The 72,089-nt window shown below is 38.1% G+C and overlaps 3 protein-coding genes across 3 annotated transcripts in view; 1 reads left to right on the top strand and 2 right to left on the bottom strand.

Annotated features, from left to right (window-relative positions):
* Positions 1-8,703, bottom strand: part of Nop10 (Nop10 ribonucleoprotein) — an 8,818-nt gene extending 115 nt beyond the window's left edge. Inside the window, exons 1-3 of the mRNA XM_083125083.1 lie at positions 8,557-8,703; positions 3,887-3,929; positions 1-95 (exon numbers count right to left, since the gene is read on the bottom strand). The exon at positions 1-95 is cut by the window's left edge and continues 115 nt beyond it. Coding sequence (XP_082981209.1) covers positions 1-95; positions 3,887-3,929; positions 8,557-8,610 — 192 coding nt within the window. The 5' untranslated portion in view covers positions 8,611-8,703. The remainder of the gene's footprint in view (positions 96-3,886; positions 3,930-8,556) is intronic.
* A 12,240-nt stretch (positions 8,704-20,943) lies between these two features.
* Positions 20,944-50,729, bottom strand: LOC145989686 (uncharacterized). Its single transcript, XM_083124950.1, has 4 exons — positions 50,638-50,729; positions 31,621-31,976; positions 29,086-30,385; positions 20,944-21,304 (listed from the first exon to the last, which is right to left on the bottom strand). The coding sequence occupies exons 1-4, from the start codon at positions 50,690-50,692 to the stop codon at positions 21,021-21,023; spliced, it is 1,995 nt and encodes a 664-aa protein (XP_082981076.1). The 5' UTR covers positions 50,693-50,729; the 3' UTR covers positions 20,944-21,020.
* A 19,742-nt stretch (positions 50,730-70,471) lies between these two features.
* Positions 70,472-72,089, top strand: part of LOC145989559 (uronyl 2-sulfotransferase-like) — a 13,487-nt gene continuing 11,869 nt past the window's right edge. The window contains exon 1 of the mRNA XM_083124864.1: positions 70,472-70,905. Within this exon, the coding sequence (XP_082980990.1) occupies positions 70,516-70,905 (390 nt within the window). The 5' untranslated portion in view covers positions 70,472-70,515. The remainder of the gene's footprint in view (positions 70,906-72,089) is intronic.

Genomic DNA, 72,089 nt, shown 5'->3' with positions numbered 1-72,089 from the left:
AAACGTTGGGGCTGGCTGTTGTATTGGCAGGAGACCAAACCTCTTCTTAATGGTAATTCTTTCCCTGGAATGTTTGTCCTCTGGAGAAAACCTTGCTGAAATTTTAGAGTAAAAGTAGATTAAATGCCACACACAAGACTTTACAAAAAATTTATCTCAAAGTGACAATTATGTCAAAAATTGTGAGGCAAACTTTTTTTTAAATTTTTGTTTACAGATTTTTCACAATTTTTGTTGAACATAATGGCTAATCAGCTATGGACTTCCATTTTAAAAGTGGGATGAAAAACACTGTGTATTTTCTCTCCATATGTACCTTGGAACCCCTTCATTAGGTTACGATTACATCATGGAGGCATGCAAAAATTGTGAGAAAGATGTGGTGTATATATTAATGATCATGAAGATAATTCATATGATGTAGAAGAGGCATATGTACACTGGCCTCAACAAGTACTCTGGCAGTTTTGTTTCTTTATACAGCATATTTGCAGAAGATACAATTCAATCTACATGTGTATCAATATACGCTGTATAAAACACACCTTATTACTAACTTCGTTGATCCTGTACAACAAAAACGATATGTATCTAGCAATAAGAACTTGGTCAAACTATCTTCAGCAGTTTTTCTTGTATGTACGCATTACTTGCATTATAGAATTATTTTCCTGTAGTTTACGGTTATTACAACAATGTAACATTGACAACATCCATTATACAGGGTGGCTCAATAAGTCACTTAACACCCTCAGTACAAGGCCACTGCGGCATGGAATTTGAAATTGGCGATGACCAATCATTGCCTGGCCAAGGGGGAACCATATTGACGCCACCCACACGGTCGGCGGCCATCTTGATGTCCGCCATCTTGAATTCAACTTCAGAATTTTAAATGGGAAGGGGGTCGTGCGACATATCAAAATGGGCTAGAATTTCACGAGAAATGCAATGGTGAAGGTTTTTTCGACGTATCTTTAACCAGTAAAAAGTTATGACTGAATTCTTGTACCAATTTGCTCCTTTTCGAGGTGTTAGAAAAATGCCTTAAAATTTGTTTAGTGCATCGGTAATGCATCGAGATCAAAGTGACGTCTAGGGAGAGACGTTCGCATGCCATTGCACACAATTTTGATCGGATACATCCATGAAGAGCTGCTCATTATGAATGGTTGTCGCGAACAATTTACAGTGTGACGCTTCCATTGAATTAAAAGTCCTTCACAGTGACAAGGCTAATGTTTATGTTCAGAAGGAAGTTTATAAACAGAATATTTGATGTTTTTTTATCCAACTCATTTTCAACAGATCAAAGCTGAATGGTTAGTGCTGGTAATTTAATGGCGTGACATGCTGTGTGGAACACGATTGGTTAGTCAATTTTCCATCAACGGAACCTTACATGCTTAGGGCTACTTGGATTTGTTAAATAAACAGTTTTTTTCATCCTTGCTTATGGAAGAAGGTACTTTTTACAGAGTTTTTTCAATAGGGAAGAACACCAGAACACTTATGGGAACGTTATGAACCAGTTTTTGTCCAAAGTTAGTTATCAGATGACAAGGGTCACATATTCTGTTTATTGATTGATTGATTTGTTGTTTTAAGTCCACTTTATGCACAGTAAGGCTAATCGGGACTGGACCTACAGTTTAAAGTGGGATCCGAACCACTTGTGCCTCCACCGGGTATCGAACCCGGGACCCCCTGATTATATTCTGTTTATGAACTTCCTTCTGAACATAAACATTAGCCTTGTCACTGTGAAGGACTTTTAATTCAATGGAAGCGTCACACTGTAAATTGTTCGCGACAACCATTCACAATGAGCAGCTCTTCATGGATGTATCCGATTAAAATAATGTGCAATGGCATGCGAACGTCTCTCCCTAGACGTCACTTTGATCTCGATGCATTACCGATGCGCTGAACAAATTTTAAGGCATTTTTCTAACACCTCGAAAAGGAGCAAATTGGTACAAGAATTCAGTCATAACTTTTTACTGGTTAAAGATACGTCGAAAAACCTTCACCATTGCATTTCTCGTGAAATTCTAGCCCATTTTGATATGTCGCACGACCCCCTTTCCATTTAAAATTCTGAAGTTGAATTCAAGATGGCGTACATCAAGATGGCCACTGACCCTGCGGGTGTCGTCAATGTGGTTCCTCCTTGGCCTGATTACGATTGGTCATCACCATTTCCATGTTGCACGCTGCAGTGGCCTTGTACCGGGGGTGTTAAGTGAGTTATTGAGCCACCCTGTATAACTGATTCTTTTTGTTTAAACAATTACTAACCATTGTTATAACTGTATCTTTACTCAAAATGAAAATAAATATCTGATGAAAGGAGCGTGTGTTCTCCTGAAACGTCACAAAGAAAAACTGTTTTCTTACGCTTGTAATAACCGTAAACTACAGGAAAATAATATCGTCAGCAGGGGGTAGAAAAAGAAGGGTGTCTGAAAATTTTCACCTGGGACCTGAATTTTTTTACGTGCACAAACATTTAATATTTTGAGTTCACTTCTGAAAAATTCCCATTACTTTAAAAAAAAATGATTACTGAATGTGCATTTTAATGTTTGTGTGTTTTCTGTATCATGTGCTAAATCAGAATAATAAAAGTGGAATCATCAATTTTTGCAGTGTTGCTAGCCAAATTTTGAAATCTGCGGTAATATTGTAGATTTCGTTAGGTTATTCACGCTGTTGCTGGTAGAGCCTTCTTTAGGATGGCCAATCCACCTCTTAGAATTAATTAATTTTATTCCAATCTTGTATTAATTGAAGGGCTCGGATGTAAAACATGGTGACAAAATGCAGGTTTTGAGATATTGAAAGTTGATGTTTGAAAAAAATCTGATTTACAAATTAAAGTAAATTTCTAAATTATTTACAGCAAATATGATTCACTTGTATCTTTACTACCATACAAACATTATATTTCATCCAAATTATTCTTTTTGGTGGTGCTACATGCGATTTGTTTGAGGGTTGTTCAAGGAATTGTTGTAGTTACCATGCTTTACATGCAAAGACATTATCAAAATTAGTGATCAGATACCGCTTTATACAATCTAACTTGTGATGTCAGTTCAATAATAATATTTTGACATTAGACTTTTTATAGCAACCATAACAATTTGTAACACAAACATGAAAGCCTTTAATAATAATAATTTTATTGAATAAACAATACAAAAGTACAATTTTTTTTTCAAAAAACTAAAAACAATTTGTTTTAAGAAAATATATTTTTTTTAAAGACTATTTTTTTTTATTTCGAAAAACTAAATTCAATCAAACTGTTTATACTTAAAATATTTAATTTAAGATGTGGAGTTTAAATTTTCCATTGCACACATTCAGGCCCGAAATAGATCTACAAACACAAGTCACAAACGTTACGGGATATACAAATCTACTAAAAATTGTTCATTGTATAAGAATTTCAAACTGAAATTACCTAATCAATTTAAAGATATCTCATCTTGCAGTTATCTTCCGTCTAATAGATTGTTCCCCAAAGAACACTAACAAAGTAAAGAATGAATTCTGTTTAATTTTCCACGTGGCTTTCTTTTCCTTCCCAGATTCAAATAAAATATAAAATGTGAAAACTTGCCTCAGGGCATTTATAAATATGTATACATTCAATAAAATTTGGATTACTAAAAGTTGCCCTTTTTCACATCCATGGAGAAAAATTCACACAGAATGCATGCATAATTCCCGGTCAGTGGCCACCCTGTTGATTCATGGCTTTGAGAGATCATATTTGCACAAAAAAGGCTGCTCTTGTGAAAAAGGGGCTGGCACCTGAAATGTATTATTATTAACCTCCGATATTTAGTATGCTGTTTTTAAACAACTGTCTTACCTGGATGGGCTGAAAATGTGGGTTTTCCATTTGGATCCACCTTCTGAAAAAAAGTAAATAAATAAATAAAAATAAACCAAATGTACACATTTATTTGGAGGAAATTAGTCCATAAACACATGAATGAGCAGTTTACCAAGCACAGCCAACTGTACTTCTACAAAATTGTCAAATTATTTTTTTTTAATTGATACCTATCGATGGCCAACTGTACTACTACAAAATTGTCAAATTCTTTTCTCAATAAAGTTTTGAATGCAATGTTCCTCAGTTTCTAGTAGTATGTGCAATTGATAGTAGGTGGCACCACTCGAAGGTCAGGACTGTAATTCTATTAATATATAACGGGTTGACTGACCCAACCAAGAATGATATTCTGTGTTGTTATTATTAAAGTGGCAGCATGCAAATACGAAGTTCAGTGGAAATGTGAAGTTCTTTGTGTTTTGTTTTCATGCTTTAGGAAAAAAAAAACATTTGTAAGTCTTAGTTGTGTGAATTTATTACAAATCGTGCAGCATTAGCGTCAAGGCTGTTTCTTTCTTTCTTTCGAAAAAGAAAGACTAAAGTAATTCATCAGAACCATATGGGGCAGTGGCTGCAAAAATGTAGTCGAATAACACTTCTGTTATGACAGAAGCAGTTTTCAGAGGCCAGAAATTTAAGAAAGAATGGTGCAATGAACTAAAGTACCTTCGTCAGAATCAAGCCTCTTTGGGTACCGATTCATGTCGTTTACCGTGCGTTGTTCAGATATGTACTTTCTTCCTGATGCCAAAATGTTTCAAGATTTCGGAGATGTATGGAACTAATACAGGCTGCATGACTTTTTCTAACGAGACAGCTTTTCAATGCTGTGTTGACAATGGTTAACCTGCACACTTTCTTCAATATTTTTCTTTCCCCCACATTTCTTACATACTATGAAATATGCTTTTGTAGTTAGGATAGGCTGGCCAGGTTTGGTTCCCTTAGCACTTACATTATATCCCTAATTCTGCTTTTGTAGTTAAATTAGGCTGGTCAGGTTTTATTCCAGGGCTGGGTCACTGTACCCCTTCAAGAACTACATAGATTTTTTTTTTTTTTTAAATAGACAGATCTCAATGTTTTACGGGTGATGGTGACCCTCCCTCCCCCCGCGAGAAACTTTAAAATCTTTAGTGGGTTGGAAAGATTTTTATTCAAATGAACGTTTCTTGTTGTTTTTAGCGCATGGAAAAGCATTATAAGCTTGTAATTGACGATTTTGTGGGGTATGATTTATGACTTCATGCACAAGAGGAATGCTATGTTGTAAGGTTAGACCTGTTAGGTTTGGTTCTCTTAGCATAAATATTGTTGAAGTGTACCAAACATATTGTCACGTTGTTCTACGATATTGCAAATGTACAATTTCTTCAATAGCGAGCCTACGTGTACATTCGTGAGTTGCCAAGAACAAGAAATGGGTAACAGTTTCATACATAGGAGACACAGTTCTTCAATTTTACATAAGAAACTACTTACGGAAATGAGTTTCTCCAAGGTTTAAAACTTTCGTCGAGGTATTTTCTTTCATCATGGAATATATTTGACCAGGAAATCATGTATTTTTCAAGAGAAATATCTCACCGATGCACAATTGCCATTCCATTCATTTGCTTGCCCTACAACAACCGGATGCTGTGTACGTTTGATGACGTAAGCCCATGTCAGTGTTTCGACACCCCCCCTTTTTTTTACTATGCTTACCTAACGCAACCAAACCTAACCTTATCGGATATGGTTCGTGGGACTATCAGTCAGCTACCGTGCACAACGGTTTGTGTGGCTATCCGTCAGCTACCTGTGCATAATGTATAATTTCCACCGGTGACGAACATGATAGTAGGTATTTTTCGGTTAAGAAGGTTGAAACACTGCATACCCACAACATGAGTCAAGATGTGCCCGCCATATTGTGTGTTCCGGAAGCGAAGAAAGTAATAAAAACAAATTGAGTTTGTTTTCGTGCAAAAAGCATAATGGCACCTTGAACTATGTTCCGCAATACAAAATTGGTAAGTAGGAACCATGCAAAACACAAAATATGCGATTTTAATGTGTCTCCGATCTATGAAACTGTTACCCAAGAAATGTGTGAGTTTAGAAGATGTTATATTTTAAAAAATACACTTTTCTTTCCTGGTGATGGTAATTACGTGTTATCCTTCGATATCTGCCGTTGATTTCTTGCATGTATGATGGCGCAAGTGGTCCAGGATGCGAAGAATTGGACGTGCCGTTGTCACATTTGGAGGATAAATATCTTGCTTATTTGTGGTTTCCGCATGTTAAAATCTCTTTCAGGCACCTTAAAACATCGAAATATGCAGATTGAAAAGGACAAAGGTTGGAATTTTCGAGGGAGTCCGATCGGTCACCAGCCCCTGACAACGTACATAAACAATAAAATCTTCATAAACCACGCAAATATTTCACTTTCTCTAGGGGGTACAGATTGTCAAGGGTACTGAAATTACTGTATTGTAAAGTGTATTAAAAGGTCTGCTGAACAAAACAACTTATGATCAGGATGAACACACTCTGTGTCCACGAGTCATTCCAAGGAACGTTTACAAAATATTTGGTAACAGTTTCATGCATCGGAGACACATTTCTTCAATTTTACACAAGAAACTACTTACGGAAATGAGTTTCTCCAAGGTTTACAACCTTGGTCGATATATATTCTTCCTAAAACTTCATCGTACAATGCAACAGAACAATAAATAATCATACAACCTTGGTCGATATATATTCTTCCTAAAACTTCATCGTACAATGCAGCAGAACAATAAATAATCACTTTTCATGTAATAATATTGCGCATTTTGTGAAAATTGACATCATGCCGTTGTTTCTAAGATATACCTGCAGATGGCTCTAGCGTTGGAGTCACACGATCTCGCTAGTGGAATCAGGGTTTCCAAACGTGCGATTTTTTTTTCGAGAAAGGAAAATGGTTTTTCGACTAATTTATGGCTGAAATGAGTGCTAATGGAACCTAACCTAACAGGCCTAACCTAACCTCGTGTGAATGGTTCGTGGGTTTTTTCGAGAAACGTGCGTTTTTTTTTGTTTTTTTTTTCGAGAAACGCGCTGTTTTTTGTCGAGAAACACGCGCTTTTTATCGAGAAAATGGCATGTCATGGATGTGACGTTAGGTTGTTATCGGGCGTAGAAGATCCCTTGGATTTTACAATCCAACACGGTATAGTGAAGGAAGAAGTTGATTGCGAAAAATGTGGCAGTGCATATAAGGTGCATGTTGGACGTGATGGGAATTGGTTATATATTTGTTCGAAGAGAGTCGATGGACAAGGTAAATCACATCGGAAGAAAGTTCCGTGCGGATTCAAACGTTCTGCAAGAAATGGCACGTTCATAGGTTCCAGTAACCTGTCGGTGAATAAAATAATTCATTTCTGCAATTTGTGGCTTCATCTGCCATACCCAAGACAAGCTGTAATAGAAGAGGAATTAGACATGAGTAAAAGAACTGTTGTTGACTGGTCGAACTTTTGCAGGCAAGTTTGCGAGGAATGGGTAACTGAAAATTCCCGTCCCATAGGAGGTCAAGGAGTTGTTGTCGAAGTAGATGAAGCGAAGTTCGGCAAGACGAAGAGGTGCGTAAATAGAAGAGGACATCCAGTTAACGGGCAGTGGGTGTTCGGCGGAATAGAAAGAGGAAACCCGAGAGCATTCTTCATGGTCCCAGTAGACAATAGGGATGAACAAACTCTGCTGCGAATCATACGCAAATTCATTCTTCCTGGCACAACTATCATCTTAGACTGCTGGAAAGCCTACATAAACTTACAGGGAGCAGGCTACAGACACCTGCGAGTGAACCACAGTATAGAGTTTGTTGACACGCCTGCAAGTGGACATATACATAACGAAAACATACGACAGATGTTGCGAGATGACATTCCAATCCACTCCCAAAACATCAAACGAGCATGGCGTAATGTACGTCATTCTATACCAACCTTTGGACGAAAGAAGAGTCACTTCACAGGGTACCTAGCAGAGCACCTGTTTAAGGTCAATTTCACACCGAAGGCAAGAATGCACGCATTTTTCAAACAAGCTGGTACCATGCAATACATGTAACTTGAAAAGATGTAACGATGTGCCATCCAATAAATATGTGAAAGATTCTGTGATGGTAAGTTAATCTCTTAATTTTTACTAACGTAACCTAAGCAAACCTAAACTAACCTAGCAACTTTGCATGTTTCGTGACTTGAAAGTATAATTTCAAAAAAACCAATAATTCGTGGAACATAGGAATTTTCATGCACAATAGAGTTGGAAACATTGATATTCGAAAACAAAAGAAGCGTAATCATTCGCAAAGCAAGCGATATCTTATATATACGTGCTTTCCGCAGTATTAAGGAAAATGGTTTATTTTAGCAGAAAAAGTGTTTCTTTTCGTGCAAAAAGCATAATGCAACCTTCCACTATGTTCCGCAATACATAATTGGTAAGTACTAACCACGAGAAAGACAAAATATTCGATTTGAATGTGTCTCCGATGTATGAAACAGTTACCAAATATTTAAATTACATTAAACTTTCACAATATGCCACTCTAACATGTTTGTTTAAGACGTTAAATTATTAACAAATTCTGTTACCTTTAGGGTATAAATTCTCTCTCCTGATTCGTCCAAGTAAAACATCAAAAACATGTTGATTGAAATTATTTATTTAAGATTTAATCTTGTTGAAACACAGTTTTACGAGACACGTGCGGAACACAGATTAGAAAATGAAAATGCCTGCCGTGGAGGCAGTGTTGCCACAATATGAGGGCACAATTTCCTTTTCCAAGGGGCAAAATTTCCCTTTTTTAAGCAATTTTTCCCTTCACCTAAGCAAATCATAAAATAATAATAATAAGTATTAGTAGTGGTAGTAGCAGTAGCTGTGATTATTATTATTATTATTGGTGGTGGTGGAGGTGGTGGTGGAAACAGTAGTATTTCCGTTGGTCCATGTCCGTGTGAATAAAAAATGTTATTTTTTTACATACATATCACCTCGCTTCCTGACCACATGTACCAGATTTATATCCTGGTCAGCAATCCATTTAATCGTTAATCCTCATCGTGGTCCGACCGAAGGTGTAGGAAAGTGATGTACTTAACAGAGATAGATACAGGCTATATTCAAGGTAGCAGAAAAAATAATAGAAAGAATGAAATTGTGAATATGAAACAGGAACTTAACATAAACTGTAATAATGTAGTCAGATGTCTTAAAGGTAATGCGGTAAGCGCTCCGTCCCGTTCTCTCCCGTTGCTCTCGCGTGCCGTCGAAGTCACGTCCAAGTCGTCCGAATCTACATGTCCCCTTGTAGTACGGTTGTCGCTTTTCCTAATCGGGACTGGACCTACAGTTTCAAGTGGGATCCGAACCACTATGATTCTCCACCGGGTATTGAACCCAGGACCCTTTGGCGTCTGGACTCATCCAGTGTAATCTTATGTGGGGTTTGTGTCTGTTGTCCCTATATATTTGTGACTGTCCCTTCATCCATCTTTGCTTACCACCATTCATCCTCGCCTTCGCGATTAACCAAAGGGGCAGAAAAAGTGAAGACATGAACTAAATCAACCAATCAGTCATTGTGATAACAAAAATTCTTGACCACAAGAATAATTTATTGCGTTTTTATTGATTTCTTTACTTTTTCTTGACTTCCATTACTCTCTTGACTGGCAGGCACCCTGAATAACTTTGTTCTCTATAACCCTGCTTTACAATCAAAATATTGAATCAGAATGGGAAGCACCTTATTTCAACAGTATAAACCCAAAGGCAAGAAATTCCGCTTAGGAATTGAATAGTAACATCATAGAATGGTAACATCATCAGAAAGTGGTCCGAAAACTTTGTTCATTAATTGCTTCCGTTTTATCGTTTGTTTTCTAGCAGGACAAACTTTTATTTTCTTTTTGGGCAATGACTGAATCAAAATAGATTTCACTAATAAGTTTGGAAGCGCAGTCCATAGACTTGTAACTTGCATGATTTTTTTTATATGTATTTCCCTAATTTAATTAACATTATGTGATGCTCAAAATGTAAGACATTTATGATATTTTTCAAATTCCTCCCGGACACCGGACATACGGCTACAATGTAGGACATGTCCGCGGAAAACCGGACGTCTGGTAACCCTAGGTTAGGCAGGCTAGCTATGTATGCACAAGGTAGCAAAACTGTTGCGCGACAAGAAAGACCCGTGCTTTACTGTAGAATTCGAAACTTCTCAGTTCTTTGTTTCGTACCGTCCTATAAATTTGAGACTGGTGGAAGCTGGAAACTAATGTCTGAATACACAATGCGTGATTTTGATCAGACGTGATTTTTTTTTTCTCTTGCGATACGATTCATTGGTTTGTATAAGTGAATGAAGCGCAGATGCTTACTTTTGGTAACATAATTTTGTATTTGGAAAGATAAATTGATCTGGAGAATCTATTATGACACTGCAGGTTGTTTTCTGCTATATAAACTGTTCAGGCAGAGGGAAATATTTCTCTCTGATTTTTCCAGGACGAGGATAGTAATTCTATAATATTTAGTTTCTTGAAATTTAGATGAATATGAATCCTAACCTACTTCAGCAGTGGCGGAAAAAGAGGGCTATTACCCCCAACTTTTGTCCCTCCAGTAGAGGTGTGCGGGATCTCGATAAGTCGCGATCGGGAAAAAAATGACTTCCCGATTTTTCGGGATCCCAAGCAGTCGGGGAAATGCCAAATGGTAATTTTAAAAAGTCATCAATTCTCGATGTTTTCTGCAAGCACTTAAGTTGGAAATTACGTGTAGAATTCGAGATTTCAAGAGCTTTGACAAATTTCGAACATATCCCGACTTTGTCGTGAAATAGAGAATTTTCCCCGTCCCGAAATGTCGGGATTTAAAGAATTTACCGCCCCGACCCAAAAACTTCTGCCCCGCAGTATGTTAAACCTTATCTCAAAAAGGAAATAAACTGTCCTTGCCGCCACTGTACTCATGAAAATGAGTATTTTATCTTTAACGACTTTAACTATAATTTACTGGGAAAAGCTTGACTTTCGTTTGTTTAAAACATGTTTAAAACATGTCTAAAACATGTTTTTTTTTCAAACTCATGTTTAAAACTATGTTTAAAACAAAAAAAAACAGTTTGTTTTGTTCTTTTAAAAAAACACAAATCTTGCCAACCCTGGTGGGAATGAATGTACAGGTAATTTAGAACCTTTCTCTTTAGAAAGCATTTAGCGATATTATTTTAATGCTAACAGAACCTAACCTAACTACGAGAGCACTACCCATAAAAAATCTTGATAGTGTGTGTATAATTTAATTTCACACACAGCAGCTTTCGTGGATTCTGTGCGCATGTCTCTGGCAACGCTGATGAGTATACCTTCTCTGTGATGAACTGACTTTCTAGGTAGAAATTATGGCCGCCTGGCTGACTGCTTGACTGGTTTTGAGGAATAGGACATGTTCTAATTGCTACTAACTTCTTCGACTAGATTCTGTGGAACAGCCAATCAGAGCAAAGTTAGGCCATGTGAAGATAATCTGTGAGTTTGCAAAGTAGCCTTTTTTGTCTGTGGTTTCCGAGTGCATACAGCACGAAAGGCATGTTTACAATTGAAAAAGCTAAAATATTCTTCCATACGTGTATAGTAAACGTTGTAAAGTATGTATTTTATCAGCGCCGTTCTTCTTTAACTAAAACCATTTAATAAGAAGCGATATTCCTCTCGGTTGAATAGTTATCGTATTTTAAAAATGTGAAGTGATACGTTGTTTACTTCTCGCGCGGCCGCCATTATGGGAACGAAAGACTATCGACAAGTACGGTATAACAAGTACCGTGTGAGGCGAAAACTAGCAAATGGGTAGCCAGTCCAGCGTCAACTAGAGCGTTCCTACTAGAAATCCAGTTCCGTGTGATAGGGGCTTAAGTTTTGTTTGTTATTGCAAAAGTGTTACACAAATAATTGACTTTAAATCTGTCTTACTTAGAATAAGATAATGAAGAAAGTGCATTTGTTGGGAAGTTTTAAAACACGAGTATTTAAGTTAGAATATATCTTATGGGTTCCGACACGCCTGGATTTTGATACTGCCGAGTTTTAGGGATTACCTAAGATTTTGTACAATATATGCTTTCGTGGTTATATTAGGTAGGTCAGGTTTGGTTCTCTTAGAACCTGGAAATTTCCGGGAATTTGGAAAATAATTAAAATTCTCAAGGAAAATCATCTAATTGTTCAATGAGAGTGAAGAAAGCCTGTTGACAATAACAATTACAATAGGCCACAACAATTACAACTTCAGTAATTTACTTTTCACAAGCTGTTTTGAAGATGGCCGCGACTGTTAATCTAATCGTCCACTCCTTGCCCCAATCCACCAACACCTCACTACGTAGAAGATGGGAGAGGGGCTACATATCGACCATGAATGCAACCACACCCCCAGGCCTGAACAAGGCCACCCAGTAACGCCCCTCAACCCCTATCCTCACCCGCACCACCACCTTTCCCCAACCAACCCCCCCCCCCCCTCACAGTTTTCGACAAGCCTGGCGAAAGAACCATCTGTATATATATATATTTTTGTGGCACAGTCAACACTTTTTTTCGGCACCTGGCAACACTGCAGGTCATGCTTAGAGTGCCACACACGTAAATTTGCCGTTGCGTAGAAACGAATTTTCGTTTCGTCTCCCTCTCTCTTAGCATCACGTGTTCTACCCTGCTCGAAAACCTTCGCTATTGTTGCCATATTGTCATTCCATTCCTGGACACACTCGCGCAAACTTCATTGAAAACAATTGAACAGCGCTCCAGCTCGCGGTTCCCACCGGTCAGCAGGGACGGCAATGTGGCAATATAGCACGGCGTAGTCGTTGCTTCTTTTATGCAGTGCATGTTCATTGGCTAGCTAGTAACTAGTGTTGCCAACTGTAATAATGAAGCACTATTTCTGTCACGGAAGGGGAAAGCAGGTAAAGTGGCGGTGAGTTTTGTTGGATTGGAAGCACCATATTTTTATTTTATACTAAGTATTTGACCGGTTTGACGTTGTGTGCGTGTATTGCGTGTGTGTATGTAAAAGTGTGTGTTTGCTAATGAACGTTAAATTCCATAATGCCTCCAGTTCTGTCGAAGTTGAAATCAAAAACCTTGCATAGCCAAGCTCGGGAAATTCTAAGCAATTCAACTCTGGCTCCGGCAGGTGTTCTTGTAGAAATTGCATAGAGGAGGCTGTCATTTTTGCTGCTTAATGCGATACATATTGTTTTCTGTGTTAAAATTGCCATGCTTTGATGGGTGACCAAGTTCATAGCAGGGCCGGCGGAAGGGGAGGGCGAACCGAGCGGCAAAATTTGAAGAGAAGAAAAAAATAAGCCTATTGAAAACTGTGATCGAGCGAGATATTCTTTTGCGCTGAATAGTATTGAAATAGCATAAGAAGTCTCATTATTTATTTTATATTTGATGTTTTAGTTAGGAATATATTGATTTTCAATTTTCCGTTGCTGCGTAATGACCGGGGGGGGGGGGGGGTCGAAATAGAGCGGCATCTACTGCCACCTCCCAGGGAGGCAAAATGACTAGCGCCGGCCCTGGTTCATAACAAAAGAAAAAGCCGCGCAGCTTATCATCTAGTGGCAGTATATGTACTTGTTATTGTTGTCGAAGCCGGCATCCTTTGTAAATGTACAACAAAGGCAACCGACTGTCACAGATCTCAGAGAGGAAATAATAATACTGTTTGAGGAGGAGTGTTATGGTGCAATTGTAGCGGTTTAACACGTTGGCATGTTATTATCTGCCGTTGCAGTTCCATACCAGTGTATACGGGTTTTGGGAGTGAAAAGTTAGAACGCCACCAGTGCATTAATGCAATGAAAATTAATATATACGTATATATTTTTTTTATTTTGTTTGAAATCACTCAAATAAGGAATCGTATGAAGAAGTCTTCTTTGCAGAATTTTTGGTAATTGTACTTATGTGTTAGTTCATATTTTGCGAATTTTTAGTCCATATGTATGTAGCTACATACAAAGCCACTTGTTAGTACATATTAATCCTAGTCCTGGTATAATGCATGACGTTTAAAACTCAACGTTAGATAGACCTGAATTCTCTAATTTTATTGTTGTACGTAACAGCTGTGCATCGGCGCACCGCAGCGATTTTTCTATCTGCTCCATTAGCAACACTGCTTCTTTAGTTCTGTCGCGCATTGCACGGCAGAATTATCTGCGCTGGACTCTACTCTTCCTTCTTGTCACCAAGTACTACAACGTCTCTCTACTCCTGAAGATGTGACATACCATCACGAAAATTTGATTTTTTTCTGTGTCCAGTGAGTGTTTCCTCTCTCCTCTTTCACTTTATATATATATATATATATATATATATATATATATATATATATAAAATGTATTTCGTACGTATATTCAGTAGTATGTTGGTTAAATAAACAGTTTTAGCATGTAAAGAATTTGATTCGTTGAACATGACTTTCCTTGATTCCTTTACACACTTTCTTTTCTTTAATATCAGTCCTGAAGGCAAACCTTTTTGATTTTAAGCTTACAAACTTTCTGATCAGTATATCAGAAAACTCATCTTGAATCCTACCAGGTATCTTCTTGTTGGCTTTAGGCATGTCTATTGGAAAATAATCTGGTTACTCACTTGTGTCAAAGTGTTTAAGGTCTTGTTTCATATTGAATTGAATTGAATTGAATTGAATTGACTTTATTTCTGGGCGAGGTTCAGCTGTTGCTGGTCTACCACCTAACCCCAAAAAGTACAGATTAAAATTAAAATAAAATAAAATTCAAGAGAACAAAGAAAATGAACAAGAAAATACAATAAAATACAAATGGAATAAAATCTCATACAATAGAACAGATAAAAACTAAAAATTAAAATGAAATTCAGATTACAAAGAAATTGATCAAGAAAGTACAATAAAATACAATAGGAATAAAATCATATACATTGGAACAATATTGGCAGTGAATTAGATAATAAAGTAACTGAAGTCGAGAAAGTTGATAGTAAGAAAAAAAAATTCTGGCAATTCACTGTATTTATCATTATTTATATGTTGATTTACCCTGCTTCTGATCGTTGATCAGTGATTCAAGGAGCATATCGCGAAAACTTCTGAAGTTTTGATTTTTGGTTAGATTTGGTAGTGCATTCCAGGTTTTGGGTGCTGCGTAACTGAAAGAGGCCTGATAAGCTGAAGTTCTGAAACGAGGTAAGCTGAAACTGGTAGCGTTTCTGGTTGAATGCGTATTAATTTTTTGCTTCTGAAGTTTAATTTCGAAAAGAGGTAGTTTGGGCTCTTGCTATTAATTATCATAAACAGGCCTCCCCGATGGCGCAGTGGTTGCATCATTGCCTTGTAATCAAGGTGTCCCAGGTTCGAACCTGGTGGAGGCACATATTGTAGGTCCAGTTCCGATTAGCCTTACTGTGCATAAAGTGGACTTAAAACACCAAATCAATAAATCATGTCATAAAAGTCCTCAGTTTCTACATATGTAAAGAACGAATCGGTATCTGTTTGTAGAAGTTTAACTTTGTCATCATATTTATGCTTTAGATAGTCATACTATAAAACTTGTATGTGAGTAATTTTGATAATTCTAAAATACAAAAGCCGCCAAATATTGGTTTGTTTAGATACATTTCTTTGTTTTTGCCATGGATAAGAACAGAGTTTTCATTGATAATGGTTCTAGACTAGAATTAATAGGGTTAAAGCATTTGCTATATGTTTTTGGGACTTTGACATTTATACAGTTTGTAATATTTTCCAATTGCATACATACCATACAAACTATTTTTCATCAACTTGAAAAATTATTTTTCCAAATCAGTTTTTGCTTCCTATCTAAGTTCAGTATTCTTTTGAATTATGGTTTAAGCCAATCTTTTTGTACATATTTTACTCACAGATACGATTTTGCTCACAACTTGATGAAGGAAAAATGCACAGAACGTAAACAGCAGCTATTACATTTGTTCATCTTGTTTATGAGCCAAAGTCTAAGTAGCAGCAGGTATTTAGAATATTCTCTAGACTTTGAAAGTTCTTTCATAGGGAAACTTCTTTCTTTATCTGTACCCTCGCAGCCCCTGTTGTGACCTTACACATTTCTTCCACATCTTCATCAAAGGTCAACAGCTTCCAAGTTTTGAGAACGAAAGGGAGTTTTAATGCTTCGGCCAGGAGGTGTGATATTGTACATTTGTTCTTGTACTATGTAAATAAAATGATAAGTAGTATGGAGTGTATAGTAAAAGATGATTGTCAGTAGCAGTCAATTAACCAGGGTGGCGAGAGACCTGGACAACCTGGAAAAGTCAGGTAATTTGAGAGGTGAAAAGAAGTCAAGGAATTTTGTCTTGATGCGATGGAATGAATGCGCCAGGCGTTTGCTTTGAAAGATGCCGTTATGAAATGCTGCATGGAAACAGGAAATCTAAGTCTGAGCATCAACTTTTAGACCCCTTTTATGCACAACACAATTACAGTGCCAGAAACTAGGATGGGAGGTGGGGAGAGATTTCTGGAGGGGCAGAAAAAATTATAAGCCTCTAAATATTACGTGGAAAATGCATTGAATTATCATTATTTCTTTTCTGTATGCGAGTAGTAAGGGGGCAGGACTGTCAACAAATAGGAGTGGGGGCATACCACTGTGGCCCCGTCTGATAGTTGTCGCACGTCGTAGTGTGTCACGCATTTACCTCGCATGTGCGAACAGCAGACCCAAGCAACACGATGCACAAAATTAAGAAAACAGCACAGCTCGTCATGTCACTTCTGTTCAAAAAGCTGCTTTATTGCCAAGAGACAACGTGTAAACCATTATGAAAACTTTTGAATCGAAGAGCTGCACGTGTCGCTCGAACTGTCTTTTTCTCAGTGGTGTGCATCATGTCGCCTCAGTCTGTTTGTGCATGCACGGTGAATGCTTGCTTGTAGACTGAAGGAATCCTTGTCACTTCGGTGTGAACCCCTGCCGTCTGCATAAAATCACTTACTGGGCATGCGCAACCAAACAACCAGGGCGCCACAATGCTCAACATGGCTAAAATGCACGCTATTGAGAAAACCAAGGTAGATAGAGATTAGGTAAAGCCATCCGAAGATTGCCGATCTTGCACGAACGCGTGACGTCACCAGAGAGGGAGTGAGCTCGGCTGAAGCAGACGGCTCCTAGCATTTATATGGGAGATTCAGAGAGCGAAAGTATATTATTACTTTTAGGAGGGGGAAAATATTAATTGTCATCCTCCAAGATGGTATTGAGGCATCCTTTTAATGATTAGTAACATAATTGAAAACGCGCTACTTTTAAAAGGGCGCAAAGTACATGTGAAAAAATGTATTTCGAAAATCCATATTCCTGAAACTTTCTGACCGATGCGCTACAAAGAAAGTTGCGTGTTCTCCTTTAGAATTTCGTCATTTTACAAATCGTAATATAATTTTAACAAAAACGTGGCATGCTAAAGAAGAATTAAAGAGTTTTAAAAAATAATTGATTAATAGACTTAGTTTATTTTACTTCGCTTATCTGTTACATATGGCTAATCGCAAAGATGAGGATCCGTGATGATATGATGAAATTGGTGAAAGGAAAGTAGACCCGGGCCCGGGCGGGGATTCGAACCTGGGGGCCCTTGGCATCGTAAAGCGTTGTGCTAACCACTTCGCCACGGAGGTCAGCATTACCAGGAAATAAACAGAAAATGGCAATCATATGGCATCTATGTTTTAATATACGAGAAACATTTGCGAGGAGGTTATTGAAGTAACAAATAATTATTACATTATTACTAGACGTTGTGATGAAAATTATTAATATACCTATCTGAAATATCGGGAGTTGACCTTGCAGTCTCTAAATGTACTTTTAGGGTTACGCAAAACCTTTACTAAAAATTGCTAGTGTAAATTTATAAGCTATTAAAATTTAAAACTTATTCCTGTTCGAAAAAAGAAACTTCCAAGTCAAATTAATATTTCGTATAAATACATATATATTTCTCTTTCATGAGGCCAAGAGAGTATTTGGAGGTGACGGTGGCTTGGGAAGGCTATAGACCCGGATCTCGATCTGCAAAGGGGCTTCCAGTGGGAAAACATTGCTATGAAATAGTCCAGAAGAAGGGGCGAAATGATTTTAAATGGCTTAAGAATACAAAGATATAAGTGGACATTTGACAAGCTTAGTCTAAAACTTATAACTGAAATCGTACGTGTGTGTGTGGCGCGGGGGGGGGGGGGGGCTGGCTGCGTGAGGTAACACAGTGGAATATGATTCACAATACTAAAATTAAAATAAATATGTGGGAACAATAGAAATCAAAATATGTTGCAGCTAGTGACGGCGCAATACGCGTAGTAAAGATGGAGGGGTAAATCATATTTTCCCGGGGCAATCATGTTTATTATTCCGTTACATACGACACAAAAATGCATATTTTGGCTAAAAGAGCTTTCATTCATTTATTTATTTTTGTCGTTTTACTGGGGGAAGATAAGAGAGAGAGAGAGAGAAATTGTCGAACGAGAATAGGGGGCGTTCTTGCCCCCCCCCCCCCCCCGTAGTGTGGTCACTGCCTATAGCTATTCTGGAGAAGAATGCACCAATTAATACGCTATTAAATAAAACAGATACTTTTAAAACTTTTAATCAAATTATTTGTGAACTATGATTTAAATTTAGAGAGAACACATACCTGTTTAATTTAATTTGGATGAGTTAACTTCTGAAGCCTGCCATTTCCGAGCCTTCTTCCGGTGTAACTGCACTGCCCTTTGAGCCCTAGCTGCTGCGTTCAGGTGGCGGAACGAGCAGAATACTAATTAAAACAAATATGTGAGAAATATATAATATATATATATATATATATATATATATATATATATATATATATATATATATATAACACACAACGTGTTGAAACTATTGACGGCGCCAAAGAAAAGACAGAAGAGAAAAATGGAGAGTGCAGTGATATTTTACGGGAAGCAGCAGGCACGTATCCAGGAATTCCTTTCCTATCTAGTGTACACAAAACAATTTCCTAAAGGAGGGGGATGGCTCGAACCCCTGATCCCCACCTTGGATAAGTGCCATTAACAATAATAGGGTTATAGAACATTCTCCGTCTTGTCTCGATAATTATTCCTTTCCTTAAATTATCGTCACTTTATTCAAGAAGCCAAAAACCTAATTTTATCAGTGTAAACTGAAAAATTTCCTTGGGGAGCGGCTAGGGCCTCGAGCCACCTGATCCCTACCTTGGATACGCGCTATTAACAATAACAGGCTCATAGAACATTCTCCGTCTTGCCTAGATAATTATCTCTCTCAAATTATCACCATATTATCCAAGAAGCCAAAAACCTAATTTTATCTAGCGTAAACTGAACATTTTCTGAAGGGGGGGGGGGCTTGAGCCCCCTGATTCCCACCTTGGATACGAGCTCTTACCAATAACAGGGTTATAGAATATTCTCCGTCTTGCCTTGATAATTATTTCTCTCCTTAAATTAACGTCTCATTATTTTATTTGACACCACAAGAAACAAAAAATCTCATTTTATCTAGTGTAAACTGAAAACTTTCGGGGGGCTCGAGCCAACTAAGCCCCCCCTTGGATACGTGCCTGGGAAGCAGTCACGTTTATTACACCCTTACATTTACATACAATATTAAAAAGTTCTGCTTTTAGATCTCGCACAATGCCTTTTCACAAGAAAGGGCAATCCCGCATTTTTATATCAATCAAGCTGTGATATTTTAGATTTCTTCCGTTAGTTTTCTGATAATAGTTTTTACAGCTTTCCATAGCATTTAGGCATGATTTCAGTTGACAAGAACAAAATAATCTTATTTCAAAACATACAGCAAAAAGAAATCCAAGGCGCTTAAGTTAAAACTCACTTACATTGGAAGCCTGGAGAGAACAAAACAGGGGTTCCTTCGTAACACGATTTCTTGAAAACCATTTTACACATTTAAATCAACTTTGTGATAAATTGATTAGAAAGGATGAATCTTAACAGTAAAAATTGTAACTTTTCCCCTGCTACTATATTTTAGAAGATATTCTTTGTCAAATATCTCAATATTTGCATAAGGAACCAGCCTTTTCCGTGCCGAGCTTCTCGACGATGACGTCATGCATCCACGGACAACTGCGCATTCGATCTGCGCCGCCGAACGAGCACCCCCTGGAGTAAACGACACAGTCAGAGTGAGGCAGGCACGACATGTGCAACTTGTGCTAATCCGGTATGAAATGTTGCATGGGTTTTTGGGGGTTCGTTTCCAACTGGCACGTGTCACTGTGGCTTGTCACTTTAAACTAAAAACTCCATAAGAGCTTATTGTCACCAACATAAGCATTCCCCCACCCTCAAGGGGGTAGGTGGTGCCAGAGTACCTCCTAATGTGTCCTCAAAAAATAACAAAATATAGAAACTACCATTAAAATAATATCCGTCTTGAAGAAATTAAGAAATTTCATTTCATTTGCTTTTCTCTCTCTCTCTCCAAAACAATGTATTTTGCTACAGTAATCAGAGTTCGCACTTATATCTCTCCAGAGCACAGAGTTGGTTGTTCTGTACCAATATTAATTTTCAATTATTTACTTTCATGACATAAATAATATAAACATCGACACAGTAAAACCTGTACTATAGAGATAACGAATACTCAGACTAGGATGTTAAAATTTAATCTTCATATACCTAATAGTTTCTGGGAAGAAGAGAAATAAAATTACAATTAGGCTAACATGGTCCAGATAAGCAATTGAAACTCTTAAGGCAACGCCAACTAAATTAGTCTTCGCAAGCCTGTGGTCGCCAATTTATAAGCAATGAACTTGGACAATATGCTATGCCTCTGTATGTACACTATCAAAGAAAGGAAACATTATCTTACCTAATAACTTTATTCTAAAAAATTACAATAAATAACAAAGCATACAATCTGGAGTAATGAGACAATGAAAACAGTTATTTAGAACCGCATGTTGTAAATACCCTCTGAGGAATCGTCGTCAAAAGTTCTAGCTGCTTTGAAAGGCTCTGGATTGGCTGTAACTTCTGAATGGTATAATTTAAATTCTGCACCATGCCATTTCGATGGTATACACTGGGCTTCGGTTAATTCCACAATTACATTGGCCAAAGTTTGTGCAGTTTTCGCGAGGAAGTCTGCATTTGCGAAGTGCACTTCTTCATTGTTGGCAGCTGAATCACATGTATAATGGTAACACTTCTGCATGATCCCGCGATATGGTCCTGAAAAATTGCATTTTGAAAAAAAAAATACAATTATTAATCAACTCATGTACGCTAGATGTTTTTATTGACTAATTTTTCATTTCACAGTCGGCCTCTAATTCTGGTACCCGGCTTCGAATCCTGGCCTGAACATGGGTGTTATTTGTGAGTGTGTCTTCATCCATTTCATCATATCGCCCTCATCTTCGCGATTAGCCACAGATGATAGAAATGCAAAGTGAATATACCAAATCAATCAGTCTAACTTTGCTAATATTACAAAATAATGTAGTTATTTAGTAAGCATTTACTTTGTACAGTGCCTGTTTCAGTCAAATTGCCTGCGGAACTGCTGCAAGTGCAGGCGGAAAGTAGATGTAATATCCGTATAACTGGCAGTAGCGTAGAATGGACATTCAGGGTGGGAACGCCAAGTCCAAAGGAAGGGTCGGCTCTTTTTTGCTTAATAGTTTACTTATGGAATTAGTCGCCGTAGGTATTGTCTATTTTCCTGAAGTCAGTCGGGTTCCGATAAAACCTGGCCCAATTGGTATACAATTTTGTCCCCCAAAAAAATTCCCGTGATGCAGGCCTCACTATGCAACAAATGTTTGGAACGCTGGTGTTTTATACGTTTTTATACAAGGAAACCTTTCGGCATGACTCAAGTCATTAAAAAACCTACCTGAATCACAAACATCTCTAGAAACAACAATACACGTCATTGTTGTGCAGTGGCGTCTCGTGGCCTCAAATTTGGCCGGGGCTTATTTTTTTAAGAATTTAAAATATAATGACAATTCAAATGAATTACAAAAAATAGATATTTTTCTTCTTCTAAACTACAAAACTGAACTTATTTTTTAAAAAAAGTATTTAAAAGGTGTTATATATTAGTTTAAGTTATGAAGCCATGGGCTGAAACAGCCATATATATTATTGTTGTTATAGTTACTGGTTGTTGATTTGATATACATGTGTTATGGAGTTTAATATAAAGATGTTCGAACCCAAGTGTTTCATTAAATAAGTTCTTTAAAACAATACACGATAAGTGGCGACGATGGATTGGATACATTTGTGAGTTGAACAATTAACAAGATTGTTGTAGTTGAATAGAATAATCAAATCTACTGTAAGAAGTTTGAAAAATGAATACGTTGCCATTCTTTGAGTCCTATGAGGTAGGAAGTAATATTAAAGCTTATGTGCGAAGATTTGATTCATTTTTGAAAGCACAAGAAGTTAAAGAAGATAAAAAGGTTCATTTATTGTTATCGGTGATTGGAAATAATGCTTATGAGGCATTGTATATTAAATTAGCTCCAAATGATCCTAGTAGTTTTCCTGTCGAAGTTTTGCTGACAGAACTCGTTGATATTTATGAACCTAAAACAAACAAGTTGCTTGAGATATATAAATTTAAAAATGCTAAAAAAGAGCATGGTGAATCAATGGATGATTATATATCACGAATCAAAAAGTTGTCATTAACATGTGGGTTTAAACCAGAAGATTTTGATAATGAATTAAAGCAACAAACAATTTTTGGACTTGAGGAAGGTACATTAAAAAGGAAGTTAATTATGGAGACTCCAAAGACGTACAAAGATGTTTGTGATTACATTAGGAATCATGAAGTACTAGACAGATTTGGTAGCCATATTCAGCAAGACTCAAACATCCACAAAGTTAACACATACACACCAAGAAGTATGTACAAGAACAAATTAGAGGTAAAGAAATGTTATAAAGCACAATTGCAACAAGATAGTCCACGGAATTTTAACTGGATTTGCTATAGATGTGGTTCGAAAACAAAACATGGAGCTGAAGGTTGTCCAGCTATGGGGAAAGCTTGCAGATTTTGTGGCAAGATAAATCATCTTTCTAATGTTTGTAGATACAAGAATGAAATAAAAGATGTAGATAAAAGATCATCTGGGAAGAAGGCAGATTTCATGCATCAAAAACAACCTAACTACACCTCAAGGGCTGTGCAATATTTAAATAAGACTACATCTAATGTAAGATCTTCTTCTACACCCTCTGAGGAGGAAGATGCGATAAACAAAACCCAAGGTAATAATTTTGACTACAGTGGAAGCCAGCACAATATATTCAGTATAAATGTAATAAATACTGTACAGCATAAAAGTGAAGAAAGTAGCAAGCATGTTGAGGAGTTATTATGCAATGAGATTCAACCCTTACATGTTCAGCTATATATCTGCAATGAACCAGTTAAATTCATAGTGGATACAGGAAGTTATGCTAATATTCTACCTAAGAGTAGTGTATGGAAAAGCAGCGACGTTTTACGATTGAATCCACTCAAAAATGGCTATGGTACTATCACAGGAGAAAAGTTGAAGTTTGAGGGTCAAATTTCCTTACCTGTAAAGTATAACTCACTGAGTTATGAAATGCCGTTTATAGTAGGAGATTTAAATGATTTAAAACCTATACTTGGTCGAGCAGGATTGCGTGTTCTCTTTGGCGATTGGAGAAGAAGTTTGGTAATTGATACTGTAAAAGGGCAAATAGAGGAAAAGGATTGGAATAGTATTACAAGGAGCTTGTACACAGACACATCGAATGGGGAATCAGCGAAGTTGAAATCTGATATTTTAGTAAAATTTAAAATTTTGTTCAATAATGACATTTCGGAACCTATAAGAAATATTAATGTTAGAATTCCATTGAAGCCTGGATTTGTACCTGTGAAAAGGAAAGGTTACAATCTACCTTACTTTATGCGTGATGAAGTAGGCAAGGCAATAAAAGATTTGTGCCAGCAAGGAATCTTAGAAGAAATAGAAAGTTCTGATTGGAGTAGTCCTGTAGTTCCTGTGCGAAAAGCAGATGGAAGTATTCGTGTATGTGCTGACTATAGCAAAACTGTAAAGCCAAATGTAGATACTTTACAATATCCACTTCCAACTTTTGACGAACTTTATCATAAGTTAGGTTCACATAAGTGGTATACGAAGATTGATCTACGTTCAGCTTTTCATCAATTATTAGTCGAAGAAAAGTCTCAACGTGTTCTTACCATTGTAAATGAAGGTCATTTGTATGTACATAAACGTTTACCGTTTGGAACTAAAATAAGTTCTCAAGTATTTCAAAGAGCCATGGACACAATACTTGGTGGTATTGATGGAGTGGTATCATTTATTGATGACATTCTTTTAGGAGCAGATACGTTGCATGACTGTTACAAACTAACTGTATTAGTTTTGGAAAGATTGATGCAGTACAATGTGAAGGTAAATTTGCAGAAGTCTGAATTTTTTGTTCATGAAGTAAATTTTCTAGGAAGGAAATTCACGGAACATGGAATTTTACCTACAAGTGAACATGTTCAGGCAGTGTTAAAATGTAAGGTGCCTGAGAATAAAAAGGAATTGGCGACATTCATGGGTTTAGTGGCGTATCATGCACGATTTTTGCCTAATTTGAGTTCTAGGATACCTAATCTTTATTTATTGCAAAGGAAGAATGTACAATGGTTTTGGAACGAAGAATGTGAGAGGGAGTTTCAGCTAGTTAAGCAGCTATTAGTTTCTGCACCTGTTTTAGTAGCATTTGACACTCGATTGCCATTAGTTTTAGTCACGGATGCAAGTGGCTATGGGATAGGTTGTCAGTTGACACATGAAATAGAAGGAGTGCTGAAACCTATTGCATGTTTTTCAGCTACTTTAACAGATAGTCAGAAAAGTTACTCTCAAGCTGACAAGGAAAGTTTGGCCGTAGTGGAAGGTATAAAACATTTTTATATATATTTGGCAGGAAACAAATTTAAAATTTTAACAGATTCTTCAACAGGTAAATCGATATTAGATCCGGACAAAGCAATTTCTCCTGCAGTATCTATGAGATGGCAAAGATGGAGGTTACTTCTAGCAAATTATGATTATTCCATTCATTACACGAAGAATGTAGGGATAGCTGATGTCTTGTCCAGATTACCTGTGTCATGTTTAGTGAATGAAGAAGAGGATTTACCTATTTATTTTTTGGATAATGAGACATTGATGAGTGAAAATCCTTTAAGAGTTGAGGAAGTAATTGAAGCAATGAAACAGGATGAAACATTGTTACTAGCATATGAATACACAGTGAAGGATTGGAGGAATATAACACGTAAAGAAGCTGATGGAGAATTGAAAATTTATTCTCAGAATAAAAATGTCTTAAATTGCAATAATGGAATGTTATGCCATGGTGAGCGAATTGTAGTGCCAAAATTATTGAGAAATAAGGTTCTACAAGACTTGCACAAATTTCATTCTGGAGTTGTGAAATCCAAACATGTTGCAAGAAAGTACTTTTGGTGGCCGAGCATGAACCAGAATATAGAGAATTATGTTCTGTCGTGTGATGTGTGCAGAAGACATTCAAGAGCACCAAATAAACAAGAGTATGTTTCATGGAAGCCTGAAGAGGAACCATTTCACAGAGTACACATAGATCATTTTTTCTTCCATGGATATAAATTTCTTATTTTAGTGGATGCATTTAGTAAATACGTAAATGTTTGGCAAGTTGTTCATTTAACGGCTGAAGAAACTGTTGAGAAGTTGACAAATCATTTTTCCATATTTGGAATACCAAATACCATATGTTCTGATGGTGGCCCACCATTTGCCAGCAGGGATTTCCAGAGATTTTGTAACAATCATGGAATAAAATTAATTCACAGTCCACCGTATAGACCATGTGCAAATGGAGAAGTTGAAAGGCATGTACAAATCATCAAAAGGTACATGACTTTAACAGGAGAGTTAACAAAAGGCAACGTCAACAGACGCAATGCTTATGTGGATAAATTCTTAAAGAGAATGTTGTTCTATCACAACAATACTGTAAATGTGATTATGGGGAAATCACCAAATGAAATTTTATTTTCATACAAAGTAAACGCCAATAAATTAATTCATAATGATAGAACAAGGGTTATTTATGAGGCAGAGCATTATAAGAAAGGATCTGGAGTATATTATTATTGTCCAGAAAGAAAGCAGTATGAAAAAGGCGAGATAGTAGGACAATTATCGCACTCAATTTTCAAAGTTAAGAGGGACAATTACACAAGAAATGTTCATTTTTCATTTTTGAAGCCAGAGATTTCCAGAAGGAACGAGAGTGGAAGATATGGTAATGGTGAACGCTCGACACGATGTACTGAAGAGTTTGGTGGTGAGCAAAATCAATTTGCTAACTTGGACTATATGGAATTACCTTCTGTGGCTCACAATGAAGAAATGGAGCAGCAGAGACAAGGAGGTATGCAGGGTCTGGAGAAGCCAGGATGTTCGAAACAAGAGTCCACTACAGCAGCATCATTTCCACGAAGGTCTGCAAGGATACATAAACCACCTTGCAGATATGAACCAGTTTAGAATGGTTATAATTATTATTATGTTTCATTTTGCAACCAAGGGGAATATTGTTATATATTAGTTTAAGTTATGAAGCCATGGGCTGAAACAGCCATATATATTATTGTTGTTATAGTTACTGGTTGTTGATTTGATATACATGTGTTATGGAGTTTAATATAAAGATGTTCGAACCCAAGTGTTTCATTAAATAAGTTCTTTAAAACAATACACGATAAAAGGCAATAACAATTCATATGAATTACAAAAAACATGTATTTATCTTCTTCTAAACTACAAAATTGGACTTATTTTTTTAAAGAATTTAAAATATAATGACCATTCACATGAATTACAAAAGAAACAGGTATTGCTGTGAAACATACCTTTCTACGAACGTCGGTTCTCATTTAAACAAGAACTGTGCTCTCCTGTTCTTCTGTTCAGCAAATTTTGTAATTATATTTTTTTATTAATTTTGTAATTATTTTTTCATTGAAGCCCTCTAAACCTAATTGTTTAACAACAAGTTTTTCTTGGTCACTCAATGTCTGAAATGGTGTTGCCAACAAGAAATCCACTTTGTTCATAGCGAATAAAAGCCACCACAACGCTACAGTACAACACGCGGGATCGAACGAACGCGACGCTCCGAATCATCATCCAAACCCATTGCACCCCTCCCTTCGCTCTCTCTGCTAGAACGTGACCTTCACTGTAGCGTGTAGCGTAGACCATACCTTCCTCTGCGTCGAGCCCCGAGATGATAACTGACATCAATGCCGCTAGGAGCGCTGTCGTATCCATTGCTGCTGACGATGAACTTACGTCGGTAAAAATCGCCTTTTAAAAGATATTGTGATAGTTATGTATTATGGTGATTGAAAATTACGTCAATACGTCCGTTTTTCTTTAGGGGCTAAGCCCCGCAAGCCCAAAGGGACGAGACGCCACTGTTGTTGTGTATGATCCAACTTTGATTTGGTGTATTTTACTTCGCTTTTCTACCACCTTTGGCTAATCACGAATATGAATATGAGTGATGACATGATGAATTTGATGAAGGAACACTCACAAAGAACACCGATGCCCAGGCCGAGATTCGAACTATCGTACAAACTACTGACGTAACAGTGCCGATTAGTAATTCAGACCACTGTTTATTGCATCTTGAGAATACTGATAAACATTTCTAAATAATTTTGTCCAGAAACCATTCCATGTTAAGAGTTTTGAAACGAATGCTAAACATTTCCATTGACACAATATTAAGTAGTTAGATACTAAAGAAAAAATAATTTAAAAAAAATAGATTTGCTGGTTAAGTGGTAGAGCAGCCACAGGCTGAACTTCTACCACGAGGACTTTATTAACTTGTATAACAAAACTGTTTGTTCTTTTAGTTTTTAATGCACGTCACTGTTCCAGCGATAAATTTAACAATGCAGTGGTCATTAAGATTTGAATTTAGTAAAGTTACGTCAGTCAAAATTGCATATTGTAGCACCTCACAGTACGAGCGTGAAGAAACTGGTAGAAATTCTACTGCTGTCGTCTGCGTCAGAAGGCAGGAAGGGTTACATGATCCCTACAAGCAATCAGGTGCTCTGTACGCTGGCGTAAAAGAGAGTCTTTCGCGGGTACTGGAGAGATCCAAGCATTCTTCCTGGCAGGCCGAGCCCTCTACGCCAAACCTTCTTAGCGTCCGGTCAGCAAAGGCATAGGAAAAATGCTAGAACGAGAGCTGTTAGTGGAGTGTTGTAGGCGGATCGCGAAAAATAGCTATAGTAATGTCATAAAGGTCAAACATATACATATAATTAGTTAAGTTTTACTTTATACGAATGTGTGGGTACAAGCCGTCATTGATTGCATTGTAAACACAAGAGTGCTTTACTCCTTGCGCGGTCCAAGGTTTGCTCTTTGTTTACAAAACAGAAGATTTCCGAGAGGTGGCGTTGTAATCAAACAGGATGGATACTATCAGTACACAGTCTAATTTTACAGTGGAAGTCGCTTTTCTTATTGTATTATTAGCATTTTACCAACTAGGATGACGTTTACACACAATGAAGTCAGTGGCGGCTTGTAATCACACATTCGCGTTCATCTCGAAAATGGCTCGTTTGCAGACCGATGTTTACTAAGAGTTTTTTGCTTCTATTATCGTGTACTTTCACCTGTGTCAGTTTGCGCTATTTCCTATGAACACCCTGTATATAATGAAATGAGCAATTGCTTTCTTGGTTATTTTAATGAGCTCATGAAAGACTTGAAAAATTTATTTGAGAAGTAAAGAAAAAGGGAAATTTGAAAAATTAAACTTCTATATTTTATTATATTTGAATTCTCCAGCCACACCAACAGAGTCTAAAGTGATATAAATGTGAAAATGGAACAGCGACTTACCTGTGTCGGTGAGCAAGATTGCTGGAAATGATTCATCTGGCAACGACGTATCATTAAGGAACCAAAATCGTGCGTGGTCACTTCGCAGGAAATCCACATACCGAGCAAGCACAGCCACATGTGGTAGTTTGTCAGGCAGATCCAGTGTTAGCAAGTTCAGCTTGAAACCTCTTGCCTCTATGTAATCTACAATACTTTTTTTCATTGGTTCTTCGGATGTTTTCTGCAACACCTGCCTTACTATCCTCACGTACTTGTCTGTTTCTGGTTCCACAGATTCATCCTCATTGTTGGGAACTGATTCGGTATCGAAAATCTCTTGGAGGTTCTTGTCCTTCTTGGTTGGAATGTCTGTTGATCCTTCGTTCTCATCCGCTGGTGAATCTTCTGTGTCTGGTTCGTCATCAACCATACTGTCTTCTTTAATGTTACTGGCTTCTGTCAAAACTTCTGCGTGTGGCTCCTCGGTAGTGGTCACATTCTGCTTGAACATCAACACCGATTCCTCAGGTTCCTTGTCAATATCGACCAACATGTCTGTGTCACCCAAAGGTTCCATGATCATGTCTTCAACGAGATCATCTTTGGGTTTCGCCTGTTCCTGCAGGTCTTCAAACCTCGTCTTCTCTTGTTCTTGACTCTCGAGTATCTCCTTGTTGATCTTGTCCGCTGTTATAATTCCACCTGGTATCTTCAGACTACCGATAACGGCATAAGGGCTGAGTTGCGGTGGTGGATGACCATCCCCATTCACAATATGCACAGGATCACCGCCGCTGGACCAGTGTCGAGAGAATACTGATGCTAGTTTCCTATCAGGATCCCTCCTGTATATCGCAGCCAAGAAATCTCCTTTGAAATGATTGGCCTGGAGTTTCTGCTGGAATCCTGGAAGAACCTCTCTCCATTCTGGAGGTAAATCTTGTGAATAACTGCTAGTATTATAGTTCGCTATTGAATCCAAGATGATGGCCCCTTGAAATATTGGCCACCCGTGAGCTTCTAGGATAAATGGAGTTAGGTAGCTCTTAATAAACTCCATACTACCTTGACAGCCAGTCTCCTCATAGTCGAAAGCAACGAAAATGACAGAGTATCGCGGTTTACAGCTGGATGAGGTCAGAGACCTCGCAACTTCTAACATAACCGCAAGTCCAGACCCGTTGTCATCGAAGCCTGGAGAGAATTTTGTGGTGTCCCAATGAGCACCTATGAGAATAATTTTATCTCTGGACGTTCCCCACAACTCTCCTGGCCAAATTCCGATTATATTGTTGCCTAATGGAAGAGCGGTACCACTCTGAAAGGAAAAAGAACAACAATAAATTTCAGTGCCCATGAAAAGTTCTTCATCTCTTCATTAAGGAATTTACACTCTGGGTATGATATAAACAACAATGTGTAATACTCTAATTTAATTACAACAATTTCCTGACATCATGAATATATAAAATTTAGTAATAACATTGCAAACTCAAAACCGTCTCTGTGTTAGAGTGGATGCAAAAAAAAAAAAAAATACAATTGCCATTCTTGTGATGCCTAATGTTTTCCAGCAAATCTCAACATACAAATTTCGTTAAAGGTATGATACGTAATATATGTGCATCACCAAGATTACTACCACTGCAAGTGTATCTCTGTGTTTAAGATCATTGAGTGTTCTTACAATGTTCTAAAATAATGTCTGAACTAATCAAAATTCAAAACAAACTGGTTGGTTCTTTGCATTGAGCGAAAGAGCTAGAAAAACAGTACAACGAAATGGCTACTTAAATAATTTTTGTAACGGCTGAGTTTAACAGCTTTAATGCAGTTAATGTTTTACATCAAATTAAAGTTCATCCTAATCGTCGCAATCGCAAAGAAGCAGAAAACAAAATATCTGAACTGGTGTCCACGCCACACCACGTTTAGGTTAAAGTGTTCAAATGGTGGTTACAGACATTTTTGTGTTATTTTCACATAAACAGGGTTAAACGTTAACCACAATGTGGTGTTTAACATCTGGAACAACTGTCTGTGTCGCTTCGAGACCAATTTTTACAGCATGTCTTTTTTTTTTCAGAGGAAAAGATGAAAATAATATATTTTGAATCTAAAGTCCAGTTAGGCATGTACTTACTTTTTTTTTAGTTACTCAAGCTTTCGGCACATCATGAGGCTGCTTCAGGTATTAAAGGAAGAAGTCAAAGTTTAAAACGTGTAAAGGGTAAGTTGGGTCAAAAGGGGTTAAAATATAAGGTAAAAGACAATGCAGAGTGTCCTGTCACTTTCTTCCTACGCAATCTGAGGCTGGCGACTGTCTTATTCAATATGGCTGCCTAGCAGACAGGAAGTAAAGGTGGCTACACTTCCTGTTGGGCACTTGTTCATTGAGATATGGCTGTAATTTGTTTTTATGGATTCTACACTGAAAGAGTGCACTTTGTGTTAGTAATTCTTTTCTTTATCTAATGGTTCTGCATTCTATTTTTTTACTACTACTACCAAAAGAACAAGTACATGCCTAGTGTCAATTGTTTCATGTTTTACCTTGAGATCTAGTTGTCGTGCCTCAAATATCTGTATCCCAGTTTCCAACTTGTACTCGTTGAATTTTCTGCTGATGTACTTCTTCGCAGCTTCCTTCAGTGTTCGGTTTGTGAGATGGTGCCTGGGGTATGTGAACACATTGTCCATCATGGACATAATCTTGGTTTTGTCGACTTGTGGGCGTTCGGTGGGTACCTTGATGTAGCTTCGGGTCTGTAGCTTGTCATCCTCCACCGGTTGATCCGAAGAAAGGTCGGTGTTATACTTTGCATTTGTCCTCGCATCTACTGGTTCCAACAAATATGTGGAATTTCCATTACTCAACTGCGGTGCGGATCTGCTAAGTGATGTCGTACCTAGATAGGATAGAAATACAAGTATTTTATACATATCATTCTCAATATGTAACAGGGGTGGTTTAAACTCCAAAACGGGGCATCCTTGATTAGCGCCAAAACCTACCTTGATATTTGTGATTACATAAGTGTGGCTATTTGTTTGCATTTTTTAAAACTGCTTTTAGCAAAGAAAGGCTAATGGGGTCTCGATTATGATGGGATTCGAAACACCATGTGCTTCCATCGGGTGCATGCCTATTTGTTTTGAAAAAAAGTTGGATTTATTGTTGATAAGAATTAATTCAAGTTACTGTTGCATAACATAAGTATATTGCAAAATCATGTAGCAATTTAAGCTGAGATTATTGTTATTTTGATGCTCTTATATACCTACAATAAAGAAACTGTTATTTAACAGTAACATTTAAGTTTTTTTTTAATAAGGTTATTCTTTTGCCTCACTAAAACCGTGGGTTATGTTTCTTATTTGAGAGAGATGAAGAGTAGGTGTATTACCAGATAATTTTGATTTGTATTTTTTCTGTAATGTCTTAACTGAGGTGCATATTGTATATTTATTGTATAAATGGGTATAAAAGTGATGTCAATAGAATTGATTGATGATGTGATAAAATTTGTGAAGGGACATTCACAAATAACTCCCATGCCCAGGCTTGGATTGTCTGTATTTCATCAAAATAAACATCAAATCATGTATAAGAGTTTTGTTACATGGGCGTATGCAGCGGGGGACAAGGAGGTTGACTCCCCCAGGGTGGGGGGGCGAGTGGTTTAATTTTTTTTTTTTTTGTTATTGTTGTTCAATGTGCTTCTTCACGTGGAAAGTAAAATTAATGTTATTTTCTTTTCAATAATTCAAAATAAGACATTGCCCTTACGAAATGGAGGTTTGAACAAGGAATGTAATTACTTGCTACTGGAAATTTGTGAAAGTAACACACATATTCATTGGTGAAGTTTCATCAGTCACTCGCACACACACACGCCACACATCGTTTGAGCCTACCTCCGTTGAGGAGTGCTTAACATACCGCGCCGCTACGACGCCAAGGGACTCTGGTTCGAATCCCGATCTGGGCATGGGTGTTCTTTGAGAGTGTCCCTTCATCAATTTCATCATATCGTCGTTCATCTTCACGTTTAGACAAATGTCATACAGGCGTGATACTTATTTACTTTTACGTAAATTTTAAAAAGTAAACAATCAATATATCAACAATAAACAACAATAATGTTTGTCGATGTTGCCCCCCAAAACATATCTTCTAATATTACACAAGTACAATAATATGAGCAAACCATATTCTCCCCCCACAGAAGAATGACACTGTTTCAAACATCTCGCTACGACGCCAGGGGTCCCGGATTCGAATCCCGGCGTGGACATGGATGTTTGTGAGTGTCCATTTATCAATTTCACCATATCACTCGTCCCCATCTTCGCAAATTAGCCAAAAGTGGCACAAGAAGCGAAGTAAAATAAAGCAAACCGATCAATCAATCACATACACTGTTTCAATTTGGAGACAATGAGTTACAATTTTGCAAAATATCGATGCGACGTATTTCCGCACAGCATGACCACCATAACAAAATTAAGATCGGGGCAATAAGAAAGTGGTCAACAACAGTCTGCTGGAGCTCGATCTCACGCGGAACAAAGGCAGCCAAGAACAATGGATTGTTCTTCTCGCTGTACATGCTTTTGACCTAGGCAGTTTATCATGCTGTGTATCATTGTGACTCCGGATGCTGAATCCATCCGCTCTTCGCTCCAGGAAAACTATCTCGGCAGTGAGCCAGCAAATATTTTGCATTGTGTCCTGCTGAGGAAACTATTACCTGCAGTGTTAATTCATTAAGTGAAATTTCCCTCTTTGCAGGGAATTTTAGGTAAAATTTTAAGTGATAAGGGAAGTTTGCCAGGGTCACTTATTTGAATTTTTTTAGTTTCCTCATATCTTTCGTCGTGTAATTTATCCACCAAATAAAAACAAACCGAAATTAAGCATCAATATGTCATTTGCAAATAACGAATACTTCGCATCATCTATTGAAGTTAATTTTTGTGGCCATTTTTCGCAAAATTTTCAATTTAATACCAACCATCTTCATCTAATGTTATTCCCAAATGATTTTCCTTCATTCAATGAATCCAGCCGACCACAGTGGTGGAGTGTAGTATATCTCAACTTCCTACGACGCAAGGCTTCCAGTTTCGATTCTCGGCTTTTTAACTGATGTTCTTCATCATAACATCACTCATTCTCATTCACAAGTGGAAGAAAAACTAAGTAAAATAAACCAAATCGATCATTGTATGAAACCCATTTTTCTGCGAATGGGTATTTTCTATGGATCAACAAATAATAATAATATTGTTCTCTGAGGTTCTTGGCAACACTGTCACTAGGTAGTTCAATAGTTATCATAGCCTGCCATAAAGGCTAGTCTTTATTATGGAAGATAATGGCTGTATTGTCTTTCTGAAATATGTTACACGTGTCGGGTTAATGGTACTTGTAACTAACTGCATTTCTCGGTAACATTTCAGATTCTTTTATAATTTTCTTTCAAATTTTCCTAGCAAGAAGACTATTATCGTAAAATTTTGGCAATCATTGTCACACGAAATTTGGACCTTCCTTAACGTAATGGGCACTGTTTGGATTTCGAAAAAAAAAATATTTATGTTGAAAAAAAAAACAACTTAAAAACTACCTTATGCAAGCATGCGCTCTTCCCATGGACAGTGTATACGAGCCGTTGACAAGCGACTGTAAGTATCGTAGATCAGTGGGAATTAATCTAGAAGTAAACCGGAAGGTTAGTAGAATGCATTTAGGGACTTCATTTTAATGCTAAGAGAACCAAACCTGGGCCCGCGTTATCTTTCTAAAAAAGGCATATATTGAACAAAATCTTAAGTAAAAATCACATTCGTAGCATGATGAAATAATCGCAATAAAACAAAAGGAACTTTGCATGGGCGTCAGGAGTGGGGTCGAACGGGTCGGTGGACTCCCCTGGAAATTGACATCCTTCATTTAAAGATACAAGTCAGCCGAAAGTTTCTTACTCTTCTTGTTAAGAACAGAAATAAAGTTCATTTAGTTAGTACTCGAACAGAATAAACAAAATAAAAATGCATTTGATCGAAAACATTCATCCAAAGAACAAATGGTTCCACAGTTTTCAAAATTCTAATAATTACATTTGATTGTGAGAGTTCACACAACAAACTTTATGAAACAAAACAAAACAAAGACGTGCAAAAGTTAATATAAAAATGCATTTCAGATACTAACTGCATAAAATGGAAAATAGTTCTGCTGGTATTCACTCGTTTGGTGGATCGAGTCTCCCGATTTATATAATAATAATAATAATTATTATTATTATTATTTCGAAAAAAATGTTTTTGTTAGTTTATAATATATATTATTGTATAATAACATTTATAACCGTGGTAATAATAAAGCGTGTTGCTTTGTTGGAGGCTAACTTTGAGCTGAAGACCTATACTTTGTGTGTGGATTTCATTTTGTGCATTTGTCTTATCTCTTTTAATATCGCACTAAGATCTATGTTAATAATAGTAATAATAACAATAAATAGCAAATTTCAGGAACAAGACATATTATTGAATACAGGAAGATATATCCTACATTGTGCATATTTCAATCTGTTGAATTTATAATTTATAAATTTATAAATAAATAGCTATGAAAAAAATTGCAGTTGAGTCCGGTGACTTTTCGCTCTCCCTGATGAAAAATGTACCTAATCGAAATTTACTTTACTATGAGACTTCATCAGACTCAATTAAGTATATACCTGGTTATTTATAAGTAGACCTCGGATTTTTAGGTTCCTAGAATAGGCTCTAAAAATCTTAAAATAGGTTCGAAAGACCATAAAATAGGTTCGAAAAATCCTAAAATAGGTCCTAAAAATCTTAAGTTAGGCTCGGCTCGAAAAATCCTTAAGTAGGTTAAAAAAAACTTAAAATACAGTTGTAGTTCAAAATTCCTGAAAAATGCTGATTTAGTATAGTCCCCTCCCCGGCAATGAAAATGGGACACCTCTAGCCTGAAATACGCACAACGTTGCATTCGTGCACAATTTTGCAACGTTGCATTCGTGGAATGCCCCAGTACCGACACTACTAAAGAAGCACATTGGCAGATAGGGATACACAAAAATTGGCAAAAGTTCGACAGTTAATGCAGTATAATGATGCCATTAGTATCTGTCTAAAAAAAAACTGAGGGTCTTAAGGGGATAATTGCCCCTGGCCCTTATGTAGTGTTGCCACTGCCACCCTGCCTTAGTATATCGCATATACTAGCATAGGCGCCGAATCAATGGGGTTTGTGGGGGCTCGAGCCCTCCCCCCCAATGTTAATCTAATGTATTATTTTTCTTCTCTTGTAAAGTTTACTCTGAATTGTGCAACATGAACTTCACTTTAAATACACATTTGAAATGTTCTAGACCATCAAATTTGGGGGGCTGAGACCGCTAAACCATCAACTTTGAGGGGGGGGGCTATGAACGGAGACAGCAAAACACATGACTTATTACTATATACTAAGTATATAATTATGAGTATTGTTAACATTTTTACTAAAAAGAGTTTCAAAATAACGAGGTGATATGACAATTATACCAGTATGTTGTTTAGTGAATTCTGAACAATTTAAGGTCGTAAACAAGACTTTCAGGCAATATTGATATGTACGATATTTAGTTATCCTCGAAATCTCTTCCTCTTGTCCAAAGAATAAGGGGGAAATAATTCTAAAATCTTTGAGTTTATTTAACACTGGCTTACATTAAAGTACGCAAGGAAAGCTTATGAATAGTCTGTATTGCGAAAGCCGGAACGGCTATAATCAAAGGCATTATTGCTAAAGCACATCGTGCTATGTGTTTATTTATTATTGCAAAATTAAATTTATAAAGTACAATATTGTAGCAAGAACAAAAAAGTAAAACTATTTGCCTGCGATTTGAGTTAGCATTTATGTAAATAATTAAATAAAACTGTTAAATATTGTAAATATTCGTTATTTTTATGGGTACGTCAACACTAAGGTTCTTTGCACCCGTCACATGTCCTTTCTTTACAAGTCTGTTGCGGACATTAAAACACACCCATGCCCTCGCCGGGACTAGAACACGAGACCTCCGGATCAAAGCGAGCTGAGCCGACCCAACACGCTCGGCTACCGAGGACGGCATAAAATTGTTATGTTGGTCTCTTAATGTAAATACATAGCCTACTTTTAAATAAAAATTTTAATTGTTATCTAAAAAACAAATGAGCAGACACACGTTTTTCATGTTACATTTCATTTGCATGAGGAATATAATAGTTGCTTAAAAACTGCTATACGAAGATGTAATTTTTATTTTTTAAAAATGTGATATCATTGATCAGAGCCCCCACCAATAATTTTGACAAGTCGGCGCCCTTGTATTAGTCAGGATAGCTTAAATATTGTCAGTGGTTGTCCACATTCCCTCCAGACACATTCTACGATCGTGCACAGTGGTGACATCATAATTTATTTTTTTTGCTGTCTAACAAATGGACGGCTGTAAAAAATTCAGATGGATCAATTTTTTTTTTTAAAAAAAAATAATCATATATTTTATTTTCATCGCGAATACATTTTGAAAGGGTGAGTCGGAAGCTAATGGAATGCTCTTCCAGACTGACTACCAGGCTACTGGCATTTTTTCTACACAAAATGTTACCCATAAAATTATTAAATTTGAAATCAAGAGAAATCCTGTGTTTACATATCCTTTCGTATGAGCTTAACACCATCAGTACATATATTTTATTTCCTTTATTTTCCTATCTTGGAACCTAATAATCACCATTAAATGATTACGAAATTAATTTACTTTCAACAAAAATGTCTCTGATATCTACAAAATCATTATGTACATTATTCTAAGAATTATTAATTTAGAGTGACTTAAATCAGCGATTTTTTAAAAAAATCAATCCACCTTGTCACTAGGCTATCCTAGGCTATAGCGTGGGGACCACAAGTCCAGGGGGCAGCACAAGAATGAGACGCTGAAGCCGCAGTGACGTGCCCAGGATTTTCGAAAGGGAGGGGTTACGTGTACCTTTTTTAGTACTCAGCCCTCATCTTTGCCATTTTTTTCTGTCTTTGACGTTCTTTTTTTTTTTAAGTACTGAGCCAAAGGGGGGTTATAACCTGTAAGCCCATAGTGTAATACTGCTCATGAATGACGGATGGAGACTCAACAGACAGGTGACTCTGGAAGGTTCTGCCATTGGCTGGGCTTCTGCGCTGGTCGAGCGAGAAGTTTAGCGTGGCAGATCCTTGCCGACTACGAGAGACTTCTGACGTACTGGACACTGGCTGGACAGGCTGAGTATATTGCATTACGGTCTATCGCCCTTTATAGGCCCTCATGGCCGGGTGTAATTTACCTAAAGTCTATTGATTTATTTTGAGTTCTTAAAAGTGCAAGAAAAGGAAATTGTTTTAGTTTAGATTTTTTGGTGGATTGCTCCGGGTCATGTTGGCTATGGGGGGTTTTGGGCTGGGTTGCGATTTGCTCTGACTCGTGTAGCCTTTACTTACTGACTGCTGACTATCAAATGGGACAAATTAAACTAGGTTAACTTGGAGATAATCCATAGACATTTCTGTTGAATTAATTGTATTTGGAAAGTATAAATACTAATATGTTTTGTAATAAATATTGGGTTAACGAATATTAAGTTCCAATTGTATACTTTAAGTACCTAATATATGATCATCCACTGCGCCGATAAGACAATCCTCGTCTCACTTCTTTGGTTTTAAAGGGGAAACAAGAGACGTAGAGGATTATAAGAGCAGAGCATGGTTTCATGCTGGTTCTGTCTCTGGTACTTGTGTACAATTGGCTATCAATATATCAATATTTCTAGGTTGGTTAGATTGTAAAATGGTGCGGTTATATGGCTACCTCCCGGAATTATTATACTGTAGATATTAAGGGAACAGTGGATGGGAGGAATTTTGGTCCGCCTTTTCCCCCACTTTCATCAACTCGTAGAGAACATTCTGCTTCGCAGTTGTTAAATGAATTTGTTGGACCCTTACCACACACTCCAGAAAATGCCCAAGGACGACAAAGGGAGGGGGAAGATTTAGAAACGTACGTAAAGGTCCCTTGTAAACCCCGGTGGGTGAATAAACGCCCAAGTAAGCCTTTGGAAAGTTCGTCGTCGTCTGATGAAGACGAACGAGTATTATATAATAGGTCCGATTTGAGAAAGTTAAATATGGAAATGGCCAAAGAAAATTTGACTCAATTAATAGCTACCGTACCTATAGTTAAGGAAATTAATGCTGAAAGCCTGTATAGAATTTTGTATGTATTGCAGGGTATTAAAGACAGAAAAATGTTTCCTTCTCACGAGATTATGCTCGCAGTTTTACCAAAATTAAATACTGAAATGGGTAAATTATGGATGAAATGTATAATTGAAAATATCCCTTGGAATGATGTAGTTCAAATGATCTTAAATAAGTATGCTACTTCTATTGGGAGGCAGTATTTATGTAATAAGTATGTAATGGGTAATCAAAGAGACAATGAAACTCCATTAGAGTATTTAGACAGTAGAGTTCGAGCTGCTAAGATTTTGCAGTTTGATATTGATGAAAGTACATTTGTAAGTTATCTTGTGGATAGACTTAAACCTCAGTATTCCCAAAAATTGTATCTAAAGGGGATACCTAATACTTTAAATGAATTGCAGAACGAGTTGAAAGTTTTAGAAAAACTTTCTTATTTGTCCAAGGATTTTTGGGGATTACATAATATCGAACGACAATTCAAGGCTAAAGGTCATGCATATACGCCCAAATATTGTCGTAAATGTTCAGCAAATGATCATTTTGAGCGATGGTGTCCGATGCATGTGAGAGGTGCTCAACTTGCTTTGCAAGGATCACGTAGTGACATAGGACCCAGACAAGGTGGTGAAACTAAAGTGACTGCTGTGTTTCTTGACTGTAAAATCAATAATCTGAATTTTTTGGCCTGTTTAGATTCTGCGTCAACATATAGTTTAATTAGTGAAAGTCTCTTAGATCGAATAAAGACTAGGGGAACTGTTCGAGAATGGGATCTTGATATGCAAGTGATAGTTGGTAACAACAACCTTATGAATATTAATAAAGGAGTTATGTTAAATGTTGGTCTTGGAAATTTATCGTGGACCACAACTTTTCATGTTTGCAAAAACATACCTCTAGACTTAGTGCTTGGTGTGAGATTTCAGAAACAGTGCTACATGGTGATTAACTATTTAGAACAAATTGTTGATTTTTCCGGAAGTGATGAGAAAATCCCTATTAAATGGACCTCTGAAAGCTTATGCAAAAATTTTCGTGTTTTACAGAATATAGGTCAAAGACAAAGACAAGATCGTCCTTCATTACCTGTACGTTCTCCTGCCCAGGGTTCAGCTAGCACAGGCCGAGGTGTCGGAGCTCGGTCTTATCAGCGCACGAGAACTGACCAAGGTCAACATGTAGCTTTCCAGCAGGCAGCAGGTGCGAACCAGGAAAACTTCGTCAGAAATGTAAACATTGGTGAGAACTCCTTTCGTAATCAGTCTAGGACTTCGTGGAGGCCACAAGAGAGAAGGCGTGGACTCGAATCCAGATCTTCTGATGTTTCTGGCACATCTTTTGGACAGTTTGCATTAGAGGATACTGAACAACAGTTATGTAAGTTGAAAAGTGAATTTTCTGATGTTATTACTTCTAAGCTAGGACGTTTAAAGAACTTTTCGTATAAAATTAAATTATATGATAATGTTCCTGTACATCGGAGTCCATATTTTGTTCCACCATCTAAACAACAGGAACTAGATGAAGTGGTTACTGAATTATTAGAACAAAACATTATTGAAGCATCTTCGTCACCGTACGCAGCACCTTGCTTTGTAATTCCTTCTTCAGGGGGGGACTAAAAGACTTATTTGTGATTATTCTGCAGTGAATAAGAAAATAATCTATGATGCGCACCCAGTGGCTAATATGGAAGAAACTATGGCTCAACTGAGTCAGGGGAGAGTATTTTCTGTTATTGATTTGAAAAGAGCGTTCAACCAGGTAAACTTGGATGAATCTAGTAGAGATGTAACAGCCTTTGTAACTCCTAGTAATCAGTATAGATATAAGGTCATTCCTTTTGGCATTAGTATTGGGCCAAGTTGCATGTCACGAGTTATGAACCAAGTTTTTCATGATTATAAGGGAAGGTTTTTACATTTATTTTGTGATGACATAATTGTTCATAGTGCTAATGAGAAAGAACATCTGGAACATTTACGTTTAGTACTGCAAAGATTACGAGAATATGGGTTAACTATTTCCCCCAATAAAAGTTGTTTTTTGAAAAGGAGAATAAAATTCTTGGGATTTATTGTGGGGCAAGGAAATTGTGAAATGGATCCAGACAGAATTGAAGCTATTCAAAATCTCCCATCGCCGAGAAATTTAAAAGGATTGTTAAGATTATTGGGTACCTTAAATTTTTATTCTAAATTTATTCCAGAGTATTCTACTGTAGTAGCTCCCTTAAATGAAATCCGAACACCCAAAATAACATTTTATTGGGGTTCTAGGCAACAAGAGGCACTAGAAAAAATTAAAACTCTATTTAGAGAACATGTAATTTTGAAATTTCCTGACTTAAATAAACCGTTTGTTATTCAATGTGATGGGTCCTTGAGAGGATTCGGCTCTTGTCTTTTACAAGCTGATGAAAATAATAATCTGAGACCAGTGGCGTTCTTTTCTAAAAGATTAAAAGAAGTTGATAGAAAACGAACAATTTATGAGATTGAACTTATAAGTTTAATGCAAGCCATATCACGTTTTGAATACTGTTTGAAAATTCAGCCTTTTATTATTCAATTAGATAATATGAGCCTTAGTTATATGGTTAAACAATCTAGGAAATATTCCAAATATGCGAGATGGATGGAGAAACTCTCTTGTTATAAGTTTGAAGTGGTGCACATACCCTCTAAGCAAAATGTGACTTCTGATTTATTATCTCGTATGTATGATTGGAGAGATTATCACACGGAAGAATTAGATTCTGATTATGTTAGTAATGTTAATTTGGCCATGTTGGTAAACCCATTTCATGCCGATACCTTGAAGAAAGAAATGTTGAAAGATCAGGAATTGGCCAATATTATGAGACAAATGGAGCAAGGTATAAATTTCCCAAATTATAAATTGCATCGAGGTTTCTTATACAAAAGAACTAAAGCCAAGAATTTTCCTTATAGGATATGTGTACCAGATAATTTGAAACATCCTTTAATATTATATTATCACACTAATATGCGAACAGGATCTCATGGTAATTGGTTGAAAACACTTAAGCGTCTACAGAGACACGTTACTTGGGAACATATGTCTCAGGATGTTAAGGATTTAGTTCAATCTTGTGATGTATGTCAACGAGCTAAGTGTAAAAACACAACCCCAGAAAATATATTAACGTCTGAAATTGTAACAATTCCTATGAAAAGGTTGTACATAGATATTTGTGGACCATTACCTGTATCTAATGGTTATAAATATATTTTTGTTCTGGTAGATGGAGCATCAAAATTTTGTATATTTGAGCCAATTAGGAAATTGAGTTCAAAGGTATTGATTGATAAATTAGATCATATTTTTATGACTTATGGCTATTGTTATGAGATTGTATCAGACAATGCGTCATATTTTGTATCAGATGCATTTACCAGTTATTTATTTAACCATGGAATTCAGCATATTAGATTATCTGTTGGCAATCCTCAGGCCAATTTAAGTGAAAGATACATACGTACTTTGAAAACAGCCTTAAGATGTTATTATTCATCAGATCAAACTAAATGGCATGAAGGTTTGAAAAGGATACAGTATAGTTTAAATTGTTCATACCATCATACATTGAAGTATACTCCGTCGGAATTGTTTTTAGGAAGACAATTGTGGGATCCATTGGAAATCCAATGGCAATTATTTGATATGGATTATAATGTGTCAAAGGGTACTATGCAAGATAAATGGAAAAACGCTATTAGAAATATGCAAAGGGAATGGGAAAAGAGAAAACAATTGTATAAGAAACGATATGCTCCCATAACGTTTCAAGTCAATGACAAAGTATTGGTTAGGACTCAGATTAAGTCTTCCTTAGAGGACAAGATAACTAAAAGTCTTTCTAATAAGTACGAGGGTCCATATTTTATAAGTAAATTTCTAACAGAGAATTCAGTTCTGGTTAAGAAAGTTGATGATGACAAGGTATGTTCCAAAGTACATGTGAATAAATTGAAAAGATATTTGGAGCCCAGGAGAGGCAATAATAGGTAATTTTATACATGGATCGGCAAGATCTCTGACTATGTAAGGTTAATTAAGGATTCTCCCATTATATAAATGTAAATTATTGTAGATTTGGTGTAGGTTGCCTGTATTATAGTAAGAATGAATGGTTTATGTTTGTAAACTTGTACTGGTACCAGTTCGTTTTCTTTTTCTTTTTGAATATTTACAGGCGATGGAGTTGGAGGGATGACATGCGCAAACCCCTATAACTATTACGAAACCTCGCTCTAAAGCTTGAAACTTGGTTATGTAAGAAGAGTATGTTTGAAATGTGAATTCTAAAAAGATATGTGTAACTAGTAGTACACTATGTGCTAGAAAATTGTAATTTTTGGGGGAGAGGTTGTTTTGTAAGCCCATAGTGTAATACTGCTCATGAATGACGGATGGAGACTCAACAGACAGGTGACTCTGGAAGGTTCTGCCATTGGCTGGGCTTCTGCGCTGGTCGAGCGAGAAGTTTAGCGTGGCAGATCCTTGCCGACTACGAGAGACTTCTGACGTACTGGACACTGGCTGGACAGGCTGAGTATATTGCATTACAGTCTATCGCCCTTTATAGGCCCTCATGGCCGGGTGTAATTTACCTAAAGTCTATTGATTTATTTTGAGTTCTTAAAAGTGCAAGAAAAGGAAATTGTTTTAGTTTAGATTTTTTGGTGGATTGCTCCGGGTCATGTTGGCTATGGGGGGTTTTGGGCTGGGTTGCGATTTGCTCTGACTCGTGTAGCCTTTACTTACTGACTGCTGACTATCAAATGGGACAAATTAAACTAGGTTAACTGGGAGATAATCCATAGACATTTCTGTTGAATTAATTGTATTTGGAAAGTATAAATACTAATATGTTTTGTAATAAATATTGGGTTAACGAATATTAAGTTCCAATTGTATACTTTAAGTACCTAATATATGATCATCCACTGCGCCGATAAGACAATCCTCGTCTCACTTCTTTGGTTTTAAAGGGGGAACAAGAGACGTAGAGGATTATAAACCCCCTTGGGCACGACACTGGCTGAAGGGACAGAAGTGACAAAGACTATTAAAATTCCGTAATATTGTGATAATAGCGAAAGAAAACATGTCACGTCCTTTAAAACTTGCTTGTTTCATGAAAGAATGTAGTAGATAGGCGTGCGCTCGGGGTGGCAAGATGGGGATGTTGGCCCATTATAGTACTCTCACTTTGAAATTTAGGGTAGAGGAGGAACCTTATTGCCGTTATTAGACACTATTATACTCTTTAAAAAATAATTATTTTCAAGCCGACGGAATTTCCAAGCATCTACTGGAAGGGAAGGAAGGCGTATTACTTCCTATGAAATTGAACTATCCAACTTCGTTCTCCGGCAAATTTCTTGTTATTAACATTCCACACACTTTATTCGTTAGTTGTGATATCTCTATAAGTGTTCAGAAGTGTGGCTACCGTATGTAGTATCGGTTTCTTTTCCTTTGGTGCATGTGCGGTATTAGTGTTGTGAGGCTAAATGCATAGTGCAAGTGGCGCTTATAAACCAAAACGAAGTTTAATGAATACATTTTAAATTATATGTGCTTACATTTTAAACTTTACAAGGGTTATTAATACAGAACATTCAATTAGTGAAAGTGAAGTACCATGACAACAAAATCGTTAATATAATAATAATAATAATGTCGGCAGGGCCCAAAGATAGCCTTGGAGCCCAATTTCTATATCAAACTTAACATCATGGGCGCCTGCAGGATTTTTCTCAGGGGGGACAGAGTCATAGAAACTTTATTATTATTATTATTATTATTGCTATTATTACTGCTATTATTGTTTTTATTTTTGTTATTATTACATTAGTATTATTACTACTACTACTACTAGTTATGTTTTTTTCTCATTACATCATTTGTAATTTTCATATTCTGTATATCTATGTACAATTTGCATAACTGTATACTTAACATTAATTCATGTAGGGCAAGAAGCTGTTGTTTATAGTTAGACTAGCCGATTAGCCGGCGTTGCCCGGGTATTTATTTATTCCAATCTTGTATTAGACAGGAAAATAATGAATTCTAACTATAGTGTAAAATGTAAGTAACTTTAAATGTGATCGTCAATGTCACCAATTAGCTTAGTGACTCCGAAAACTATGGATTCGACAGTAATCTAGGTCATTTGTATCATTTTATTTTTCACCCCTCTCACCCCCCATGCCGATAGGTGATGAATTTGGAGTTGAACGGCATTGGGAGCGACTCGAAAACTATGGATTCCACACTAATATCTGGCGTTTTCGCAACACAAAGGCATATCAGCCTGAATGTTAAACAACCCGAGAAACACTATCGTTGTGCGGGGTTGCATAGAGTCACGGGTGTCTGTTTGTGCGGAATTTAATATCGGTCGTTTTCGATTATTTTTAAATGTCACCCCTTCCCACCCCACCCTTAGGGGTACCAGGGTTGTCTTACCCCGAAAGTATTCTTTGCAGATTGCAAGTGATACGTGTACCAAGTTTGGTTGAAATTGCTCCAGGCGTTCGAGAATTATGCCGGAACAAACATACATACACACACCCACACACATACATCCATTTTTATATATATAGAAGATAGATAACAAGTGTAAAGTAGACTGTAAGCTTAAATTAACCCTACTTCAAATAATAATAATAATATTTGCTGTTACAGAAAACAAAATTTTTTGTTATAAAATGTCTCCAAAATTTCACCATTCGAATTACATTAACTCTTTCAAGAAATCTCCTGGGGGGGGAGGCAAGTGCGCCCATGCTTAACATCACTCTGGGCTTCGTAGGTCAATCTTAACGCTACTTCATCATGCAGCTGGGTGAAGTATTAAAAGTTACGTAATTGGTCGGAGTTTTATAATGGCAGTAAAATGTGCTAACCCTCATGTTATTGAAGAAGACTTTTCGATTGCACAGCTTCTGTTGCGTGTCTGGTCTCTTCTTCGCGAACATACCCATGACGTAACGTGCAAGTGCAAGCGTCGACCATTGACATCACGGGAGATCGCGTGCGTGAGAACTTGTTCACGTGACTGAGCAGGAAGCTGCTATGGTAGCGATCACAACCTCCCTCCCGCCAATTTTTAATGCTCTTGTGATCTTGTAAGCTTGACGACGATTCATTGTTTTTCCTTCTATTTTGCATTTTACTGACATTCAGGAAGGGGAACAACAGACTTTTGTTTCAGGAGTTCCTCAGCCGGAAACGTAAAGCGTTGGAGCTGAGGTTACGACTGGATCGATGGGCACTGCAATAATGACAAGAAAAGGAGACATTAGCGTCGCTAAAAAAATTGTGGAGAGGGTGGTCAGACCACCGCTAAAACTTGAACAGTATAGTAACAACTGTCATAGACTAATTAACATTTTTATTCCAAATTTATTATTATTAATCCTTGGGGACGCTTTTCTATTGGATCCACCCTATGAGTGAATATCCAGCACAACTCTTTTTCATAATCTTTTTACATTCCTTACAGTTAGTGCACCGAAATGCATAGTTACTATATTTTGTTACAGCACTTCTATATGTCAGTTATTTATCTGCACACCCCGAAACCTCCCCAAATTTCCATCCACAAATAAAATTTATGGTGAATTTGGCTCTAATTGTACCCTTACACCGCCTCCTTACGATGGAAAATTCTGAATAAACTCCTGCTCGTCCATTATCCACCAACAGTGAGGATCAGGGGCGCCGAATAAGAGGCCCAATGTACTGTATAACTTTCAACACTATTTCATTTTGCAAAAAAAATATTATTTTATTATTATATGATTATTCAGGATTCTGTCCGAGAACATTTTTAATAGGTCTTTATTTCCTCAGGTTTTCCAAATTGAATTATTTTATTTATATAAGATGATACAAATTTACACACAGGAACTCAGGAACTTTGCATACAAAGTTTCGCTGATTCTACTCTGAAATGGACACAATCATCCAGAAGCATTTTCATAGTGATCAGCATTCCTGTGCGTTTACTCTATTCAAGTGCCAAATCAACCAATCACTTGAACACACCGTGAATTAAGAAAAGCACATGGTATATTATGATTAGGTGAGATAATAGAGGATAAGCGTGAGAATATTGTAGTCCTCATGTTCTGCGTGTGAGTCAGTACATCGAAAAATAACCAACTTCTTTGTTGTCCGCACGAACGTAAGCTACTTTTAACTTCCATTGCCGATTGTCGATATATCTTCCTCCTCACCTGATGAACCTCTGAGGGGACAGTATTTCGATTGTTTTGGATATTACTTGCATTTGAAAGAGACAAAAGTAAGGAGTGCGAAAAGAATTGATGAACACTCTGATCCGAAAGGAACAAAATTAAGACGAACTTAGTAAAAGTTTTGTCCTCCTCCGTAGTCGAGCGGGTTAAGGCGTTCACTCGTCTTGAGTTCGTTCGCTGCGGGACGGCGTAGGTTCGAATCCGGCTCTGGTCGGAATTTATTCGGCCTACTTATAGGGCCGGTGGCAACCCACCATCGTGAGGAAGTTGGGGAGCTCCGAGCGAATGAGCGTAATCCGGTCGAGAAGACCTACTATAACGGCTGGGGATACGTCGGGCCGACCCCCCGACTATTCCAATACTGGTTGAAGATCTCCACGCTTAGAGGTGACGAAGGAAAGTGTGGGAGGGAGACCGGCAGTCGGTAGGTATGCCTAGGCCCTTCATGGGCTGTTGCGAAACGGATTATTATTATTAGTAAAAGTTTAAATAAAACTTCCTGGGCAGGACATGATGTGCAGAACGAAATCTTAAACTTCGTGAAATTTGCACGGTTGATAGTGAGCAGTTAGCTGTGATGCTTGATGGGACACAAGAGGTTTCGGGCGTGAAAGAGAATTATAGATCTTGCTCAGGATAGGGACAGATGGAAGGCCTGTGTTGCTGCAGCCATGAACCTTCAGGTTTAAGAAGTCTAGAGAGTTAGTTTAGTTAGTGAAACAGAAATCTCTGGGCGTCTGCTTTGTAGATACGTATATACGTACTTAACTTCTTGGATTCTATGCTCTAATCTCCACCACAGGAGAAAGACTTTCTCTATTAACCCATCTCTATCTTTAACTTTGAAGATTATTGTTAGTTTCCTATTTAGTTTTACATTTTTTGCATTATATTTGTGTTTAGCTGAGGCCAGCGCTTGAAGTGGAAATTGTTAGCTGGGGAGGGGGTGTTTGGTCGAGCCTTGCAATTCACTGAGGGGAAGCTTCTATATCAATGGTTCTCAACCTTTTTCAGGCCGCGACCCACCTTGAGGAATATTACACTTCATGGGACCCATAAGCATGGGCTCCGGCAGAATTACTTGTAGGGGTGTGCACCCAGTTTATAATCATATTTTTGCTAACATCGAGTACTTTAAGAAGCCCTCTTTTACACTTGCTTAAACAAATTACGCATACTTCATTCTAGAAAAGTGAATATGTAATTTAAAAAACTAAATGTGAAAAAACTCTAGTGAACTCCTAAAATCGCCGCAATCCGTTTGGCTATAGGCAGTTAGCTTTGTAATCCGAGCAGTATCGATAGCAATGTGATATGATGACATCAAGGACGAATTAAAGGAGTGGGGGCTTATGGGCGACTTCCACCGAGGACCTACTTTATTTTTGCATATATTGATAAATAATATGCACAGTTTGAATGAAATATAACACACATAGTGTCAATTAAGGATCATACAAGAGCGGAATAAAGGACACCCTCCTTCCGAGGAGCCACACAGACCCTAAAGGGCCTTATTTTATTTCTTCAATAATATGCACGGTTGAAATGCAACAAGGCAAATATTGTGGTATTTTCCGAAGAACTACCATTATGGAGGAGATGGGGGCGACGAAAGGTATGAGGCGATGAGAGACAGGGGGCGAACAAAGATAAGAATGACGTAAAATAGGGGCAACGAATGATAAGGGGACGACGAGACGCAGGGGGGGGGGGCGAGCAAAGATAACAATGACGAAGGGGTCGACGAATGATAAGAGGGCAACGAAAGAGAGGAGGCGACGAGAGACAGAGGGCGAATAAAGATAAGAATGACGAAAGATAGGGGCGACGAATGATAATGAGGCGTCAAGAGAGATAGGGGGAAATACTGAAATGGTAAATGCACAAGCACAGAAAAACACTTGAACTGAGTGATGCGTATTGATACTGCCCGTTTCAGAGCAGAATCATGCGTAGTTTGTGTGCGAAGTTTCTTTGTGCAAAAGTTATGTAATGTGTTGAAAGTTATACATTGGCCTCCCTTTAGGGGGGGGGGGACAAACGATAACTGGAGGGGCCCGGGGCCCCCTGCCCCGCGGTTTCGGTGCTCGTGGTTGTGTGTCTGTGTATATATATATGATACTAGTTTTGTCACACTTGGAAACGATACATTTGTTACAATCTTGCAGTCATAACTTTTTCCTGATTAAAGATAGGTTGAAAAAACCTCACCACTGCATTTCTCGTGAAACTCCAGCCTGATTTGATTCTAGTCTGACTAGCGCGCGGGGAAAGCCGGGGTGGATGATCTAAGGTCGGAATTTTTCCGGCTTTGTTCCCGTATAAAGCTGCTCCAGGGTCCACCCAGCTTCAAATCAAATGGTACCTGGTGGGGGGGGGTATAGGCGGCCGGAGTATGTTGCTGATCACATCACTTTCAAGATATCCGACAACGAAAATATGTGCCCCCACGCCCACATACCCTAAATGTGCCTTCATGACACGGTGCTATATGCACAGGGAACTTTAAACTTTACCTGTATTCGTTTCTGTACCCCTGTGTAACGATGTTTATATTTTACATACGCATATACGAACCCTCTACTATGTCAATGGCTGAGAGCCCCCAAAAGGCTTACTTGTCTCCGCCCCCTTCCCCGCACTGAGGGGTTTTGCAGTTTGTAGATCCGGCACTGAGCAGAAGGTATACATACGCTAATGAGTAAAGTTAACCAGATGAAATGCGCCGTATACCGCCGTATACCAAGCATTCCACCAGCTGTCCCATTGTCCTCATATTAAGACACAGAAGCATCTTCCTGTTATACCCAATGAAGGCTCAACAAAACATCCCCCATCTAACGATTTCCACTTTGATCACTGCAACACCACCAGGGAAAAAGCGTGCGATGTAGAACATCAAAGGACGTAATGTGTCCACGTAACTATGAACTTGACTGTAGCAGAACTTACCAAAGAAAACACACAGCAAGAACACACGACACGCGGATGGACAGAAGACCTTCATGTTGCCGAGACCGGTCGAACTCAAACTGCCTGCTCGTATCCTGTCGCAAGGTATTTTGTGAGGCTTTGTTCATCTCTTGCTTTTTCTTTTTTTTTCGCCCAGGAGACCGCTAGCTAAATGAGACAACATGTAGAGCAAGACTAAAACAAAAGACGATAACAAGAAAAAGTCGTGCTGAGGCCGTGCAGGCGGGAGTTGAATCGCTGTAGAAAAATGCGTAACGGAATATTTTTGTCATATTGTTCATTGTTGTGTCGAGGCACGATGCTGCTCCGCTCCCCCCTTCAGGCATGCTGAGTGCTTCTGCACAGACAATGGGATGCCTGCGTTACAGATGGTTTTTTGATGGTTTTCTCTTATCTTTGTTCTCATCAGAGGCGAAGCGAGTCCTGTCCTTTAGGGCTGGAAATTCTCACCTGAGGATGTTTTCTCTCTTCTTGCTCTTTTGCGGCCGTTTCTAATTAGGAAACAGGTTCGGTAATATACCTGGCGAAAAGAACGGCATTTTGCATGTATGTGTGTGTGTGTGTGTGTCCGTGCGTTTTTTGTAAAAAAATGAATGGCAAGGTCAAAATTTCGGCACCGAAACACTAGATCATTAGCAGGTAAAAAGATTTTATTCACTGCAGGAACGAGAAGAAAACTTTTTTGATAACGGATGGAAGTTAGGAAACGCAATAAAGGTGTTGTTACCCACTGGCGTACGCAGGAGCAGCTGATGGGGCTACAGCCCCTCCAGAAATTTCGTGAAAATCGAAATTTTCATCAAATGAAAGCCGTGAAGGACTCTGGATGAAACCAAAGTTGTACACCCTCTAAATGAACCCAGATTACAATGTTTGTCTTTGATCAACTTTCAAATAGAAGGATATAAATGGAAATTACGAAGTACTTTACTGTTTATACCCCCTCCCTAGAACACAACTGTGTAACATGTAACTTTGCAATTCCAACACCTCCGAAAAAAAAACAAAAAAACATTGCATTGTTGCAAATAGGGTAACCAACTCTCCAGTATTAGAGCTATTGTTTTCCCTCCCGGCTCCCGTATTGACATTTCCCCCCGTATATTTCATCAACAACGAAGATCGCGAAATTTCAATTCATTCCGAGTTCGGCGAGCCGTACAAAACTTCAAGTCGATTGCAAGATCTTTCACATTCAACTTTCGATGCGAGTAAGTGACGTCATATCTTGTAGTAGTTGATTCATGCTTTAGTTCTGCAGCAGAAGTGAATAAATATGTATTGGTTAGGACTAAAAAATATATGCAAATTGGTAATGTTTTATTCTCTATTGTGATCTGTATATCACATAAAATGCCAATTAATTATTTTGATTAATATTATCCATTCTATAAAGATTTGCCACTAAAAATGTGCAAAATTTGTTGCTTATTACAGGCACGTATGTAGAAATATGTTTCGGGGGGTCCAAACCAAGTGTCTCAAAATAATAATAATAAGGTTTAAAGTAAAATAATTATATTAAATTAATTAAAATAGTATTAATTCAAATATTCAAATTAATTAATATTATATTTTTATTACATGAATAGGTGAAAGTACGGCATAAGAATAGTGATACAAGAGCGTGTATTCATTGTCTAACTTACGTCGGCAAAATGTATATTAAAAAAGTCCTGAAACAACAAGGTACATAGAGATTAGGTAAAGCCATCCGAAGATTACCGATCTTGCACGAACGCGTGACGTCACCGGAGAAGCAGTGAGCTAGGCTGGAGCAGACGGCCCCAAGCATTTATATGAGAGATTCGGAGAGCGAAAGTATATTATTACTTTTAGGAGGGAGAAAATAATAATTGTCAGCCTCCAAGATGGTATTGAGGCATCCTTTTAATGATTAGTAACATAATTGAAATATATAATATATATAATAATATAATTTTAACAAAAACGTGGCATGCTAAAGAAGAATTAAAGAGTTTAAAAAAAAAATTTATTAATACGAGTAGACTTAGTTTATTTTACTTCGCTTATCTCTCACATATCGATAATCGCAAAGATGAGGATGCGTGATGATATGATGAAATTGAAGAAAGAGTAGACCCATGCCCGGGCGGGGATTCGAACCCGGGGGCCCTTGGCATCGTAAAGCGTTGTGCTAACCACTTCGCCACGGAGGTCAGCATTACAAGGAAATAAACTGAAAATGGCATCTATGTTTTAATATGCGAGAAACATTTGCGAGGAGATTATTGAAGTAACAAATAATTATTACAAGACGTTGTGGTGAAAAATATTAATATATCTGAAATATCGAGAGTTGACCTTGCAGTCTCTAAATCTACTTTTAGGGTTACGCAAAACCTTTACTCAAAATTGCTAGTGTATATTTATAAGCTATTAAAATTTAAAACTTATTCCTGTTCGAAAAAAGAAACTTCCAAGTCAAATTAATATTTCGTATAAATACATATATTTTTCTTTCATGAGGCCAAGAGAGTATTTGGAGTGGACGGTGGCTTGGGAAGGCTATAACCTCGGATCTCGATCTGCAAAGGGCTTCCAGTAGGAAAACATTGCTATGAAATAGTCCAGAAGAAGGGGCGAAATGATTTTTTGTAAATGGCTCAAGAATACACAAGCTTAATCTAAAACTTACAACTAAAATCTTACGTGTGTTTGGGGGGGGGGCTACGTGAGGTAACACAGTGGAATATGATTCACAATACTAAAATTAAAATAAATATGTGGGAACAATAGAAATCAAAATATGTTGTAGCTAGTGACGGCGCAATAGTAAAGATGGAGGGGTAATATTTTCCCGGGACAATCATGTTTATTATTCCGTTACATACGACACAAAAATGCATATTTTGGCTAAAAGAGCATTCATTTATTTATTTATTTTTGTCGTTTTACGGGGGCAGATAAGATAGAGAAAGATAAATTGTCAAACGAGAATAGGGGGCCGTTCGTGCCCCCCCCCCCCCTGTAGTGTGGTCACTGCGTATAGCTATGCTGGAGAAGAATGCACCAATTAATACGCTATTAATTAAAACAGATACTTTTAAAACTTTTAATCAAATTATTTGTGAACTATGATTTAAATTTAAAGAGAGCACATACTTGTTTAATTTAATTTGGATGAGTTAACTTCTGAAGCCTGCCATATCCGAGCCTTCTTCCGGTCTAACTGCACTGCCCTTTGAGCCCTAGCTGCTGCGTTCAGGTGGCGGAACGAGCAGAATACGAATTAAAACAAATATGTGACAAATATATATATATATAAAAAACGTGTTGAAGCTGCTATTGACGGCGCCAAAGAAAAGACTGAAGAGAAACGTGGAGAGTGCAGTGATATTTTACGGGAAGCAGTCACGTTTATTACACCCTTAGATTTACATACAATATTAAAAAGTTCTGCTTTTAGATCTCCCACAATGATTTTTTCACAAAAATGGGCAATCCCGCATTTTTTATATCAATCAAGCTGTGATATTTTAGATTTCTTCCGTTAGTTTTCTGATAATAGTTTTCACCGCTTTCCATTGCATTTAGGCATGATTTCAGTTGACAAGAACAAAATAATCTTATTTCAAAACATAGAGCAAAAAGAAATCCAACGCGCTTAAGTTAAAACTCCCGTACATTGGAAGCCTGGAGAGAACAAAACAGGGGTTCCTTCGTAACACGATTTATTGAAAACCATTTTACACATTTGAATCAACTTTGTGATAAATTGATTAGAAAGGATGAATCTTAACAGTAAAAGTTGTAACTTTTCCCCTGCTACTATATTTTAGAAGATATTCGTTGTCAAATATCTCAATATTTGCATAAGGAACCAGCCTTTTCCGTGCCGAGTGTTTCGACTACGACGTCATGCATCCACGGACAACTGCGCATACGATCTGCGCCGCCGAACGAGCACCCCCTGCTGAAACAAGGACATTAATGTCAAATAGGTAAACAACTGAACATAAAAAAAGGATGTTAGGCAGATGATGAAAAGTAAAGATCCTGGTTATATTTTATGCATGTTATTATAAGTAGTAATAAATCTTGCATAAATCTTCTTTGGTACTGTCATTCAAAGTCGTATGATCATAGCCTTCCAATACGTTTGGCAGAAATAAATAACCCTGGAATAAACAATAAGTATATTTTCATTATTTAATTTGAGTTATTCTTTTATTTCATTATTTAATTTTTGTACTCAGTAAGTCTTTCGGAGGGGGTCAGGACCCCCCATAAATACGTCATTCGCGACTAAATCTCCCGTAAACTTTAATGCCGAAAGTTGGAAATGTTCCTTAAATTCATGGCTGAGTTGGTCACCAATTGCAGACGAACGAGGCTCTGTTGTTTGCTGTTCATGTCTGTGTGTGATTATCCTTCCATGCTTATCATCTTATCGTCATTCATTCTCATCTTCGCGATTAGTCAAAAGTGACAGAAAAAACAAAGTTAAATAAATCAAATGAATCAATCAAAAACTACTTGTACGAAATATTTGATTTTCAACAAACGTTCATTTGAATATAAAAATTGCGGACTTTATATTTTGGGTGTGCCTGTTAGCGTTGCCTTGTAATCAAGAGATCTCGAGTTCCATTTCAAGTTTGATCTAGGAAGGGATGGTACCAATACCGAGCCAGGCTTGAATAAATGGAACCGAGAACGAGACAGGTTTGTACAATCGAGAGGAGACCAAAACTTTCCGAGACTTTCGATCTCGTTTGAGCCTTTGATGTATTGAAAGATTTAAATAAAAACCAAATTTACCTTGCGATTCGACTTCTACAGATCGAGCCGATATATACCTGGTTGTTTTCGTAGATACATCATATTTTGTTCATAGTACGTAATTGCAAGGTCAATCCATTAGTGGCAATTGTGAGCTTGTGTATGGTCACATATAAATTCAGGATAAATACCGTTTTTCGAAGGTTCGTAGTGTCGAAATGAGAAAAGCCTTAATAAGGAAAGTTGCTTGCCTCAAAGACTTCTATGCGCTGTTGCTTACATAGTATATTCGTCACTCGGAGCGAGACCGAAAACGTGAATTCGAGACGCGACAGAGACACTACCAAGTCTCGTCTTGTCCCAATACCATCCCTGCCCACATTGCTGTGATTCGGATCCAACGTTGAACCGACGATCAAGTTTTGATTCGCTTATCTAAGCTTGAAATGGGCTCAAAAAATTCTCTGAATAATAGTGACAGTGGTTGTTTGTTAGCTTGGAATGTTAATTGGACTTTATCCATTGTCTTCTAGTGCCTCCAACGGTGTAGTGGTAACGTCGTCGCCTTTTCATCAAGGGGTGCCGGGTTCGATACACGGTTGGGGTACGTATTGCTTCTCATCCCAGTTTAAACTGCATGTCCAGTCACGATTAGCCTCAATGTGCATAAAGTGGACTTGAAACTCAAAACTCAAACCCATTGTCTAGTGCAGCATTTCTCGACCGTCTGGCCGCCAGATTTTACTAGATCCAGTGGATTGACAATTAGTTCACCTAGAGACGAGAAAAAAGGTACTCTCCAAACACAGTATTAGAATAAGTTTAAGTATAGCAGCACTAGACAAGAGATAAACTTCAATTTTTTCCGAAACAAAAATATATTCTTCTGGGAAACTTTTGAAATCACTACATTTTTTTAGTCGGGAGTGCTGCCTGAAGGATACGACGCCTGGCCCTTCATTAAATTTATTACATTAATAACGGCTGTTCTGTGCCGTGATTGCCATTGGGAAGATGATAGGAATCTCCTGCAACTTGTAGATGCTGGCCAAAAATTAACATGAGCCGATCTCTCAAAAGCACGTAAGAAAATGAAAAGCTTAGGGTTAATCCTAGACTTTAAGAATGATCTGAAAAAAATAAAGTTGATGAAAGTAAATTAGAAACAAGAAAGCAGATAATCGCTGATTTGAGAGGAGACGTGTTTACAGGCGACTCTCTGCTGAGAATCCATTAGAACACGATGCTGGAAAAGAGATTAAAAGCTTTTGGTCCACTATGTGGAATAAAAGTGATGTTAACAGCCTAAATTTCGAGGAATATCTCAGAGAACTCGTCCTTTCTGAAGAAGCCCAGGATGCCATAATCTCCACACAGTTTGTTCGAAAGTAGGTCATTTTTTTCTTTTCTCGGCTTCCATCCTTTGCAATCGGTCTTGACTCGTAATTTTTACTTCGATCAAGGTTATTTCTTTAGTATGTGGTCCAGTAATTCAGGTTGGAGCGTGATTAAGGGTAAGTGGGGTGTTTTGGTCGATAATTGTTGATTGCTGATTGGATGGTCGATGTGAGTGATCATGTCCATATATTGGCGTGTATTTTGTGCGGTACTCTTTCTATATCCAGGAAATATTAACCAGAGGAGAATTGAAAGAACGAGACTTTTAGGAGATACTGGAGGGTGATAATGAGTGGCATTTTAACCTAGTACTCAAGCTTGATGGTGTGTGTGACTGGATGTGTTGTGGAATGAAGAAACATGAAGAAATTTATTTAATGAGTGATTATGGAGTGTTGGGTCTGCATTAGAGTTGGGATTGGCGGGTCAGAAAGTCAACTCATGTCTCAGTTTTATGCTGTTTTGTCAGGTTTTAGGGTGTTTACGGTTGGATATTTGTAGTGATTGGAAGTATTAGATGCTGGTGCTTCATGTGAACTAAAACCATATCAGGATAATATGGATACCAGGATAACATTTCTGAGACTTGATTAGTGCCATCATAACGTTTACTTTAGATCTCTATAATGCACACATCCTAACATGAAGGTCGCCCGCAGGATTTTCCTCAAGGATAGCAGGCTCAAATTGGGAAGGACGTGAGGGATGACATCCCAGAATTATGAAAATTCTCAAAAAGCACCCCCTCCCGCCTTTACTATAGTCCATGAGGCCTTAGAAAGATCGCTTCGCGGGCTTGCAGCAGACAACAATATGGAGGTGTGTCTGCGAGAACCAATCAGGTCCGCGAATGAGCGAGCCCGGTTGCCACAGCTAGCTCGCTGCACCCTTCTGGAAGGTGAGTTGCCTCTTGCTACCTCGGCCTGTTTGTTCGGCTGAGGAGCAGACGACACGAGAATATCGGCAGTAATGTGCGAGCTGCGTCTGCTGTTACCCCTCGAAACGCTCTTTCTAAGGCCTCGTACAGTATAGGATAATTTGCATAGGCATCCCCAAACAACTACATTTTCTCCATGTTGAACCATGCAAGCATCCCCCACCTTTCCCCAAGCTGGGCAAAGCATCCCCCTCCACCAGCTATGAATTTCCTCTTCGAGCACTGGGTGGAGGGGACTAAAGCCAGCTTTAGGCGGAAGCATTTCTTTTAACATTTTTGCTAGCATAAATGCTATGTAAATGCTTCCAAAAACCTTATAGCAGACAGTACTTTACACGCAAGCATTTCATGTAACGTTTCGGTTAGCTTTGGCGATTACATATATGTTTTGCATAACATATACAGCACGAAAGGCACGTCAAGTTACACAATCGATGCTGAATACACGGTGTTTACAATTGATTGATTGATTTAGTTTATTTTACTTCGCGTTTTGTGGCTCTTGGCTAATTTGCGAAGATGGGGATGAGTGATGAAATTGATGAATGGACATTCACAAACAATCAAGCCCGAGCGGGATTCGAACCCGGGACCCTTGGCGTCGCAGCGCGATGTGCTAACCACTCGGCCACAGGGTCCGGCTGTGTTTATAATTGAAACAACTAAAATATTCTCCCATACGTGTTCAGTAAACGTTGTAAAGTATGTATTTAAGCACCGCCATTGTTTTGTACCTAATACCGTTTCATCTCGTTTGAATAGTTATCGGCTATTAAAAATTTGAATTGATACGTTTACAGCTGACGCGGCCGCTATTACGTCTGCACTCGTGACCTAGAGATCGCCTCTGATTGGCCATGCTACGGAAATAGGACGGGTTCTATCCTTGAGAAATGCCATGAAATATGCCATGTCATCTGAAATGCCATAAGATTTTTCACATTACACGGTAGCATTTGGGTCATGGCATAAATGTTAAGAAAAACGCTAAGGAAAATTATTTTGTCTAAAGCGGGCCTTAGATTTCATACACTGTCCATCAGTCATAAAATCTCATATTTTGCCTTCGTTACTTTTCTGTACACATAATGAAATTGAAATTCAATTTAATATACCTCAGCGTTACACTATTTAAATACCAACTAAATTTGACTTATTTCTTATCCATAAACATCTATCATTTTGTTGAACAGTTTTTTGTCTTTCTCACGATGCACATATATCAAGTAGAGACCAATTCACATCAGTAGCGGCTTCTGCCTATTCGCACGTGCACGCCCAAATAAATCTGCAATGCAATTAATGTTTTTATACTTATTCTCTGGACACTATCTCCTTCAAAACATCAAACGTTCCGAAGCCCAATCGCCACATCGGGTTTGCCTTACCAGCGCCTGCCGCTGAGATACGTTCGCTCGGAACACAAGTCGCCCTGTGCACGTTTGCCGCTGTTTGCAGCACGCAAGAAAAGAGAAGAGATTCGCTCTTCTAGAACGCGGTATTATGGGCTTCACGCACACTGCTAGCGTTGTGTTCACGATACAGCAGTGTTGCAATCCCGTTCCATTTGAGATCGTGTAGCGGAGTAGAGGCAACCCACACATCGTCGTAAATCGAGGGATTTGTTTTTTGGAAAAGGGAATTTCTATGGTATCTTCGCCCACACTGTTCCGAGCATGAAAGGGGCAAGAAAGAAGGGATGACGGAATGGGGGGGGGGGGTTGAAAGCGAAACGCATGCTTTAAACAATATATGGCATTGGCTTTGCTTAGTGCAGCTTGGTCAAAATAAACTGCCCTTGTGGCGCTGTAGTCGAATTATCATATCAACCCGCGCAGGGGAACAGTGGATCAGTCAGCTGTGCCTGCTCGTGCGTTGCAAAATTGTTGCACTGTCAAAAGCTTCTTCCTGTTGCAGTGGAAAGTGCTTGCTTTCATAATCAAAGGAAAAACTGTACGTAGCGAAAGCAGAGACGTAATATTTAACGTTGTTGAAATTTTGGAGGGAAGTTAGCTACAAAGCGTGCAGCGACTGCAGTAATAATACGGATACAGTGGAAGGGAAAGGAAATGTTTGAAGTACGAAGAGGGCAGTGTGGAGTGGACTGAGTGAGTACTGTAATTTTCCTTAATATTTATTATTCTCTTGATTTCGCTTGCTTCTGTCGGTCATTAGAAGTAAACTACTGCTAGATAGATTGCAACTGATTTTCTGCATGTGGTCGTTGGATCTGCTACCTTGTTTGCAGGAGTGGCTAGAGATAAAATTTTCACCCGGGCGAGGTGAAATTTTGGCGTCCCTTCTTTCCACCTTCCTCCAATATAAATCATAACCATGTTATATATTTACGGTTTTAATAACGAAAAAAATAATAGCCTTATTTTAAAAATACTTTAATACTGTTCAAGAACATGTTTATTGTAGGTATATGTTTATTAAATACCTACAGATCGGTAATTGTATGTTTATAGTGATTTTGTCAGATTATCGAATGTTGAATTATCTATACCCAATAACATCACTCGTCTTGTGATCGACGGAAAATTCACCGTAGTATTTCCAATTTATATACATCAATATTTTTGATATTTTTCATGAAATAAAACTCTCTCATAGCCTCATTTTCAGTAAAAGATGGTAATAACTTGGGTTGCCAATACATTTAGCATCATAAACGCAATAACGGGTACGAGTATTTGAGAGGAGTGAAATAACACTCCTTCTGGACACGAGTCTGAAGTGCACACCCATAAAGTCAGACCACGAGCCGCCAGTGATTCACATGCTGTCTCTTATTGCAGCATGTTTTCACCCTACAATTCCACCATTCAAATGAAGTTTTTCCTGATATCTGAGAGGGCGAAGTGCCCCCCCCCCTCAGTGGACGTCCTTGGCGGACATCCCGCATGCTCTGATGTGTGCTTTCTCTTCGTCACCTTCTCAACCTCTTCACGGAAGACTTCTCGATGGTAGCCCGGTGAAAGCATGTCCACATTCGAGAGACATCGGCATATAAATGTTGCCAGCAGTTGGATATGGTCCACTGCACGCCTCGTGTTGGTGAGTGCCAAGATGTGCTGCTGATAAATCAGTTTGACGGAAGTAAATTGGAGCGCCAACAAAAACCGATGATCGAAAAGTTGTTTAAGGTGAAAGGTAATCCTTGATGAGTAATGGGTTGGAAAAACTTTTTCCTTGTGGTTTTGCAATGTTTGCTAGAAAGACAGTTTTTCTAAAAATGTTTATTTGTTTCTAGCTTCATCTTCCCCCAGTTAAGGTAACTTGCATAAGCATCCGCCCTATCTACTGCATTGTCTCCATGTTGCTTCATACAAGCATCACCCCTCATATTCCCAAACTCGACTTGTTCACAAACAAGAAAATAAAATACAATAACGTGCTGTAATGTATCTTTTGATTGATTGATAAAAAAGATAAAGTTCTCCGTGAATGTAGCACCGTGTCATAAAGGCACATTTAGGAGAAGTGGGGAGTAGGGCCCCCATAGATTCTCGATCTCGGCCAATTTGGAGATGATGTGATTAGCATCACGCTCCTTCCGCCTTTACCCCCCTCGCAGGATTTCCCCCAGGTACCCATTGATTTGAAGCTGGGTGAGAACCCGGGTATTCCGCATGGCAGTTAGACTAGTTATTTTACTTCGCTTTTCTGCCACTTTTGGCTAATTGCGAAGATGGTGAGGATGAGTGATGATATGATGAAATTGTTGAAGGCCCTCACAAAGAACGCCCGTGCTCTGGCCGTGATTCGAACACGGGATCAATAGTGTGGGTGCGCGCTGTACTAACCACTCTTCCACGGAGTCGGCAACTATTGTAGCCGCGACGTTTAAATGCAATCATTAAAATACGCGTATCATATATATATTTTTTATTTTAAAATGTCTCCTCTTCGTATATCTCATTTGTGCCAATCAGTTTTTTACCATCAGTGGCACTTTCTGTAGAGATAAGGGAAAAGATACATGGTGTCCCATAACGTTTCCGATGTTCTTTTGAAAATATTGGAACTACAACACTAAATATATTCATGCAGTGACAGAGCCGGGGTATATTCAAAGTCAAGCGAAGATAAAAATCACTTCCTCTGCTTCCTCTCGACCTCGTAATGAAACTCTACATGTGCCAGCGGCATGACGTTGCTCTTTATGGCAGTTCCGTAGCCTCAATCTTGCTTCTTTTGTTCTCACAATATACGTCCATACTCTAGAACATGATCAACCGTAACTCAATTGAAAAAATAGCTGGGAATTTTGGCACAGTCATCTTCAGTTGAAGATTCAGCCACTCCTTTATAATAATAATAAAAAAGTCTTCCATAAGAGTATCGCCTCAAGTGTGCGAAGGGAATCTGATGTTTTATGGCGACGAGTTCGGGGAAAGAAGTTTTACTCACGATACGAAAGTTGATCCGATCTTGAATTGAGAAATCGCGCCTTAGGATGCTCTGGTTCGGTGCGAGAAAAAGGAGTAACATGATTTTTACGTTACTCGACTCGTTTTATTCCCACTTGTTCTAAGTTTCGTACGGACGGAGGGATTCGATTCGGTTTTCACCTCGAAGTTGGTCAATGACTTCTCCACAATCTGGCATGAAGAGGTTATCAGAAGTTGGAACGACAAACTGGTTCTTGAAGAGAGAGAGGGAAAAAGACTCTCATTTAGAACGTGACTTTGTTTACACTTTTACACGCAAACGTATGGAGTAAGCGTACCGAAACTAATTGATTAGAAGAAAGTAAGGGGATATTTTTATACATGCACACCCATATGTTGCCAATCCTTTAACTTCTGTTTTTTTTTTTACCTGGAGCGCTCGATGAGGAAGAAAAACAAAAACCTTAAGGATTTTCAGAAATATTATTTCTGATAAAGATGTGAAGTGCATGTCAAACACTGCAGTGTCTCTTGGAAAGTGTAAACCTGTACATCTGATTTCAAGTGTCTTGACCAGAGGTGGTCATTTTCGTTCAACCTTCCTCACCATCACCCTTACACGCCCTCACCCTCACCCTGGGGGGTAAAGGCGGTCAGGGGCGTGATGCTGATAACATCACCCCCACTCACGACCGGATCAAGAAAGTGTGGGGCATTACCCCCACACCCCCTATACGCCTTCATGGCGTGGTGCCAAGCACAGGGGAGCACTTTACATTTTTTACCTCACCTTCACGACTCACCCTCACACACCCTAACGAATTGACTTAACCATCACACGCCCACACCCTCACGACTTGTATTTCGCCCTCATCCCCACGGATTAACTTCGCCCTCACACGCTCTCACACTAATGGTCGTATGCCCGAACGAAGATCAAATTTTAAACTCGGATCGAGAAAGGGTCACTGGAAAATTCCATTGCAAGAAGACGGTTCAACACTTGATCGCGATCTAGGAACATCAAAACGAGTTTATCTTCTGAACGGCCATTCGCCACCGTTTTGGTGTCTGATCCTAGTTCACGATACTGACTTTTGACTGCAGGCAGTTGTTTTTTAATATAGAAAGAGCGGAAAGTGATATCGAGGGCGTGCAAACGCTAGAGATGTTGGATGTACAATGCAGATAATTCGAGAAATGTATAAAGTAAAAACTGCCAAAATAATAATAATAATAATAATAATAATAATAATAATAATAATAATAATTTGAGGTTCTGTGGTGCAAAGTCGTAATGTTTTTGAATACTGTACTTTCTATCCCAGAACACAAAACATATATAAATGTCATATATTATGTGCAAGTGCAAGGTAAATTAGAGATAGGTTTGGAAGTTAACAAAGAGAAAACTAAATATATGCTTACAGGCCAAAACCAAGTGTTAGGTAATAATCAAAATCTAATTATTGATAACAACTCGTTTGAACCAGTTTCCAAATTCAAATACTTAGGAGTAATATTAACAAATGAAAATTATATTAAAGAGGAAATAAAAAGTAGGCTTAATTCAGGAAATGCATGTTACTTCTCTCTTCATAAACTTTTGTCTTCTCGTTTAATATCTAAGAAACTAAAAGTTAAAATATACAAAACAGTAATTTTGCCTGTAGTATTATATGGATGTGAAACTTGGTCCCTTACATTGAAAGAGGAACATAAATTGAGAGTATTTGAAAATAAGATCTTTAGGAAAATCTTTGGACCTAAAAGGGATGAGGAGACAGGTGAGTGGAGAAGGTTACATAACTTAGAACTACATAATTTGTATTCATGTCCAGATATTATTAGAATAATTAAATCAAGAAGACTTAGGTGGGCAGGCCATGTGGCACGAATGGGAGAGGAAAGAGGAGTTTACAGGATTCTTGTTGGGAAACCTGATGGTAAGACAGGGGCGTGCCGTGACCTTTCGTGATAGGCAAGCGATGGGTTAATTTTTCGTTTTGGTTAATTATAACAATTTCAAATATAATATAAGCCTACACACATCCCTATCTACAATAATGTGCATAATGGTGAAGTATCGGGCTTGAGTGTGTGAAGTGCATACATACCGTAAAATCAAATCTTCGCTGCAGGTTTATAAACAAGAAAAAAGCCTCTCGATATAAACTTGTAAATTTCAACCATGAAGAAAATAGTGATTTACTTGATATTTGAGGACAACCGTAAATTAAATTACGTTCTTTTTTAACCCTAAAAATAATAAACATCCTATTAGCATAAAGTTTCGATCTTAAATAAACGGACGGGATTCGGTTTCTTACTTGGCTAGAATTATGAATCATGACTTGTCTTCAGTTGGATGCACGCGCAGATGTGATTCTGGGAACGTTCATGTCTTTGCACTGCATTATAAAAATTGCTCAAGTCACTGTAGCTTGTTCCTAAATTTGTATTGAACAAAACACATGGCCAACAAAATAATTTATTAAAATCATTGCTACCACATAATATTGTTGTACTGAGATGTTTTAAACTGCCTAATGAAAACTTTCCCATCTTTCTTAGTTGGTTTGGTTGTGCACAGTTCAGGACACGGTCGCTCGACTCACAATCACAAGCTCCAACTTTACACCATATGTTCTCGAACTGAATGGTTTTGAAAGAAGGTCCCTAATCAAGGCCTTACCTGCAGTACTGCAAATTGATGACTCTTCTGGTATGTCAACCCTGGCGGAAATTTTCAATGTACTTTTACACCAGGTACAAAAACACGACACAAAGAACAGAAAAGAACAGCACAATATCACAGTAAAAAACAACACGCAACAGCAGCACCCACGCTTCTAAATTAACCTTCCTTTTCACCCTAACCTGCAGTGTTACATACCCTCCATATTTCCGAGTAACCGACCACATGACGAATATGTTCAAGTACCGGCTGTGATTTCATTTCTTATAAATAGCATACGACTTGTGATCACTGGCTAACTTCATAATGTAATTTGTTAATTACTATAGAGTATCAAACATGAAAATCGTACCGCGTTAGGTGGTGCTACAGATGCACAGAAAATTCTGGAAGTTAGCAACACTTGTGGCCGTGTGGACGAATTCTTTCCACCACCCTTGCCAAAGACAGATGCGGTCTTGGTGTTGCTTGCCCTCGGTCTTTTTTCCTCGTAAACGGGGATGGACAGTGTCCATGCAAGAACTGCATAAGTCACTCGAAAAGCGGGGAGAAAGGCGAGCAGTCCTCTTCTTCTAAACGCGGCCAATCGTGCCGCATCGCCCAACGTCGTCAAGGGTGTAGCCGGTTTATGTTTCAAGCCAAAAGAACAGAAAATAGAGGACATGAAAATTCTGCAATGTAAATATCTTATAGTAAATAAATTCTATTCTAATGTGTATAGAGGCATTGAAAAACACGAACTTAAGATATCAAAAGTGTTTTAAAAAACAACGCAAGCGGCGCTTGCCCCGCCTTTCCTTACCGCACGCTTCTGTGGTAAGAGACCTGTAGGGAGGCCAAGACGAAGATGGAGGGACAACGTTGAGATGGACCTAAGGGAAATCGGTAGGGATGGAAAAGAGTATATAGATCTTGCTCAAGATAGGGAAAGATGGAAGGCCTGTGTTGCTGCAGCCATGAACCTTCGGGTTTAAGAAGGCTAGAGAGTTAGTTAGTTAGTTAGCAAGGTAAATTAGAATAGAGCAATGTTACGATATTGCTACATGGTGTTGGAAATATGATTGTATAAATTTACGAAAATACATGTTACTGGCTATTTACACGACAAGACAATATAAATATATAAGAATTAAGAAATGAAAATGCAAATACCGTACTTACCACAGTAGAGTAATAATAGAAATAATAATAATGTATCTTTATTGAGCGGGCGAGGTTCAGCGTACGCTGTTCTCTCAAAATCGAATGCATTTCGTAAGGCATTAATGTCCCGTAGAGGAAGGTTCCATGCTTTCTCCTTATCCTTTTGTCTTGTTCAGTCAGTTCTTTTTAATATTATTATTTCTTTACACTCTACTACATCCTTCTACTCGTCGAGAAGGTTGATCAGTACATTTCTCAAATTCAGATAAGTTTGCGGCCCGAATTACTTTCTTCTCCTACATGTTGATACTTTAACACATCACACTACTCTGTGGGGTTCTTGATTGTCATTTGCTTTAGCCAACCAATCAGGTATAGCCTTACAAATTTATCTCGGATCAGTTGAACGAAATCTCGTGAACGTCGTTTTTCGTTCGTGCAATGCAAATCTTTAAACCAAGTTCATTTAGAGTGGATTAAAATTGATCTCGTTCATCTGAACTTCGAAATAATCGGCGTTGGTGCAAGCGGCCATTCACAAGTCTTCGGAGGGTAAGGATGAGGGCGAGGTCTGCCATCATTAGGTACGCCCTCCGGAGGGTGACCACTTCTGGTCTTGACTTGTGAGGTATTCGTGCCCTGGTAGCGGGGTAGCTAAAGCTGTCGTCTTGTGGTGAAAATTTAGTGTAATTACAGCCATTCTCGTAGCTGTAGATTCTGAACATGAAATAGTTGTTAAACGAAACGCACAGAATAGGATCATGCCATTAGTAAATTTAACCTGGACGATTTCAGTACAAGCAGTACGTTGACCAAAAAAAGCCTCTTTTTTGGTAGACAGTTCGTCTCTTTCATATTTGAGGCTAAAAGAGGGTTACAAATTATCCCTTGGACACACCACTGTACAAGGCGACAACCATAACCAGCGGGAAGGTCGGAAAGTTGGAGGTAAAAGTGCCAGAAAAACAGTTGACATTGCAGTTGGCCTTCGACAGCGCCACTCCTTAAGAATCAAGAACGGCATGCCAAGAAATATGACCTCGATAGAATCGTCTTCAGATTGCAAATCTCTAACTAGGCGTAGAAATGCACGGGGTATAGCAATTATTATTTATAGCAAAGTAAGGGTAATGCTTTGCTTTTGGAAACAAAGTAACGCAACACTTTACTTTTGGAAAAAGTAATGGCAACGCCTTACTTTTCGAAGTTAAGTAACAGAAATGCATTAATTTGTAATCGAAGTAACGGCAACGTTAACTTTTCGAAGCAAAGTATATTTAGCGACACTTACTTTTGGAAGCATAGCAAGGGTAATGCAGTACTTTTAGAAGCCAAGTAACTGCAAAATTTTACCTTTGGAAGCAATGTAACGGATATTCATTACTTTTGAAAGTAAAGTAACGGCAACATGTGGAAGTATAGTAACGGCAACGTCTTAATTCCGGCAGCAAAGTAGATATAGTCAGCGACAATTACTTTTGAAGCAAAGCAAGGGTAATGCAGTACTTTTAGAAGCAAAATTAATGCAACATTTTCCTTTTGGGAACAAAGTAACGGAAATTCACAAAATAACGGTAACGCCTTACTTTTGGAAGTAAAGTAACAGAAATGCATTATTTTGGAATCGAAGTAGTGGTAACGTTAACTTTTGGAAGCAAAGTAGCGTAACGTATTAATTTTGGAAACGAAGTATCGTCAACGACACTTACTTTTGGAAGCAAAGAAAGGGTAATGCAGGCAGTAGTACTTTTGGAAGCAAAGTAATGGTAATGCCTTACTTTTGGAAGCGAAGTAAGGCGTAAGGGTAATCCGAGCCTGCGGAAGAGACATTTGGCGTCATCATCACGTTACAGTCACAGACCTGCCCTCTCCCCCTCTCTCTCCTGAGGCTGCCTTACGCAAATAACCACAATGGTGGCAGAGCAGGATGCATTACAATTTTGACATTTTAAAATTTACGCAAGTCACGTGCAAGAGATGTAGATGGTAGGTGGTTTCTTTTGGCCGAGATTGTGACCCACTAACGCTGTATTGTCAGAGTTTCCAACCTTCACTGCTTGCCACCAATCAGACATAAAGTTTCAGCTGCGTTATCGCGAAATGATCCATGTCTGTGCCGCGCTAATAGGTTGTTTAGACTTCACACAAAATTGAATTCTATATTGTTTCCATATACAGCGAGTTCCGGTAATTCGAGGTGGACGGGATCGAGATAACGTGATTTGATTGCGTCGCTTTTCTGTCATATTTGGCTAATGACGATGAAGGTGAGTAATGATATGATGAAATGAATGGACACTCACAAAGAACATCCATGTCCAGGCCGGGATTCCAACCCGGGACCCCTGGCCTCGTAGCGCGCTGTGCTATACAGTCCGCCACTGAGATAAACCGATGACTGCTTCCAATTACATGAAGAAAAAATTGGAATATAATCTATGTAAAGTTGGAAGAGGTGAATACAATATAACAAAAGAAACTTGTGTATCCTTTGGTCAGTTGCATGAGAAAAATTACGTCGATAGTCGCGCACGGTGCCAGAGGCAAGTTTTTTAAAAGATGCTAAATTAAGGGTCTGAAACGCCAAATCCTCAATTACTACTATAAGTTTCTACAAAACTATAAAAATATTAAATTCTATACAATTATAAAAATGTACTCTTCGTTAATCGGGCACGAAATGGGAGATCGGATTTTCAGTAAACAGTAGGTACAGTGGGATCTATGAGTATTACCGTCCAAATTGTCCATCACCATGTTCGTGCACTTTATTTGACCCAATAACAGCTTCAAGAATTAGAAAAAAACTCAAAACAAGCTGTTGGCAACTTCTTCACCAGCATACATAAAATCCATAGCTTAAAAACACATAGGATGTAAGAGAAAAATTAATGACAACTGGTCATGGACAATTTGTACGGTAATTCTCATGGATCCCACTGTACGCCTACAGTCGCGCATGGAATCAGACAGCAAGGGGCTTCAACTAACCTTACCTAGCGGCTCGAAGATCTTACTAAAACTGAAAAACAATCGTGGCGTAAAAGAGGAAGGTTAGACACTCAGCTAGACAAGGGGGGGGGGGGGGATTGACAAAATATACCACATACCCGGAAGTAGAGGCCAACGCAGGGGTATGTGAAAAGTGTGATGTACAGTATTGCTATGAATATTGCATTTACATTGTTCAGTGCAGTAGTAACAATAATGTTAGGATAAAATAGTTAAACAAATTGAACTTACACTTCAAAGAAATGGTCAAGCGTCTTCTGATTCATGACGTTGCATCTTTTCTGAGCAACAGTGTCACACCATCGTCTGAACAGCGATGGTTCATAGGTGTTCCCTCTGACTGTTGTTCAACGTAGTGCATTGAGATCCCCAAAGTAGCAAAGATATTTTATTTTATTTTTGTTATTTTTTTTCTCGGATTATACGGAATATAGGATTACGAGTCTACTGTGTATCAACATAGTAAATAATTATTGGCACTGTATTAACCTATTACTCCAAAAAGAAATTTCTTACCGTTACTTTTCTTCTAAAAGTAATTCATTATCGTTACTTTATGTTCCCAAAAGAAAGGCGTTACCGTTACTTTGATTCTAAAAGTAAGACGTTGCCGTTACTTGGCTTCCAAAAACAACTCATTATCATTACTTTATACTCCCAAAAGAAATTCCTTACCGTTACTTTTCTTCTAAAAGTAATTCGTTATCGTTACTTTAAACTCCCAAAAGATAGGCGTTAGCGTTACTTTGATTCTAAAAGTAAGACGTTCTCGTTACTTTGCCTTCCAAATGTAAGGTGTTACCGTTACTTTCCTTCCAAAAGTAGGTTGTTATCGTTGCTTTGCTCCCAAAAGTAACACATTACCGTTACTTTACTTTAAAAGTAAAGGATCGTCGTTACTTTATCATACATTAAGGACATTTAACTATTTACGCAAGTATTCAATCCGTTTTCTGCAGTGCATGTTTTCCTCACGCACAAAATGAAACGGATCAAAGAATGTTCAATCCTGACAATAAATCCTCTAATTCGAACCCATCGAGGTAGCGCAGGTAATACAAAGTACAATAAGTAACATTACTCACGGAAGTGCCTAAAACAATTCAGGCTACTACATAACCAAGAACCAAGTCCGATCATTGCTGCTGTGTATGAAGTGGACTTTATGAACATTAACAAACCTTACTTAATAATGAACATATTCAGCGTGGTTGAGAGCAACGCCCTCTAGAATATAACTTTTTTCCTCCAGCTAAGAGTCAACCCTGAGAGTGACGCATTACACATCCTGTCTGAATCATTCAAACCTCTTTAAAAGTGAAAGCCGAACCGTGTCGGACCTTCCCATCTCTCCAATCCGAATCCCAGCATCCACAGCCCGTCGGCAAATCACAAAATCGACGATTAGCAACACTGTCCTTGCTGGAAATTAAAGTGGGTTGCCGTGAGGACTTTCATTTCGCCGAGTCAGTGCATCCAGATAGAGTTGTCAGTGATGGTGGTGCAAGGTCTTGTGAGGATGTAGCATGTCTCGACGTCGTTTCTGGCTCTTGGTGTCGCTCAGCCTCTCTGCCGTTGTCGCCCTGGCTCTAGTCGATCTCTGGTTGAGCCATCCGTTCCTGGATCTCTCCGCGGCGGATTCGAGTTCGATTCCCGGCTCTTCTTTGGAGAAGGAGCTGTCCTCTTCCAGCCTGCCGTCGGTTCGACTCCCCACCGCGGCTGCGCACGTCACAAAGTCCCTCGCAGAGTTGGGGATCCCCCAGCAGCTGAGCGATCACGTGGTGTTCTTCAACAGAGTCCCCAAGGCAGGGAGTGAAATGTTAGTGTTGTTGATGCAGTGGTTACAAGGACAGAACAACTTCCGCCATGTCAGACTCGGAAGGAACCAAAAGAGGAGGCTGAACAGGCTGCAACAGGTTCGAAATTATTATGTTAATTGCAAACTACAGGGTGTTTCAAAAGTCCACAACCCTATTTTTGATTCGTAATAGCTTGAAAACTGCACAAGACGACACCGTTTCTTTTTTATTTTATTTTTTTTATTGTTTTTTTATATATATACAAAACTCCGTCCTTTGAGATCCCTAACCATATTTTACTCCACCTGTGAGCCCAGTAGCAGAGGAACATGAGCGTACCTTAGGGTCTAAATTAGGTAGAGGGGGGGATGGGGACAGAATCGAACTTGGGGCTTAACTTTGATTCGAAAAGTTTTCCATCCCACAAAAACAGCGTCCAGGATTATTTTCCTAAATAACGGTTACATTTGCAAAATCCAAAAATTAGTCTCTATTATTTTGCTCCTGAGATCCAAGGAGGTTAACAAAATTGCTCTTCTTGTAAATTTTAATAAACCTGAATTTTTTAAGGGGGGGAAGGGCCCCTTGCACTCGCTAAGTTACGCCTATGCAAAGGAATGTCCAGACACAGGTTGATTATTATAAGTTTGTTCTTAAGTCCACTTTATGCACAGAAATGCTGATCGTGACTGGACCTGCAGTTTATATTTGGATCCGAGTCACTGTGTGCCTCTATTGGGTAACTTAGTCGGGACCTTTGATAACAAGGTTATGACGTTACCACTATGCCAACCGAAAGTTGGTCACTTTACGCGATCAGCGGACCATATACTAGTTCGGATCCCGACTAGACTCAGTCCCGATTTGCCTTTCAGTGTATAAACTGGCCTAAATAGTCAAGAAGCCATTGGTTTCTTCTTGCCCTCCTTGTCTGAATTAAATGTTTGTTGTTTTTTTTTACATAAACTAGTGGCTATGATTTCGTATACGTGTCATACATACACGTACTTTCTTCTGACAAAACTATTTGGGAAATTCTATGAGAAAGCCTAATTCAGCAAACTCCGGGAGAAGAAATCTCTAACCATAAAATATATAAACTCATATATAATTTTACATTTTCAATGGTTAAATTATTATTAGATTAGCTGTTTATAAAATATAAAGATATTTACACTAAGGAACATCATTATGACCAATATTTTTTTGGCGCATCGTATCAGTATTAAAAAAAAAAACTCAATGCCCTACTGGTGGGGATGTATAAGTAATTTTAGCTTCAAATTGACCGTATATTAAGG

This window comes from Lepisma saccharinum, chromosome 1 (genome assembly GCF_977018435.1).
Source record: "Lepisma saccharinum chromosome 1, izLepSacc3.1, whole genome shotgun sequence".
NCBI lineage: Eukaryota > Metazoa > Arthropoda > Insecta > Zygentoma > Lepismatidae > Lepisma > Lepisma saccharinum.
Note: the sequence above shows the minus strand (reverse complement) of the source record. Positions and strands in the feature narration are given on the sequence as shown.

Excerpts from the sequence above, each read along its gene's own strand:
- LOC145989686 (XM_083124950.1), bottom strand. The coding sequence starts at position 50,692 with ATGAAGGTCTTCTGTCCATCCGCGTGTCGTGTGTTCTTGCTGTGTGTT. Across the intron at positions 30,386-31,620 it reads CACGACAACTAGATCTCAAG|AGTGGTACCGCTCTTCCATT; the intron begins GTAAAACATGAA and ends TTTTCCTTTCAG. Across the intron at positions 21,305-29,085 it reads AATCTTGCTCACCGACACAG|GACCATATCGCGGGATCATG; the intron begins GTAAGTCGCTGT and ends GCAATTTTTCAG.